This window comes from Atractosteus spatula, chromosome 14 (assembly GCF_055471065.1).
Source record: "Atractosteus spatula isolate fAtrSpa1 chromosome 14, fAtrSpa1.hap1, whole genome shotgun sequence".
NCBI lineage: Eukaryota > Metazoa > Chordata > Actinopteri > Semionotiformes > Lepisosteidae > Atractosteus > Atractosteus spatula.
Genome location: NC_142719.1, coordinates 33,369,161 through 33,441,249, shown reverse-complemented (window position 1 = coordinate 33,441,249; position 72,089 = coordinate 33,369,161). Strand labels below are relative to the sequence as shown.

At 34.2% G+C, this 72,089-nt stretch overlaps 1 protein-coding gene across 1 annotated transcript; it reads right to left on the bottom strand.

Annotated features, from left to right (window-relative positions):
- Nucleotides 1-15,880: 15,880 nt before the first annotated feature.
- Nucleotides 15,881-46,738, bottom strand: LOC148821135 (teneurin-2-like). Its single transcript, XM_088933427.1, has 3 exons — nucleotides 46,509-46,738; nucleotides 42,287-42,289; nucleotides 15,881-16,292 (listed from the first exon to the last, which is right to left on the bottom strand). Exons 1-3 carry the CDS (start codon nucleotides 46,736-46,738, stop codon nucleotides 15,881-15,883), a joined length of 645 nt encoding a protein of 214 aa, XP_088789553.1.
- Between the last annotated feature and the right edge of the window lie 25,351 nt (nucleotides 46,739-72,089).

The following is a 72,089-nucleotide window of genomic DNA, read 5'->3' as shown; positions in this document are numbered from 1 at the left end:
AACACCTACTTCATGTCAAAGCAAAGGTACACTTCAGTAGCATCTTAATTCAATCAGGAACACTCACAAATCTCCTCTAGTGCTTACTGGGGATTTTGAGATAGCCAATCACCACTACAAAGCATGATACCCCCATCCCAACCTTATTACAACCCCCACCCCCCTTTACATTCTGTCAGCAGTGAAGAAAAATAAATCTCCTAAACAAAAGTGAAAAGTCCTTGGCTTCCAAATTAGTATAAATTGCATAGCTAAGTGCATGTGGCTATAGGCCTGTCACAGTCACTTTCCTTGACAATTCATCATAGTACACTAATTCTATAATAACATTACGGGTTCTTCACACTGTTCGATCTGACCGGTTAATTCAATCAGGTAATAATAAATCCAAAAATGGATGCAGGGACCCTGAGGTTTCTGAACTGGTTTACTGTCCTGGAAAGATCCATTATCTTTTTTTCAGCTTTCTTCATCGAATTTTATGTGTTTGTTTTGAAAAGCATCATTACGAAGAAAAAAAAATGCTGAAGAGTCAGACATGATAACTTTGAATAAGAAGACACAATAAAGCCCTGAAGATTAAGCACAGTTTCAAAATCTGGAAATCCCACAAAAATACATTATTTGGGTAGATGTTTAATTTAATTAGTAATGTGTCCTGTATCAGTTACTATACATTGTGGAACAGTTCCTTGTGAGTAATAAATGTATGATTAGTGCTGCAACCTAAGCAAAATAAAAAAAATTCTTTGTTGCAAATACAGTAGCTGTGTACATACTGTATACAGTATATATACAGTAGGTTAATACTCTGAATGTTTTCTTAGCTGATTTTCAGATATTCTAGCCTGCAATGTATCTGAAACTGTGAAACCAATTCAACATATCCCACCACTCGTGTTTTTTTTACAATTGCTGCAGCTTCCTGCCAATTATGTGAATCAATGTCTTATATGTCAAACGGGGTTTACTTTCCATGTTGCTTTCATGCTGGTAAGTCTGATTCATGACATTTCATGGATTGGCTGCCGAGAAAATTCTCACCCCATCAAGATGAATGAAGGGAAGATTAAACCATTTATACAAAATAAGCAGATGTGTTTGCACACCATTTAGTTTAAACTGAAAATATTTCTTAGAAAACAGTAACTCAAACTTTGAAAACATATTTTGTCATTAAGATACAGTAATATACTGGCAGAAACAAAACATGAACGAGTGCCCTAGTCACAAATTCTGTCAAACATAAAGCTGTCTCTTTGCTGTCAGTCACAAAGCAAAAAGGATTCCCCCTTTAAAACAGAAACTGTTACTGCTGGTAATTTTATTTGAAGGACAGAGGTGCCATTAGCAACAATCAACGTCAACAACGCCACTGTGAGAAGGAGGAGGAAGTTACAATTAAAGGCACAAGAAGTCACTGCTGTACTTTCAGCCACTACCTGGCTCTTCAATTCCCCCCCCAGGAATTCCACATGAGAATTTCCAAACAGAGCAAGCTCAACTGGAATTCCAACCATTCTCCCAGGCACACATAATTTTCTGAAGAGTTAAAAAAAAAAGTCTGAGAGTCTGACTATATCAGCAAACGGCTGGCTGATTGCGTGGACCACACGTATTTTAAAAAGGGAAAAATAATCAGAAGGAAAAACAGGAGAAAGCCTCAGAAAGCCTCCCAGATGAGAACTAACTCTAGGGAGTGCGCAACTACTCTCGTCATTCACAAATACCAATTGCTCCCAAGTCAGGGCCACAGGAGAATCCTGAGACAATGCTGATTAATACTGGTTCTCTCAAATGAGGCCAGAAGCTAACAGAGAATACAGCTGAGATCTGAGAGAGTGAGGCTTCTGCAAGATAGGTCCTTGTAGAGACAAACCATACCGGTTTTGTCTACCTGAGACAGCCCAAAAGATATAAAGGGAATTCATTATTAAAAACAGAAGAAACCCATCTATTAAACAAGCCATAAATTGCCAGTCCTGAGACCACCTGGCTGGTTGCTACCCTAAAGGGACAACAAATGTGTAACTTATGTTGCACTCCAATTCAAACTCCTTCATTTTTCAATTGCATCAGACCCTTTGCTCTGTAAAATAATGCAATGTAATTATTTATAACATAATTAAGAGAGAGCCTAATTGTATTTAAAATTATCTACAATTTACAGGAAAAGACTGAAAGTGGGGAAAAGGCAAAGCTAAATATGTGAGATGGGAATATTTGTGTGTGTGTTTGTTACTAATTAAAAGAAGAAAAAAACCTACTCTGCAAATCTATAGTAATAGGCCCATTGTAGACTTATTTTCCAGGAAAGCTTAAAGATACTGCTCTGCTGTTCAGTAATGTGCTAAGTTAGGAAGAGACTGTAATAATTTAAAAACCATCATAGCATAGATGTCTCAACATTTTATTCATGTTAATTTTTGTTTAATATAAACAATCGCAAAACATCAAAAGGATAAGAAGTCTTTGAACAGCTTTCATACAGATGAGGAAGCTTAAGAGGGTATGCTATGAAATGTTACACAATTCATGTTTAAATCAATGTCCAGTCCAACAGTTATTTCATCTAATGCATGTTTTAATCATTCTTTACTTAGATCAATGTGATGCTTATTTGAAATTCAGTGTTAAGTTCTGCCTCGCAAATTTACAAGTGTGTTCCATTATTTCAGGGGCTGTGTATTGTGTAAGAAAGTTTTATGAGTTAGTGCATGGCCTGATTATAAATCTTTGTGGTGCTTTCATAAAATGAACTATGGGCATTTGTTTGTTTTTTTTTTCATCTCGTACCATAATGAAAAACCTGCTGACAACAGTGCTGCAATAGCTGAGATCCTTCATTCGGCAAAGTTCCATTGGGGGATGAAGAAATGTTAAATAGAATTATCTTTACCCAAGTTACTAGTTGACAGAACTATAATTCAGATAAAACGGGCTATATCTCGTAAACATGTATTAATGTTTTTATGATTCTCACTTGGTACACAGGATGCCATCTAAGTTGATGCATTTAGATTATTTGTCTCCGAGTGCTTTGAACTGCCTTACATCCGTACATCTTTAACTTGCACAAACCCAACAAAAAATAATGAAAACAATATTTTTTACTATGACGTTTACATATTTTGTTGCATTGAAAACTAATTTAATTTATGTTTTCATTTGATGTTACAAAATATCTTTTTTAACTTACAGTATAAAGAAACATGATAAATACAGATCTGACTATAAAGTACACAAAGTATTTCTTATGTATGACTGTGGCAACAGGGAGGCAAAATGATCCCATTGCTACACGGAGTGTGATCTTTCAACTCACAGGTTGAAACAACACATTTTTCTTTAATATACAAATGCAATTATAAATGGTTCGCTTCCTTTAAACTTTGGCAAACCTTTCTGCACTTTAACTTTCTCACTCTCCAGCAAGAACCTGCTGAATAAGTGTGGTGGCAGGCTGCTAGGTTTAAACTCCCAATCTAAATCAATGTTGTGTTAGAATCTGTGAAAAGAAAGCTGGTTGGGATGAAAAATTCAATAAGTATTTTTTTTTAACTGGCAGGAAGCATCAATATGACCTGTTTCAAACCAGCGCCAGGCTTTGTTTACTTACTTTGAACTCACAGCAGGCAAACAAATCTTTTTTTTACTTCCCCCATCTTGCCATAGTTGTAGGATGCTTCCAGAAAGCAAATGGCTCAGTTTTCCAGTGAACACTGAGTTGGCATGTTAGCTATATACTGTAGCTGTATTATTGTTCTTGAAGAAAGAGGGTATCTGCAGGTCTCTCACACAAATGAAAAGCTCACACCCGATAGAAAAAAAGCCTGTTCAGCCATTTTCCTCTGGGTTTCAAAATCAGAATTCAATAAAACATGTCTGAAAAACAATGTCTACTGAGGAAACTAATCAGCAGTGGACTGTAATAATTATTAAAGGCACAAAGTCCTTAAGCACCAACCTTGTTGAAGAGTGTATTCTGACTAAACGCTGAGCAAAACAAAATAATACAAAGAGAATACTGCATTGCACAATATAGCTAACAAAATATGACTAAGACAAAGTAAAACAAATGAGCTGCATCATTTTCATACAGGATATTCACTTAAGGATTGTAAAAGTGCTTTAAGGCAAAATTACTCACCAGGGACCTGACTGCATTAAGCAAACTGTTATTTATACAATAAGCAATAAAAGTGCTTTGACAGATCCAGTACTAAAACTGGATAAATCTGTTTTGTTTTTTTCTTGGGGAAAAGTATGGATTTTTACGTTGTGTTAAAATATATTTGAAAGTGTGCATGTTCTTTCTTGCAATGAGGGGGGAAATGCGACAGACTGGATTAAGCTAGCCGTAAGTGGAAGAAAAGCTTTTACAGAGAGGCTTTACAAATTTCATGCCAAGGTCTTTCTACCATTGTATGAAAAAAAAACAAAAACAAAACAAAACTACCAAGTTCAATCTGAATTTTGACCTAGATCTGATGTATACTGGACCCTCCACCAATGACAGCATAAGCGATTAGTCCCATGACGTGTTTCTGGCTAAATGTTCTATAGTACCTTTCAAATTAAACAGCTGTTTAGGACAGCTGATCAAAATTGTGTGCATGCCAAGAATCATAAAAAGTACAACCAAAATGACTGAGAACTGACCTAGAAGGGATAAAGTTTTGGTTACTTGTAGTTTTTTAAAAATCTTATTCTGTAATGTCAGGCATTGTGCTTTTTTTTTCTTGTGTTATGAAAAGAAATAACTGAAGCAATGTTTTAGATTCTTTTGATTTTGTGGTTATGTCAAAAGAAGACCATCAAAACAAATATTAAGGAGATCAGGATAATACAATAAGAGACCTTAATTTACTTGTCATTTCAAAATGCCTAAAAATCACTGACAATGTAGCAGGCTAAAATAAAGTACACTTTGGGGAAAAATCTGGATCTTCAAAAATCAGACTTTCACTAGAATCAGTAAGTTGTTTTTTTGTTTTGTTTTTTAAAGTGTTTTTTGGAACACCCTGAAATCAGCACACATGCCAGGTTTAAAAATCCAGTCTGAAAACAATAATATATTATGCTCTTTGACGCTGAACAACAGATGATTCCCCATAGGCCATTCAACCCAAGTACACCTGCCTAAGAAGAAATTTTCATTTGCACAGCTTCCACAGAAGGAATGTCAAATGCAGAATATTGTACACCAGACCAATACAAATGAAAAGGTGGATCTGACTGTACCAACATCTGAGAAACAGTAAAAATGACACCTATAAACCATTCATAAGTGGCAGCTGTGAAGTAAAAGTCTAGGGGTCTAGGATTCAACTTAAAACTCGGCGGGCATAAAGAGAGGGTTTACAGGCAAAGAAAATGTTAACTTTGTGATTTAAAAATCCTTGTGTTGCATCTTTAATGCACTCCCTTGAAAGGCTCTTCCTGACAAGTTGCCAGTCGAGTTTGACTCCTGCGAGGAATCAAGTAGAAGATCCGTTCCCTGTCTGATACACTAGGGAGAATCAAATGAATTCTTGAAGTTATTTTAGAAGACTATGTCAGCTTTATGGAAAAAAAAAAAGCGAACAAGTTTTTCTTTCCTTATCTGTTCTGTTTTCATTCCCAAAAGTTTCAAAAGCCCTCAAGTATACTAAATGTTTTTTATTAATTTATTTATCTTTTTTATCTTCTCCGGAAGTACATTAAAATTAAAAAAAAAAATCTGAAGGTCTGAAAACTTCAGAGATTGCAGGTCCTTATATAACCTGACCAAGATTTTAGAAATGGCACACAATAACTAATATCTACCACCGTGGTGGAGGTCTCTCTATAACTTGTGAACATTCTCAAGGAATTGTTTTTATCTGTTATAGATACATCGTACTTGATCTATATTTACTTTTACACTGAATAAGAAACAATTTCAAAGACAGATACAAAATAAGTAAGTCAAAGTTCATAAATACACTTTTTATCTTTAAATAATTTTGTGGAAGTGTATTTAACTTAAATATTTCTAACCCAAAACCTCCTGCAAGCAGAGTTCAATATTGTCACAGGTGTGACAGGAGACTGTTTACCATCCTGTTATCTTAATTACAGTACATGTCATTGGACCAGATCTTTGAACTACATAATTATGTGAGTGGTTCAGCTCTCTAATGGTCCTTAGTTCACTTTCCTGAACAGCCCATCATTTCATTAGTATAGCAAGGGACTGGAGATGGCTGATCACAAGAACGTTTGATTACATTTTCTTATTAATTAGTTTCTCACAGTGAGATTTATTATTAATGAAGTCTTACTGTGCATTCATTTAATTTAAGCAAATGCTTATATGACTCCAAGACCATTTCAACTGAGCACGGAGAGGAAAGCTACCCCTGATATGTGGTAATTAATAATTCTCTCTTATGAATGATGAAGGGGGAAAAAGGCTAACTCATGTTCCTTTGGTTTTGCTTGCATAAAAGGAGCATGTAAAACAACAAAAATAATTCAGTAAATTCAACAAAGGTTGGTAAGTTCTCACTGACTGAGTTCTGTTTGGAATATACAAATAATTGGCACTACAAAGGAACACAAATATCTGAAAAATATATCTTTGTTGCTCTGGAGAATCTTGGTGAACGCAGTGTACAGTGAACCAATTCATTTGAACTACAGTACAATTCAATGGATTATGTGTTCATCCAATCCTACCTGAACGAAAGCAGTTACAAAACATTTGTTTATAAGACAAAAGTCACTATGATTATACTCATGATTATATTTCACTGTCGCATACACAACTGTATACATTTCTATAACACATACAGTAGGATAAAACTAAACAACATAGAATATTCACTTAAAATGTAATTTATATTGAATATATTAACGTGCTTTGACAAATACAAACACATATACTGTATATTATTAATTAGTATATAATTAATTACATGAATCATCCAGACTTGGGAGGTATTTACTTGGACTTCTTTTTAATTATTCAGTGATGTTCTTTTTTTCTTTTTTATATCAATTCAGCCCAAGAAAAATGTATGTAACATTAAAGGGCACACAGTAAACACTTTAACGAGGCAGACATTTCAACTTTAGTTTTTATTAACTAAATTATTTTAATTAAGGACAACCTATTGGTACAAAATGTGTTTAAGGGATGATAAGGCTCATGCATCCTAAACCTGCTCTGCCTGATGTTGTCCTGCTGCCACCAGCCTCTGTTCCTCATTAATATCTCTGCCGATTCCTCGCAAAGCTTGTAGTGGTTCAAATAAATCTTCATTTGTCTGACATTCTACCTTAGCATGCCATAGATTATTGAATTGATTCCAGCAAGCATCTTTTGCAAGTCACATTCCTTTTTTGGTTGTCTTTTCAAACAATGAATCACTTTGCATTTTCATTGTCAGGTATCCTTAAATACATTTTGTATGATAACCGCACAAACGCACTTTTACATTCTCAGCTCTATACTTCTACACATACCTACCGATAAAAGAAAAAAGAAATGATGACTTGATTTAATCTTTTTTTGTGTGCTTAGACCAAATCAAACAAACAAAAATCTGTCAACATATGCAGCGTAGCAGGACTAATCCTATAGTTGAAGAAAGATAATATAATAGGTGTACATATGTTTATGTGATGACATTTTATAGAATCCCTGTCCAAACACTTTTCCATGAACTATATTCAAAAGGGATCTGGAGCTTGAAGAGAAGCAGGAAAGTAAAATTTTGATTAAAACAGGCATGCTAGGTAAGCTACATCCTTGGCAGGTAAATGAATGACTCATCTGTGCAAGAAAATTATGTTTAAGCCCTAATTAATCAAAGCCTGATCAACTTCCAAAAATTAAAAAAACCATTTAGCTTCAACAAGTAAATCCATCCAGGCATCTAATTAGCCGATTTTCTGAAAAGGCGGCATTTTTCATAAGATTTGTTTAGTGCTGTTTTTTTTCGTTCCTATTTTTATAATGGCTAAGACGAAAGATAAGATCACACTTACAAAAAGGTAAAAAAAAAAATCACGAATAAGGCTTATTGACAAGGGTTTCATCTTAGCTAATGAGACTAAAATGCAGTACAAGGGGCTGTCTCAAGTTTCTGGATAAGCATACTGGATTTACACCAAAGCAGTCTGGCTCAAATCCCATTAACAATGCAACACAAATTTTTTGAATTAACTTGAGAAGTCACACTCCACATTGAATTACCTTGTAGCAGATGTTTCTATACTTAAATGGTGTGCCTTTAGTGGCTCTTCCATTTTGTGAGGAAGTCAATAGAGGGTGCTATCATTACAGCTTTGTACTGTATCTGACCAGTCAGTCTTGAATGATACCTTCTGTAATCTAGGTTTGGACTTCAAAAGATCAAGAACTGTAAAAGTACTTTTCTATTTCTACATAAAAAGCGAAAACAGTCTCATATATAAAATATGGTTTTCTATTTAACTTTTATACTGTAGGTAACTGTTTCTAATGACCTAGATTGATTTAATTTTGACCAGTTAATGAGGTGATTTGTTAAACTAAATAATTTAAAGATCATTTGGAGCAAACATTAGTATGCCCTTAAACCCTAAAGCACCAGCTTTTCCTTAATTTAACAAAGTACTTACAGTAGTTGATCAATAACTTGTGTTTAAAAACAGTGATTTTTAGGGTGACCTTAAATTGGACTGCTGCTCTCCTGGACTAGCTAGGGCTGCAGACCCTTGTTATGAAACACATTCCAATATATCAGAAATAAACACTGATTTGTTAGTGGATCAGAATAAAACAGGTTAAGAGATTATTTCTAGCCCTAATTCATCTCATGAGAGTTTCATAAACAAGAGAGAAAAGTACAGTATAATTTTGGAATAAATTGCATAAAAAGGCAGAAAGGTACTATATCCAACAAACAGCAAAACAGATAGTCCACAAGGAATAAAACGGCAGAAAAAGGAGAGAACAATTTAAACACCAAGACTGGCACTACAAGAGGTCTTGAATGTTAATGCAATAGGTTTCTACATTGCGGATCAAAAGGAAGATGATTAACTACAGTAGGGGTGTAACCCCAGCGTCCTGGCCAAATTTTCCATTGGCCCTTACCAATCATGGCCTCCTAATAATCCCCATCTATGAATTGGCTTCAATACCCTGCTCTCCTCCCCACTGATAGCTGATGTGTGGGGAGGGTTATGGCGCACTATAGCTGCCGTCGCATCATCCAGGTGGATGCTGTACATTGGTGGTGGTGGAGGGGAGTCCCCATTACCTGTAAAGCGCTTTAAGTGGAGTGTCCAGAAAAGCGCTATATAAGTGTAAGCAATTATTATTATTATTACAGTATTTGAGGTGACAGCAAAGAAAGCCAATGTGCTCAGCAGGAAACTTTGCAAAGACAAAAAAAACAAAGTGCAGAACCATCGGATGAGACTCAGATAAACAGTGCTCACACCATAGGATGCCTGGTACTGCTTCACCAACTTCAAGAGCCTTAGTCATTGCAGGGATCACATCATGTGGAAAAGCTAGTTTCTTATTTTCCCTCTTCTTCAGTGGACAATTTACTGTGTCTTTTGTAATTTGAACAAAATGTTTTCAAGCTGATGAAAAAGTACATAGATATTCTGAAGAGTATTTAGACTATAACCATGAGAGAATTTTGCTTTAGTCAGTAAAGGACTTACAGTATTTTTATAAAGATCTGCATATGATCTCCCAGGCAACTGTTAAGTGCCGTTCAACACAAGAAATAATAAAAATGTTGGATATGTCAGTTGACATCAGTCAATGGCATATTTAAGATTTTGTACATATTTGTATGTAATACTGTACATTACTTTATTTTTAAATCAGGTAAAATGAAAATGCACTCATTAATGACTAATAAACAATAAAATAACAGAATATAGAAAAGATATTTAAACATTGAGCCACTGACCTGTCAGTGACCTTCTCATATATGGAAACAAACAAGCAAAAACAGACTATAAAGTCTTGCCACAGCATAAAATATAATCTCAGGTTGTGAACAAAAAAATGCAGGACAATTCTATAAAAAGTATGAGGTGTGACAGGAATAAATACTGACATTTCTATCAGAACTTAATACAAAGCAGCTGTGATCTGTGTATCTGCAAAAATAATACACAGAAATTCAACAAGGTGTCATACAATGCGGCATGCAGCATGTGTGCATATACTGTATATATATTTCTTTTTTTTCGGACTTACCCTTGTGAGACTGAGCTGGAGCAAATCCAGTTGTCTATTCTTTCTTTATGATCTCTCTCACCCATGCTGGTTAATTTGCAGCACTGGGGGTTAGAGATTGGGGCAGAAGCATTGTGTGTGGAAAGCTAAGCCTCTTTGCTCCATATCTTGTCAGACTACCGGCAGGGTTGAGGTCGAAGGTTGAAGCAGAATATAATGTGACATGGTCCTAAAAGAAAAGGAGTCTTCTCCTGAGGCAATACTTAGTTCCAGGGTTAGAAGAAATCAAGCAAAGATTTTTCTATTATGAGTTTGACAGTGTTGGACCGAAAATATCTATTGGTAAACACTAAACTAGATATTGGCAGAAACACTAATTAAAAAATTCCAAAAAGTGAGTAAATAAGCACAAAACGCCAAAAAAGTTGCTCTGTATAGGTGCAGCTATTCTATTTTTGTCATATTGGACATACCTTTAAACAAAAGAAAATAAAATTAATCTCAATATTCCATCTTTTTTTATTTAGCATATTTTGGAAAATTATTACATACTACATACTGTATAAAGAACATGTTTTACATATGATTTTAATGGGCTGTGGTGAATTACAGCTACAGAACTTTTTACAGAGTACAAGATAAAATGAAACATGTTCTCTGAGAGACAGCATGCAACACAAAAATGAAACCAGAAAAATAATCTAATGCTGGCTGTTGATCAAAACACATTCACCCTTCAAGGGCTCTGTACTAAAGGAAAACAGAAAACAATGCCATGGATTGTGATAGGTGCAAACATTTCTATAGCTTCTGATGATAATCCAAGGAGGCCCCTAATATTTAATTTTATTTTTTTTTCAGAATGTGGAGAATGTAAGAGGGAAATAAAGCAAAACTGTACATTAGCCCTTGGCAAATTACTCTATATAAAAATATAATTTTGAACAGTAAAGCTTTGTCCAGCTCTATCTTAGTCTAGTAACATAAGAGACTTTATAAGAAACATTTAAATATTTTCAGCACATTTGCAAACAGTACAAAAAACTAACAGAATACTGTTCCTGAAAATCCAGAGACACATGCTGACACTCGTACTCCAATATTCATTTTTAGGAGTAGAATTTTAGAAAATGCCAAGAGAAGAAAAGCCTGCAGAGTTTTAAAGCCCTGACACACAAACAGTACATGCAATCTGAAGTGACCTTGCAAAACCTCGCAAGGCTCATGAAATATTGACAGCTGTTTGCATGTTCTGAAATACATCTGTGGAGGAATCTGCAAGCTCCTAAATCCTATTATGCAGTTTATTAGATGACCCCAGTATGTCATAAAAGCAAAGCCTGCACAATCAGAAAAGGTCTTTCTGCCATTAAATGCTGTGTTTGAAATCTTTGCTCTTGATTATACCGATTTACCTCCTTAAATCAAAATGTGATCCTGCACTGTGGGCAGGTTTCGATAAAACTCTGAAAGACTTGCTTGTATACAGAAGCTTAATCGCACTCAGCCAAGTGTACTCTTCACACTTACTTTCTACCGACTACAGAAAGAGCAACACCACTCAAAGCAAATAGTAAAATATGTACAGTACAGTACATGCACAAGCATTGCTATTTTGAACGGGTCTCAAAGAAGTGTTTGTTCATAATAGCCAATTTTTTTAAAAATACTTCATGAATAATGGCACATCCCATGGCACCACAACTCAGAGTCAATCAGCTCTGAAAATGGGAACATAAAACTACCTGGAGAGATTCTTAACAATGTCACATAATCTCTTGAAACAACAATGGACATGTCAGAAAGAAGTCAGAAAAAAAAACCTTCCTTTCAGAGCAATGATAGAAAGGGACACCAACTGTCAACAACCTGTATTCCAGCCAAAGAAGTTTAAAAATGAGATATTTTAGACAGCACATAAATAAAACAGGAGATTTTCAGAGACTGTGTGTGTGTGTGAAGCACACCTTACTGTAACTTATATATTGTGTAATTTTGTATGCATAGTGCAAATGTTTACTTAATGTCTAATGTCACCATCCACATGTATCTACTGTAAGTGCTGGACTAGAAAATTGTGAAACTATGCTACTAAAATGAAAATTAAAAAAGTAAGACAGAGATCTCAACCTTCAAAAATCATTTCAATCAATTTTGAGTATATTACTGTTTTTATTCAGTACTTTCAGTACAGGATTTTCTGTGCTAGCAGGGAAGTTCAAATATAATAAAATCTGAGAATCATTAGATATACCCTGTATATACACTGTATGGATATAGGTATGCTTTTAGATACTATATACTGTATCAATATGTCAATATTGTCACATTTGCCAAATCTGTCAAAATTAAGACTAATAATGTAATGTCTCTTCAGCAGGATAATCTCAAATACAATAAATTCTTAAAATTATTTTTAACCATAGATGTACAGTAACAGTAGAAATATGAACACCAACCAAGACTCTGCAATTAATTTTGTAGTTTCAGTTTTATCAGCTATTTCGTTACAGAACATAGACTAGTTTTAGTATTACTGCTGTCTCAGAGTCATTTTAACCAGACACCCATGAGTAAAATAATCATTTAGACAACACAGGGTCCAATGGTTTTAATGCACTTCAAAGATTCACAAGTATTAAAGAGAAGGATTTACTTAGCATTGAAGAAGTTTTATCATCATATTAAAGGAAACTAAAATCGAAACGAAAATATACAAATATACGAAAAAATATTCCTGTGTATATAAAATATTATGTGTATTATGTGTACACATAATATTAGAACATACAGAACGTAAAATCCCCCTATGAAACTTTCCTAATTTATGATTTCTACATTTATCATAGTTCTTCATTTTGTACAGTGTTGCTTTTAATTTATGAGTATCATGATTTAATACACAGATGGTAATGTATATCATAAACATTCACCTACAACTACTGTATGTAACAATCTAATAATTGAGTACTAGAAAGTGAACTTTTTCATATTATTTCTTATTTTATGTTGGTCTTTTAGAAATCCTAATCCTAATCTCCTTAATCTTTTTTATCCTGAATAAAAAGCAATCTTTTTGTGGTTAGTTATTCATTTTCGCATATAAACTGTTTTCCAGAAAGTGCCATTTAGATCCTCTCAAAACATTATTGATGTCTGCTTCTCTTTTGAGTTTTATCGGCTCAAGAATAAATGGGATTCTGCTACATAAATTGAATTTTCATATTCTCTTTTGTTTTTTCCAGCAACTGTCCACCAGGAAACTGCTGAGTGATCTATGTCAATCATGTACATCATGTATCTAGACACATGAGAAGAATGAATAATTAAATGCATGCTGGACTGACAGTGAGCTGTCCAGAAGTCTGTAACAACTGTCATTTTCTTTTATACTTTATTCACTGTACATGAATGTATGCAGATTGCTCTGAAAATAATGGTTCAATATACTATACTGTATATCGTATATGTAATTAATATACATATTGTAAATAATCAACAAGCAAGTATTTCTTGTCAAACAAATCGTACTGTATGTATCTGCAAACTCTTGCAGTAAAATAGAAAGATTTTAATCAAAGAATTCATTAAATTATAATTGCATCCCTAATTACCATAACACCACAGAAGTTCAACAAGTATTAGAAACAAAAATAGATGAGTGATTCTGATGATTCACTGTTACTCCTACTGCACCTAATAATAACCTATAAACAACACCAGGTTGCAAACCATGGGAGACTAACCTGTTTTTTACCCACCCAAGCTCTGGAATTTTCTTCCCTCCTCTATTCCAAATTCTGAATCTGTCAATATTTCTAGAACTCAGCCAAAAACTGTTCTCTCTTTTTTATTTATTTTTCTGTACCTTAGTACACACTGTGTTTTTATTTATTCTATTTTGGTACAGCAACATCCTTGTATTGTAAGATTTGTACAGTGAATTGAGAGGCATGGAATAGCAATTTATAAGCAAAAATCGATTTAATTTCATATTTAATGTATCTAAAACAATGCCTTTACATCAACAAGAAGTACAATTCCTCCCAACAAAGTTTGCAGCTAAGTATCCAAATGCTGTTAGCAAGGTGTTTGCCTGTTGATCCAACTTAAATATGGCAATTTCAAGTGTTGTGGATGCATATAAAGTACTCCAAATTTAGTAGAATATATTTTACAACAAAGCAAATTTCAATATAAAATGTATCAATATATTTCCTAAAAATTAAAGTGTTTTATTAGTCATTTTATTTTTGTCTTTTAAGCTATATACAGTACAGTACAGTATATAGTGTAATGAATCATTGATCATTTAACAATGAAAACAAATAATATGATGGTATAATAATATAATAATAATTATTATAATATATAATTATAACATAATATATATTATATAACATTATATTTAATAATATAATAATATATAATATAATATGATAATATTTCCTATTTGTTAAAGGCATTTGTGACACACAATCTCCAATAGCTTCAAAGTAGTCTTGAGCAATAATTAATATTCATTACTAACAATGCCTCTGCCTAATATTTTAAGCATATATTATATTATTATTCCTAAATATTGCAGTTAAATGGGGCAATACCTCCATCCAGGGATTGTATTCTTTCTTGTGTTATATTACATGACAAAATGTTGCAAAACCTTCACACATTTTAATATGTTATGTATTGCAAAGTACAAAAAGAGGTCGAGTTTGAATGATTTGTAGAGCAATTAGCTAAAAATGCAATTATCAGTTTACAGTTTGAAAAAAAAAGCCTTTTTAGGAGGTGTTTTCTCATGTGTTGATCTGTTGAATACTTGGATAAATTGTAACTGTCAAATACAGTACCCCTGATGCCGCTGTTCACAGCTTCACAATCACTTGGTTAAAGGATTTAAAGTTGTTAAGATTTCTGATTTCAATGAAATAAAACTTTTTTTTTTCAAAATGGCAACAGGGTTAAGTCAATATGAAAGCTAAAACGAACATGAAAACTAAAATAATCAGGTGTATAATAATTTTCTACAAAAAAAGGTTTAAAATACATTCCTAAGCACATAACCATGAAATAAACTGCGTAGATCAAAATGATGATAGTTGTAACCTAAATAATAATGCTCATTATCTGAAAAATCTTACTGATGATTTCTTTACATTAAAATACATTAGTAAACTGACAGTACAATAAAAGTAAAGACATAACCCTTTACATTTGTTATGCAACATATTTTATTTGCATGTTTTTTGCTCATTATTAATTCAAATTTTATAAGTATGTTTTTTATCTGATGTTGAAGAGTCATTCTACTCGGCAAATTTCAATCTTATAAATTATGTTGAATATTTATGAGATTATAAAATTTCAAGTTAAATGTGTACAGACGTACTTCGATTCTGAACTTTATCAATATGTCTAACCAACAGCACACCCTTTTGCAAGTATATCCCTGCAGACAAATTATCGACAGCAGAAAATATGTTATGTATTTTTTAATGAAATGTTTTATTGAAATTTTTTTCTTCATAATAGTGAATAATTTTCAAACCTGGGGGGCACTGAAGCCATCAGAATACGAGGCTTAATGAGAGACACATTGATTTTTTCCCACACTAAAACAAAATCCACTTACTTAGCCTGAACAAAGATGAACCCTTGTTGCTACTGTACGTTAGCTCTTGGGAAGGTATGCTTAATATTGTCCTGCAAACCTGTTGAGAATTTGCCTGTGGCTACTACTGGGTAAATCGGGGACCAGAGCTGGGATACGTCTTTGTGGGCGTGGTGCTGTAGAATCGACGTACCTGATTCGTCGTCGGACTTGTTCTCATTTTCAGAGTCGGTCAAGGTCAGGGCCGAGTTCTCCCGACTGGAAAGTCCGGAGCTACGACGGGATTTAATCCCCCTGCCCCACAGCCGGATGGCGTGCTCTGGAGACATGGCCCCCTCGGTGTCTGAATCGGCATCGGAGCCCACGCTCAACGAATAGCCGCGATGCAGCAGTCCGATGTCTGAACAGTAGCCGCTCTGGTGAGGGGTGGGCTCGCATATTCCCAGTTCAGCCAGAGTAAAACTCCCTGCAACACCACAGGAGGAGGGAAAAATGGCATGAACGCGTTTTTCTGTAAAACACTCCATGACTTTCGTTGTATCTCTTATAACAATCGTTTTACACTGGGATCTTCTCTCTGACCCAACGGAGGTAAATATGTAATGTGTTCAGTTCTTTATTCAGTTAGGGACATTCTGGAAAAAAAAACTTGTTAGTTTTGTCTTTTATTCATCCTCGCCGCATTAATAATGCAATTTTCCCTCCTGATCTACAGAAAAGGAACAACTTTTGGCAACATCTAATTTGACATCTAAGAACAAAAGTTCAGTTATCCCTTCATGATTGTCTCAAACCCCCCTTAAAGGAATCAAATAATCATGAGTTGTACATGAGAAGGGTTATTGTTAAAGACTATGGGAGAACGTGCTGCAGTCCTACAGTATCTGTTAATCTATGGAACAGCAGTTTATTGATTATCTTAATTGTTCTCTTCTGAAATAGTGAATACAGTAGATTATATTGAAAAACAGTTACATCAATTACCTTATCTACTTGCTTTTAAAACTAACCTAACATTTCACAGCCAGATCTTTCAAAACTTTACACCCCACAACAATACAGTACAATTTTGATTGAAAACCAGTGTTTGGCTGCAAATAAGTGGATTAAAGCTTTCAGAATCTGTGAAAGACAGTTGTAGGAGACACTAATGAAAATAAGGAGGTAGAGGGATACGTACTTGGAAAGAATAATGTCAAGAGAGATTACAAATCAGAACACTTATCCTGGTTTGTCTACATTCTATAACTGAGAACCAAAGAACCAAAGGACATGCCTTTTTATGGTTTTAAAATAAAGCTTGATGACAAAATTAGTAAAGAAAATAGTATGCCTCAGTCACAAGTAATGTGATATATTCATTTGATGAAAAAGGTAAGATTAACTTGTAACATTTAGGCTTACCTGAATATTTTATTCCATTCACAAATCATTTTATAAATTATACACTGCTAAAATATAATGTCAGATGTTATTGACAAAACAAATACCATGGAATGGTCAAAAATAATCAGAATTAAACTACTCCAAAGGAAATCAATAAAGCACATTGAAAGTTCAATTAAATTTAAGATGAGAAAAAAAACAATTAAGGGAAAAGAAACAACACATTTATTTTTTACTAATTAAAACAGTTTTGTTGTTGCAATCTCTAACAATCAGCCAAAATAGGCATTCATTTAATTAACAGTTTGGGAGAATCTTTATTATGGGAATATGAACTCATAATAAAAATCAAACAAATGACTGTACTTCAATTTTCATCCGTGTACAAATATAATAAAAATTAAAACTGCTTCAAACTGTCTTATTGTACTTTACTTACAGCCATTGGAATGACAGCATTTGTGCTGGGTTCAGTGTTTAATGTTTGGAGTTTCAAAATACCTATTCACTAGAATTTTTAATATACAGAAATAATCTTTAAATTTACATACAATATAAAATACAATGCTTGTATAAATATACTGTATGTACATTCAATGTTGTTTGTATATTTTAAAATACACAGCTTTGGTTCTTTCAACAATCTTTTTTATTTTATTTTGTATTTCTCTTTAAATTCCCTCGATCATATTTATGTATTATCTTGTATTTGTATTATTGTAAATACACTCAAGGGTGCCTAGAAAGTTATTAATCTCCAATTTCAGAAAATGAGACACCGCTCCCATTGCTCCAAAGTAAAATCTATCTTGATGACATTCAAACGGACAATTCTTTTTTTTTCTTTATTTGTGTTTTTGTGTAATGCACACAAGGAATCTAAATTCAAGGACCACATAATCTTATTTTAATACAGACCAAAAATTTGCCACTAACTTCTCACCATATTTCTGATGCAGGAGAATACTGGACAAAAGAAAACTTCTGAGTGTTCTGTATTTTAAAAGCACTGGTATCAGTTATTTTTCATTACTTGTGTTGTGGTCTGAACTTTACTCACCACCCTACTATATACAGTGTACACATATAAATTGGTTGTGCATAAAAATATTAAAGCTCGATTTTAGATTTTAATACATAATTGAGTATTCCCCCAATATATTACACTGGAAACTTGTTTGGATTATTTATGCTGCATACACGAGAGAAGGAAATTGAGGCCAATTGGGGCAAGCTTCGCTAGAGCTAGGATAAGCAAGAACATGGTATGACTGTAATTATTGCAGAAAAAAGAAAAATACTGTGTGAAATCAATTACATCTGAGATGTAATAAAATAATGATATGATGCTGGTCACAAATTTCCTGAACTGCTGCAAACTTGTCAACAGTACATGAATATGATTACTGTACCTGAGCCAAAATACTAAATCAGATTATGTATTGTGATTAAAATATATCAGCAAAATACTCGGAATATTAAGTGACATTGGTGTCTTGAAGTAGCATAATGAATACCTAATTGAATGAACTATAAGGCCAGGAAAGGCAGAGGTTGTAGGACAACATTTGGGATCAATATTTGCGTGAGTATACACAGTGAACAAGGTGCATGCCATTAAGTGGTCTACAAGTTAGGATACCTCATTTGAGTAGAGAAGTGGTTAGGGTTCTGAACTCCAGACTGGAGGGTCACTGGTTCATATCCTATATAGAGACATTGATGTACTGTAGCACACTTGATTTATTTCACTCAAGTTGCTCTACCAAATATCTTGATGTATTTAAGAGGTCTTAAAATTTCAAATTGTTCTTAACCAGTTCTTAACCTGACTGGTTAATAACCAGTTAAATACCTGACCTGACCAGTTAAATAAAGGATGAAAGTAATTTATATATACAGTATATAAGGTCTTGAATGAAGGTAAATATTCCAAATATAATATTTACAATTTGCAAAAAATATTTTAAGGGTTGAATGTTAAGGTAAAGTAAGGCTACTGTGGCCTTACATTACTACAATGGAGAATGAACTTGAAGTGAAGAAAGATAACTAATTCTTGAAAAACAAATGCAGTATAATAACTATGTTAAGCCATATCCCATTGCTTATCATAAAGAAGGACAGTTCAAACACATGAAGTGAATTTAGGATTCTCTGTGATTGCAAGAATTAAGACCAGAATTCATCATCATGCTTCTTTACAAGGCCGGTGATTTATCACTTGACATATGACTCAAATTTAAATCCTCCACTGAAAAAAAAAATATATTTACTTTTACTTACTGATAATAAATAAAGGTTTTACAAAAGTGTACTGTGGGTTTTAAAGACTGCTTTTTATGGTTCTAAGAAATACTTTATTTATTATGCATCATATTTAAAAATCTTTATATATAAATATAATGTTTTTTCAGAAGAAAAGGGTATACTATAGACATATCAGAAGGAACAATTTTCTTTTCAGCATAAATCTGAAAAAAATGTTAAACGTTAGCCAGAAACCAGGGAGATATTCTTCTTACTATTTCGTACTTTGCAAGTCTGTGTCTGAAAGGGGTGGCAGAAATACCCATGGACAAAAAGACAAGCTGAATTTGTCGATAAAATCTTTCCTACTGGAACTACAAAGAAGAGCATATTGTACCGTAATAAAACAAAATACTAAAAGATGAATTCTTCACACTCTAGTTGAATATCTTCTGCCAAAAATGTAATAAAAAAGATGTATTCTAAAGATAGATACCCATTAATAAAAAAATCCTCTTTTTATTCTCAGAAGCTTGCACTGAGTTATACAGGTGAGAGAGACAGACTATGAAATCAAACCTATAATTCCAATAAATTTAATGAAGTATTACCCTCTTTTGTGGATTCTTATCTAATTCCCTCTCTTTGCGCATTTTTATAGAAAGGACTGTGGGAAATCTTGGGTTATATTCAAATATTTCAATCATCTAGTATATCGTGAGCAAGACTCATATATCAATGGAAGGGACTATAATAGCCCACAGGTGCAGAATATACTGTACTGTCTATTGCTTCTTCAGCTTTTTAAACAGGGGATAACGTAAGTCCAAATTAATGAAGAGGAGATTGAATTTTTAAGAACAATTATAGGAAGGATAATAAGGAAGTCTGAAAGGTTTGGTCTTGGGCTCTGCACAGTGCTCTCATCCTGTACCTGGTAACTTAACTATGAAGCAGGTCACAGTAAAAGCAAGGTTGATGTTTCAGTAAGAAATCTTTAAAATTACTCGAGCCACTTTTTGCTCAAGTTTCTTTTCATTCATTCATTAAGTTCTTTTTAGACAGGCTAATGGCTACTTTTTTTAACCCACACTGTTCATATAATAGTCCCTTGATGAAAACTGCCATTAGCAAAAATCCACAAATCTTCCCCTTCTTCATTTCAGACATGTCTATTGTTTTTTTCTAATTCCTTCTGAGACTTCACTCACTATAAGCTCCCTTTAATGATGAGCCCAAACACTAGTTTTCAGCTCTCTGATTGATTCAGTTTTCATTTAGCTATGTTTCCTTTCGTCAATATTCTTGCTAAACAGATGTCCGCCCCCTACTGCTCTGAATGATCTGAGATGCAAACGGTAGACTTTCATCTCATATTCTCTTATTCCTACTGAAAAAAAAGTCTGCCTATTTTACATATTATGCCACATGAAATACAGAGCAAGATTAAGCAAGGCTGTTTGTCCATTAGAAAAATGGAAAGTCACAAACCACCGTCAAAAAGAAATGCACTTGAGAACCATTGACAATTTAATCAGATCTGCATCTCACACATTCATTTCTCACTTCCTACAGCCATTCGACATGTCAAAAGCTCAAAAAATTAGACTGACAGGCAATTATATTACATTTATTTCAGCTATAATTATGTGCTACAGTATATAGAAAATGGCCACATTAAAATAAGCAGCCCTGACAGCAGTGTTGCATGCACAAAACACCGCAGACAAAAATATACAGTAGCAGCACCCAGCATCTTGGCCATGAGCATACTGTATATCCAGGCCTAATTCAAACCCAAATCCAAAAAGATAAGTACAGGCGTGGGAATAGTGGGAAAACTGGACAATTCCATAGCATACGTGTTGGGGAGAAGGCAGCTCATCAAGCTCTTGAAATTTTATGGCTTAAATTGTAATTTCATAAATTTTTCCACACAGCTCACACTACTGGTATTTTTGATTTCTCACCTGTTGCATTACCTACAATGTTTCCACAGGTTTCTATATTTTCTACTCAGATTGTTTTGTCTCATTTTTTTTGGATAACTTTGTCAAGCCAATTTAATATTGTTGTAAATAGCCTCTGAAAATCTTTAATTAGATTACAGGAGAAGAGGGGAAATCTCAATATTGCAAACATATCAGCAGTGCATTTGGGAGACACTTTGTAGACTGCCGCTTGTATAAATTTCACATATTTCCCCCGGGGAACTGTCAGAAGTATTTTCAATAAATTTCAAATGACAAAAAAGTGTGAAAGAATCAAGAAAAATATAAAATGATGGTAGATGGTAGCATAAAATTGCTGATTTAAATACTTAACATTAGGCAAATAAAAATAAGCCTTTGAAGCTATTGCATGACTAACTTTTCCTTAGAGGTTATCTGTTTATGCCCCAATATTTATGCTAGCTCACAGGAATCTGCCCCTCACCCTGAATGTAATATATTCTATGACACCTATAACAGTGACATTTCATACTGGTATTTAAAAATGTCAAGGACTGCCTTTTTCACAACTTAGGTCTAAGATCCTTCTAGCAAGCAGATAATTAACATACTTGTGAAAAATTTGGTAAAAATAAAAACATAAGAATTAACTTAGAAAACAGGAGTGTTTTACGTTCAATTCTAAACCAATTCATATATTCACAGAATTTAAAAAACTGAGCAGAAGTTAGAGGATTTAAGTTAAATCAGAAAATATGAATTGCTTCTTCAAAATTACAGAGATGTTTATACTTTGTAGTTTCATAAGTCTTATAATAAGAATATAATAAAAATAAGATTGGATGAACATACAAAGGACATTTGAAGCTTTTTTTTGCACTATTATGAACCTTTAGCTGTCAGCTAAAATGGTCAATGGTTTTCTTTCTGTCAGTAAGTGTGCAGAATTAATATTTATCACCTTGTAAACTATTACCAAGAAGTGCATTTGATAGACTGAAAACAGGCCTTTTCTGGCAGACAAACAACAGAACGCAAGAGAACTGCAAGATTGCTTCCTGAGGATCAGAAAATTAAACCTGAAACCAAACCACACTAACATCAGTATTTTCTCCTACTGTATAGTAATGCCACAAACACTTAACTTTAGATCGTTCTCATTCAGCTCCATTGGAGTAGTCGTGTCATTCAGAATTCAGTGTTTCAACGATTAAAAGGAAACAAATGCTACACTGACATCAGCTCCTAAGAGATTAAAGCATTTGAATGAACAAGATGGAGGCAGATTATCTGGGACAAAGTCCTATACTTTGAAACCCAAAGGTCTGAAAGGAAAAGCATCAAAGAGAGTTCACCCTGGCCAGATTGCAGAGCATACAGTATAACCAAATATCCACTGAGGCATCACCTTTTCAACCTGCCAGAGAGTGTGCAGATTCCACATTAGTTTTATCGGTCACCTGCTAATTATCAGAACGCCTTCATCAAGTTCATGTAGGACAACCATCCTTACATGGAGGGTCAGCTAATGATGATGATGATGATGATTATTATTGTTGTTGCTGTTGTGATATACTGTACTGTACAAGCTTGATCTAAATGGACTGAATCGTTACAATTTCAGTTCAATTATATTTCTTTGTCATTCTTTGAATGTTAGTAAAAAGAAATGTAGGGGTAAGACAAATATTCATATAGCAACTTGCGTGGTGCTGTATACTACTTAATCTTTGCTCCTTTATAATGCCTCTAAAGTTAAAACATTTCAGAATATTTTTGATTGTTTTAAATTTAGATCTAAATACTTTTGACTTTAGGTTCTATTTTAACATTTTTGTAAACCAAAGGGTTGTATATTATTATTGTACATGCTCTGAAATCCATTGTAGAAACAATGGAATAAAAAAGAAAAGTCATGTGAACCACATTTACATTTTTATAATTCTACCTTTAAGTAATCAAGAAATAAAATGTGCTATTTTTTTATGGATTGAACAAGCATACATTACAAAATTGCATGAGACTGGCTCTTCTCTTCCTCTTTTATGGGAAGCTTTTACACATTGTTGTCAAGTGCAGTACACTTTTAGATGGCAAAAATACAGAATTCTTATTAATCAGTAAATTCTCGAATGATTTTTACGCTAACCACAATTCTAGTACAATTCATACACTACATTTTTTGTATCCTTACCATTCTTAAGCATTTAAAAATGACAGTATATACAGTAAATTTTAAATACTGTTTTCAGCATGTCTTTATGTGTTTCCTGATGAAGGACACCTGCTGATGAAATGTTATTCAATAAAGAAACTTAAAAAAAGACTGCATACAAATACAAACACAATACAAATTTTAGCCACATACAGCTGCAAATTATTATTTAATTAACATCAATTCCTGTCACTGTGTCATTGAAAATGTGCCCTATGATATGATATGAAATACCATAGTGAAGTCTTTTTAAATAGTAAAAAGCTTTATAGATTTATAGATTTCCTTTCAGCAGCTGCTTTTGAATTTAGTTATTGAGAACCTTTTTTTAAAAAAATGTAGGTTTATCTCCTATAACTTTGAAATTAGTATTTCAGGTTGTTTCCTTTTCATTGCAAGGTTCTGTTCCTCTGCTGTTGATAGATACTCTCAGCTATCACTGCACACATTTTATAAATACAGCATGTCCCCTGGTAGAGCAGAAAAACCCCAAACCTGAACTTTTATGCTAACCCTAGCAAAAGCTGTTAATGTTAGAGCCAACAGCATCTGGATTAGAACATTAATAATTTCTGGGAAAATGCTCTCTCTTCAGTGTTAGATGATTAATGTAAGTTAACATACTGCCAAAAACAGTAGCATTAAGATTTAAGAAGTCAGATGACTTGGTATAATTTTACAGTGCAACGTTTCCTTTTCCTGCAGTACAATTAAAACAGATTTCCAAATCCTTTAATATGGAAAATCTGTGCCCTTGCTGCAGTGAAATATTGTGTCTCTGTTGAAGTAAGACATGAAGGAAAGCTTGCAATACTTTATTTCTCCTTGAGTGATCTCTTTGTAAAGCACTGAAATAGTACATATAACATAATAAAAATATTATATATTCTTACTTTGTGGGCTTCTGTAGAAGTTAAAACAAAAATCAATGTCACTGGGGGGAAGTGATGTATGTAGAGGTTTGGAGAAGTAAGGCAACAAAAGCATTATTTTAACTGCTTCCACGCCTACACAAAAGCAGCATGCTATAATGCAAAGAGGTTTCACATGAATGATCTAATTTCATTCTGGACAGGGGCTAAAATGCCCTTCAGGGTTTCAGCATCCTCAATTAAGTACTTTCGGTGGGACTAGATAGCATAGTGAGCTAATTTTCTAGCTTTACACCCCTGGAAGTCTATGTTAAAACACATTTGGGTCACAAGTGTGACAAATTAATGTCCTTTGTTATGAGCTTGGTTATATCAATTTATCGTTCAAATACCAGAAAGGCAGAGTGTAAGTCAGGCCAATTGGACAATTGGGCATGAAAACTCACAACGTAGAACAAAAAAGACAGGTAACGGATGGGCATGAGAACTAAACAGTGCAGAGAAGGATTACACATGGGCATGGCTAAGAAAACTGTGTTATTATTATTAATGACATACAGCTAATTTAATCATATAATTGTACAATTTAAATACAACTGATTAAATTTAAAAAAGATCAGTGCATTAGTATTACAATTATACAAATTAACTACAGCACATCATCTATATATAGTCCTAATAATGTAAAATGCAATACACATAAATAACAACAAATAATGCAATTAAATGACAATAATGGAATAAAATAAACTAAAGATACCAATAATAATGTGGTCAGGAAAGAGAGAAAAAACTTAACTGGAGATCTGTAATCACAAAAGATGGCAAAGTCCATAAACCTGATAAATCACAAATGCTTATCTGAACAGCTGAGTCTTGAGAACTCACTGGGATACAAACTTAAGAACCATGTCGTCCTGAGAGCTGCTGGTATTTTGATCCACCATTGAGGAGGAAGGATGGAGAAGCAGTGGGCTCTGCACGATGGAGATCAGAGAAAAGGAAGGGCTAGGCTGCCAACACAAGACAAACGGAGTGAGTGAGATGGGGTGTAAGCAGTGATAAGAGGCTGAAAACAGAACATTGCCAATATCTCAGCTCCACAAGTGAGGACCTACACTTATGCTGCCACCAATGTTGCATGTTTCAGAAGTATGGGAATAAACAGAATTATCAACAGATGCACTTTTTTATCTCAGATTACAGTGTATATGCTCAACAGTGCATGTGTTCATCCAACACCTCAGTTGTGTCTGCAAAACCTTCACAACGAATAATGAAAATTAGCTGTAAAAAAATAACTTCAGCCTCATGTTTGCTTGCTAATAATCAGACACAATATGAATCCCGAGGCTCAGCAATAACAAATGTTTTTTTTTTTTTGCTGCCAGGGTTAGCCTGGGTAAGTATTTAGAGGATTAGACACTTGGACACGGTTTCAGGCGACGTTCACTTGTGTTTCTGTGCATCACCAGATAAACACTTCAAAGCAACAAGCTCATAAATATGAAATTAAAAGCCAAAGAGTGGTTACGCAAGGCTTTCAGATATAAATCTCTTTGTTCCTCTCCGAAGTAAGGGGTTGATTGACATAATGAGTCACAGATATTGTCATGGGACTTAGTGTGTTATATCCTTCTTTCTCCTCAGGAGCCAGTTATATATATCAAAGAAGCTAGCTGGAGGAGTATGTGATCTGCAAACTTGCTACACACAAACATGAGGTACCTGTAAGACCAGCACTAAAATTTAGTTTTAATCATTGCAAAGGTTCTCTCTCTTGCATCCCAGCCTCTAAATTTTCTGTATCTACAATTTGAAGGGTATAATTTGTTTGACGCTTACATGTATATTTAAGAAACCCAACAAAGAAGTTTTATGTTAATACAATTTAAATCAGATGCTAGGGTTGAAAATACTAGTATCAGAAATATATCTTTCCTTAATATGGTTTAAATAAAAAAGACTGCAGCTACAGGATTTATTCTACTCTTCACTTGTACCGATACATTGTAATATTATTTTTTTGTAACTAATTTTCAATTAAAAACATTCTAGGTGTTTTTTTTTCCCAATTTGGGCATGCATCCAGTATCACAGCCACTAACAGCATCCCACTCACATACAGAAACATACTGTTACTTTTAAATTTAACACTGAATTTGAATTTAAAATAATTTTAAAAATTCCACGCCTTTAACAAAAATAATTTACTGTACTATACCGAAATCAAAAAGTTTCAAGAAAAATATACATTTTGTCTTCTCATCCTTCTGCTTTTTGTTGTGTAGTACAGTATGGGGTATAGTAGATTAATCCCCTGCTTAAAACCTTTACACGCACAAAGCATTGACAACAGTGCACCATGTTTTCCCCATACTTTTTTCATTTATCTGCTCTTAGCCATGTTTTAATAGACATCTGCTATTCTTTTATCAAGCAATGCTGCAGTAAACTTTTGTTAGCAAAGTAATCCTCAATGATCCTTGTCAACACCAATAATTCTACATTTGGTCTAATTTGCTAAAGCAGCATCCATTCTCTGCAGTGACCATTAGTTCATTCATCTGCCTAATCTCCTTTATACTCTTTACTGTTGGCAAATTCTTTTGCTTTGATGACAACTTTAGTTTCATGCTTAGTCACAAGATGCAGTTTAAACATGGCATTTTCTATGCATGTCCCTACTATCAGAATTCATACAGATACCGACATTTGGAATTAAAATGCTTTTGTTCCTCAAATATTTATTGATTCTGAATTTAAACAGATGACACTGTGAAAACAATACAATGTCTGAAATACTGTAAATTTGTCAAAGTGTTAATCCTAATCCCTCACAATAGGTAAGTGATCAGGAAGGAATATACTGTATGCATGCATAATATAAGATGTACTGTACATACTGTACAGTATGTAAAGTACTAGATCTACATATTCAAATCTATAGATCAAAAATGCAAAAATGTTAAAATTTGTCTCTTAATTGCATTGAAATATGTGAGAATTTTATAATTATGTATTATGTATATCCACTTGATTATATTACACAGTATATTATTTTGCTTAAGATCTATATTCTCATTTGCTGATGTGGTGTGTACTAGCAAAATACATATTAATCAGCTCAACTGTAATGTTTTATAAGTTAATTATTTCTCCATCTGGTACTTCATTTTAACAGAAAGTTAAAAATCAGCTTTGTTTTTATACATATTTTCTGCACATCTCCAACTTTAGTATTTACTCACAAAATGTACTTTTCTAAATTATCTAACAGAAAATAGTATTACATGATTTTCATAGCCAAATGTTGATTTTAAGCCAAAAGCAAAGGCTACTGTACATTCCATTTTAGGCCTAACAAAACAAAATGAATATATTTAAAATATTTTTTCAAACAAAAAAAAATACACAGATTGGATTTCTTTTGTTTAAAGAAATACTACAGACTGCAGAGTGACCATAGTGATAAGTAACTACATGTATTAATGCATTACTGTCTTCTCCTTTTTCATAAACAGAAACGTCCAACTCTTTCCATGAAGCTGCTGAATTGTGATGGCACCAAAAAGAACACAGGTCTTTCTGAACTTCACAAACATCTTGTGTTTAATTTGGAGCACTGAATATTTTATAATCACCACACGCTAATGATGCAAGAATCTTCTCAGAATAAGAAGCTTTTTTTGCTGTTGTTCTTTTATTTATTTTCCCACACAGTTGGCAACTATTAAGACAATTGCTGGTGTCCCACAGCAGGATGAATAATAGGCATTACTTCATCCAGTAAGTTAAACAAAAACAAATGACCATTAGCTTATTAAGACTGGCAATTAAAAACATGAGCCGTTCAATGACAGAAGAATAAGGCTCTTTGAGAGTGATTAAAAAAAAGAAAATGCAGATGAAGTTATCACTTCTAGTTTGAAAAAATAAAAATGAGCTATGTAAATCCTAAATACAAAGTCTCCTTTATTTGCAACATCTATCCATGTGCATATGCATAATGAAATATTCAGGTTAGCATTTTTATAATACATTGTATTACTGAATGAGTTATTTTTGGTTCATTTGCTTGATTCATTTTTTAATACAAGTCATACGTACAGTATATTATTTTAATGGAACACAACAAAACATTTTGCACCACATATCGCTGTAGGATATATTTTTCAGTTGTAGATGCGTATTTAGAACTTTAATAATTTACCTCTACCCATGGTGAATACAGAGAAACAATACAATGCCAACACTGAAGGGAATGTCAGCTTTCCTTTTAGGCTGGTGTTTCTGTGATGCCAAACAAACAAATGATTTTGACTGGGTCATGAGGCAGTGAAACCCGGTAAACAAAAAGCACTCCACCAAAAGAGACTCTAGACTGGATTATCAGACCTCTGTAACTTAAACAAGTTCTTATCCAGATTACTAATGGGTTACTTTCTCTAAACGAGCAGAGGCCCTGATGATTGTAGATGAAAAATGCAGATGAACTTTTAAAGTGCATAAGGACAAAAAAGCAAAAATAAAGCAGTACAAAGTATAACTTCAGAATTAAGATAATCTTCGAATGAAAAAAATGTTTTTAATCAATTCTGATGATAAATAATCATATTCAATACAAAACAGAGCATTTTTGGGTAGTGTTTTTTAATGTAATTTAAACTTATTTTGTATTAGGGTTTATAACTACCTGGACTTGTTTATACATACCTGTAGATGGATTCAGTACTGTTTAACATACCTGTAAATCTAAACAAAAGAATTGGTAATAAACAATATTTAAATAAAGAAATGACGCTTTTTATTAGTTACATTTTACAGCTACAGAGTGAACGATTTACAAAGTGCTATGACCACATGCCTTGTATATCTTAGGGAAATATGCATTTTTCCAGTAATGCTGCTATATTAATCTCACTGGCTGAGGAAGTCATTGTAAAAAGGCATTCTGAAATATGTACAGTATGTGTGGAAAACTTTGTTTTTTATTTTCTATTTAGGCAGAGAAAAAGCCTGTTCTTTTATTTGACCAGAAATAGCAAGGAGCCAGTAATTCCACTGCACAAAGGTGGTCAGTCCCTGTCAAGATGCTACAGTTAGATTTTAGACAAATACTGCACTACAGATTGGGCACAATGCCTGACTCAGCTATACCTAAGGGAAAAGTGAGCACATGGCAAGAGCGTTTAGGGAGTACAGGTCTAAGAACAGTTCTACTGGGATGACCTTCAGTGACCATGTGCAGTAGCCCTGTGTACAAAACTGTGACCTTACATAAAACACAAAGATTGCTAATCCCGCAGAACTGTTTCCGCTGCTCTCCTAGGAAAGCAGTGTCAGGTTTCTGCAACTCACAAATTCTAAAAAATCATAACCATTAATTAACACATACTATTTAACCTAAAATCCAAAAGTCAACAGTTGCTTGCCTTGTTTTTTTTTCCATCTAGTAGTGTAATGTTCAAAGAGCCATGAGCATGTTTAAACTCTGGGTTTGCAATTAGCAATGAGGGAGCCAAGACACACTGAGATCTCTAAGGTAACTTAATTGGAGATTACTTTAATTTTTAGTATCTTTTACAGTAATTGCAATGACTAATAAACAACAACAAAAAAAAAACCCAATTACAGGTACATTTTTTCTGTGGTCATATTTCTCATTTTCTAAAACTAAGGTCTTAGAATAGATTAAAATAAAACAGAATAAATATTAGGGCATAATTAGGCACAGGAGGCCATAGCAGGACTTTTAAAAAAAGGCGGATCTGGGAACAGACACAAATGCTGCTGTTATGAAAAAAATGAACCCAGGGCTCTCTTATACAATGCAGGAAAACTCTAAAAATGTAAAATACAAAAGAAAAGCCTAAGTTTCTAACTAGAACTCAAAACAACACAAAACTGACACAAAAATGTCCAAGAGTCCATCCTCCCTCCTTCATCCGTCATTCTCTCCACTTGTGTTGACTCTCAAAGCCTCTGCTTCCTGCATTTTAAATCATCATCTGACGTCTAGTGTGTTTTTGGGGAATAATGTTCAGACAAGAGCTGTCATCTTATCCGAGCCTGCCTTCCTATTACAACATAAATATGCTGCTATACAATTTCAGCATCACTGCAGCCTAACTCTCCATTTGCTTTTCATGTCTGGCACCCGTTTCTCTCAATGCAAACAAAGCTATAGGCCACCCCACATCAATTCTCAGTGTTTAGAAGCCAGGGCAGTCCTTCATAAGCAAAACATTACTTCTTATGTAAAACCCAGCAATCGGTATCAAATCAGTTCTTATTTTAGGCTAAGATCTCAGCTATTGCCTAAGAAGTCACTCTAGTTAAGTGCCCCTTATCTCATAACCTTCTCTTCTAATAAATACAAAGGGGTTCTCTTTAAAATCAGAGGTAATGCCCATATCAATGCCCCTTTCTCTGATAAAAGTGTCAGTTCTTGCCACACCTGCCACTCAAAGACAAGCTTAAAATTAATTCAAAGTGACAGAACCCTGAAGGACAGGCCACAAATATGCTTTCCAGGACCCCTGCCACTTAAAAAGTGTGAAAAGCAATTTTAGCACAGAATGTAAGGGGGGAAATTAGGTAGGGAGAAAAGAAACGGCTGCAGATCAAGGTTAGTTTGAGGGGTCCTGCCAACTGCATAACTGTAGCCACTGTCCTGAGAAATTATTTTGGTGCCATTAATTCAATTTAAACATACTGATATCATTTTAAGAGGTTTATGAAATGCTTTTCAAATATTTCACTGACCCAAAATAGTGGAAATATTGTCTCAGCTGAGCTTTTACTTCCTCCGTTTATGTCTCTAGTTATTTTAGATGATTCTCACAGCGCTCCAGTTTTACTTTTTCCAAGACTTTAATGAATGGCCTTACAATGCCTGCAAAGGTAGCACAGTAAATGCATCCTAAGTAAACACTGTACAGTAGTTATACTTGATGAGCTTGGGAGGTTTTAGAATACCATCACAGACAACGGAGCATATATGATTTTTTCTGCCTTAAAAGGTTCAAGGCTAGACAAAAGACATCATACAATGCCAGCCGTGTTTACAGCAACCCTGAGATACATTACACCAAAGTCTATCTGCAGGATTCTGTAAAATGGAGTCAAGAGGGAGTCACACAAGACATCAAATGGTAGTGACAGAGGATATTTCATATTGGGGAAAAAAAAGTGGGTAAATCTGTCAAGTATATAGTATGCCCAGGAAAATCCATGCCTATGAAATATGTCTAATAATTTCTATAAAATCCAGCAACCAGGTCATCAGCCAACTTTACAGGAAATGAACAGCAGAAAAGCAGAGGCCAACTATAGCTGCTGATACACTGCTGGCATTGACAGTGTAAATTGTAGGTTTGACTACAATGGACACATACAGTATGAGTAGCAGCTGATGGTCATGAGGTGCAGATGAAAAAAAAACACTTCAAAAGACAATTTTGTTTACCTCTTCGAAAAAAAGCTTCAAAAAGCTTATAATGTAGATTAACATTTTTAATGGTGAATTTTCAAACCTCTTCATGTAAAAATGGCCAAAAGGCAATCACATACACTCTTCAGATATATAAAAATATTTTTTTTGTAAAAAAAACTACCAGAGCAATTTCTAATTTATCTTAACGTATGCTGAAACATACTACAAAACAAGGCAAGCCTCTAGCAGCATGCAGGATATGGGCTGTACTGCTGATGGTCGTTACTGTGGTTGGGACTAATGACGATGCTCTGGCTAAAAGCATGGCAGTGGAAAATGAAGAGCAGGATATGCCAGATGAATAATTAAGAGAAGAGGATATGAATCTGGGTAAGGAAACTCAGGTGCTTCCAAATTATTTGGACAACTGAACAATTTGAAATTCATAAAATCAGCACCCAGGGGTAATTAAAACGAAAATGAAACTCGGCTGCATGACATGTCAAAAAGCAGGCTCTCTTGGTCCAGAGAAAATGGCAGGCAAGAAACTGGCTAAAGACTGGGTAACATGAACTATAACCACCTCACCTCTTTAACTTAATGAAAAACTAAAAGTGCTCTGGAAATAGGTTGAGGAACGTATTTTACCAAGGAGCATTTAGCAGCATCTAGCAGAGGGCTGTCCAATCCCGGTCCTCCAGGACCAGTGTGTCTCCAGGATTTCAATCCAACTCAGATCTTAGAAGGCTATTCTGAATAGATATTGGTCTAAATGGACTTTTGTGCAGGTCTCCAGGTGTTGCTAGTTTTATCAGACCTTGCAAACAAAAACATCAGCTTTCCAGGACCAGGAGCGAACACCTTTAATAGAGAATGTTTGAGAAAGATATACTGTAAGAGACACTGTAGTGCAGACCAGTGTCAGAGATAAATATAAACCACCACCATAGTTTTCCATTCAGCTTACAAAAAAGGCTATACATCAGAAACTGCTTACGGTTGTAGACACGTAAACTAGTCACCTAACAAGTCCCCATGTTTGCCTGTTATCAACAAGGGTGGCTTGAAAATGTGTTGAAAGTGCGTTACATTGATGTTATGTGTATATCATGGTTAAGTGCTTTAGTACCACTACTGTCCCTCATACAGTACATCAGCTCACCCCTATTCTTACTGAACTCAGGCACCTAACGATCAGCACTATTTAGTACTACTGTGATCCAGTCAGGAGAAGAAAAATAAGGAGAAATGTCAGAGAAGCAGCAGTGATATTTAGATGACATTACAATAAGGAAGCATCTAATAACATTGCTCGGGATAAAGAAGAACCCTGATCACTAACAAATCATTTCAGCATAAAAAAGGCCAATGATTCGCATGGACCACCTAAAACAGAAAGTCTGGGTTTTCAATTACATTTGAAGACATAAGTTGTAATATTCACAAGAGTATGAACAGCTCTTAAAATCTACCATATTTGAGATTATAGATAGGCCTGGACCAATATAAAACATGGACCACAAATAAAGAAGCAATAAAAAAGAAAAAAAAACAGATATTCTGTGAAACCACTGGAGAGTACCAAGAAAGCAGTTGGCTATTCTCAAAATATCCAGGGAGTCTGCAATAACTGGGACCATTCTTAAGGACTGGCTTTTTTATTAGATTTTACTTAGCAAATTAATTCTGAAATGCAAAATAGTTGTAATACTGTACATATATGTTTACACACAGACTCAATGTCTCAATGTTCAAGAAAAGAGAATACTGGTGACTGGACAAAATCTCAAACTACAACGAGACAAGAAGAGTTGTATCATAAGAATCTGTGTTAGGCCTGACACTCTCACTAATTTCTTCCCTGATGGGCCTCCTCTCATTATTACCCTTTCTTCTAACCATCAATTAAAGTCCTTTCACTCCAAAATATCATAAAATATTTATTTCAGATCTATCTATAAAACACAACCTTAAGAGTTTTTCTTCAAGCTGTAAATGAAGAACATGCTTAAATCTGTTAAAACTGACTTAATTCTTGTATCTTTAACACAGTGATTATACAGTCAAACTTGACAAAGATTCAGAATGTCTATTTTCTATGCTTGTTCATTTTGCTTAGAAATGTATTTTGCTGCTATGCTCTGTTTCCAAGGTACTGACTGTTGAAATACTTGGCTCTCTCAAGTCAGTGCATTGCGACCTCTGGAAAAACTGACATACAGCATGATCTCCTCGAGATCAGAGTACATTTGGAAGATCTGGTCACCACTTTGGACTTACTGTATATTGAAAATCACCTTTCTTAATGCAGCTATAATTTTTTTTCTAAGATTATTTTAGTACTTCAGGGCTATGCAATTGTGTTCCTATATGCCATAACACATCATTTTTTCCTTTTGTATTAATGGATGATGACTGTATTTTATTTTGAATGATGGGTATGCTGAAATCGACTACTTATTGTTATTGTTAGTGCTAAAAGCAAAATAAAAAGAAAAAACATTTAAAAATTAGTTCACTCAATTGAAAAAAAAATTATTAAAATTATGTGTTAAAAGCAGATAATATTGCTCAAGATAGAATTTATTAATGTACAGCAATACCAAGTATGAAGAAAACTAGAACATCCCATTGCACAAGTGTTGTATTATAACTCATCTCAGGAGCCTTTAGTGTTAATTGTAACAGGAAAAGCTAAAGAACAAGTCCAGGAGAGCTTCAGATGTTCCCCCAACAAATAGCACATCATTATGACTGTTATTAGCAACACAGCACATAGATAACAAAAGACCATGCAGTCAATCACTGCAACATTAAAAAAACAGGCAATGCTGTAGACGTCTTAATTGGTAAAGGGGAATAATCGAGTCCCCCGAGTAAGTACTTACATTAGACAAGCAAAGTAAATCCTCTCTGACAGTAAAGAAATGTACAACGTTAAGTGTGTATGAGATAGCTCTGACACTGTCCAGCCAGAAGATCCTGTAACTGTAAGTAATTAAAAACAACTTTACAGAAGATGTGAATCTAATGTTAAGCTGTAGTTTTCAAGTTACTGATCCAAAGAGGAACAAGTCCATGTGAAACAGATGTAAAACTGTCTTGCTTTCATCTGCCACTTGGAGAGAGATGAAAGCTATTTTCTGATGAGGCAGCTGCTCTGAGCATCCAAACCCAGATCCTAAGGACTTCATCAAAAACGCACTATTGCTACGCCAACAGAGTGGGTCTAGCTGGCATGGTTATAGATTGGTACTGAGCGTATTACATTTCCCCATCAGACAAAGCTCTTCTTGAGCTGCACAGCTGACTCGACCTGCATATCCTTTGTCTCGGATTAACAAGGGGATGCTATGAGCACCTGGCCTAACTTTCATACCAAAGCCTCAGTCAATCAGGAAAATTGAATCAGCACAAGATGAGAGTCATAAAAAATTGTGATATGGCCACAGATCTTTGAATGAAACTACAATATGTAATTGCAAAGAGTTAGGGGCACTACTCTACACCTTTGGAACATGAATGGTTACTTTATGAATGGTGTGTTGGAAATGAATACTTTTCTTTGTTTTCATTTACAAGACAATGATCTTCAGGATGATTAGTTTTATTTTATTTTTAAAGAAAAATGGAAAACTAATGTAAATCATACCCAAAGAGTTTTTATAAGTCACAATAGAGAAATTGAATATTGAAAGTAAAACTCTGTACTGTATGTGTTAAACTGTTAAAACGATCACTCTACTCCTTATCAATAATTGAAACATTGAACTCTTTTTCTCAAATTGGTTTGAGATTTGTGGGATTGAAACCATACTCATTAATCATAAAGCCTTGCAAAGGCGGCTCAGACACAAAGCCTTCTGAGAATATACTGTATGCACTCAAATATTAGATTCAAATAACAGAGAAATGTTTAGGGTAGGCACAGCTTGCTTAAAGTCTTATGTTAAATTCAAGGACCATGACATTAGTATTTAAATACTGGCAACTAGTACAGGTGAACACTGAAGTCAGTTAAATAAATAGCTAAGCAATAACAATGCTGTTTTTCATTTTACATAACATATTTATTTCTAAAAAGATGGTATGTTTGGCAGTTATTGTTTTTCAAACACTGCCAAAATGAATTATAGAGAGACATTTATTTCAAAAAGTCATATTTCTAGACTTGAGAGCTGTCTCTTAGCATTGTTTCATCAAGGTTTTGTTCAGGACACAATTGGTAAGAGAATATTGTTTCACAATACCACTCAAGCTACAGCAGCCTTGAAAAAAGATTTACAGCATATACCATATATAACACTGTAAATCATGAACTCATGCAACCAATAAGTACCAGCACTTGGCCAACCCAATGTGAAGTATTCAACACTTTCAACAACCCTGAATAAAAAACAATGAAATATGATTAATGTTTTCTTTCTTTGTTAATATCACTCGAAGATTACCTTTCAGACAGAATTGGGACTTTCAGTATCCCATGATACATAACTACAGTAGCTTTTTCTTCTTTGTATTTTTTCCAAGCCAACATTGTCACATTGTTAGAAAATCTTACTGATATTAATTAATTTTCCATTTTTCTTTTTTAAACTCAATAAATACGCTTTCTCAGGAAGCCTAGCATTGAACATTCAGATTTGTTTGTCTGTCATCAACACTGATGTTCCAGATCTTTACACAGAAAGCTTGAAGCCCAGATTCCACCAGGTTTTTGTCCATCAAATTTGCTTCCAAAAATTGTTTGCTTTGTGATTTCTTCCTGGAACACTACAGTCATTAGACCACTATAGAGGGTCTTGTAATTACTTAATAACTTCAGCCTCAATTACTATAAAAAATAAATAAATAAGCCATAACTTGTATGTACAGTATTTGTGTAACTCTGTAAGCCACCTTGAGTGACACTTAATATTTAAGGAGTTTTGATTGTCACTGGGCTGTAAAGAATATCATATATTATCTTGACAGTTACTGTATAAATTCATGAGACATCTCAGTTTCAGCTGTGGTGTCCATCATTAGGTCATACATGATTAATGGGATGCAAAGGAATATGTGGAATGTGGAAGAAGGCTCCACAGTAAAAACGTTGTGTTTCCTTTCTTCTCTTTTCAGGATGGAATAAACCTTTACTTGTTCCTTTGTAGCCTATGCATGCTGACGCAGCCACCTACTGTACATGATTAATGGAATGATTTCTACCCAATAAGGTAGATGGTGTGAGAAGTTTTTTACACAAATGTGGTCAGGAAAGTGGTTAAGGAGCATGTCACACACACAAGGACAACATCTGGGTATCTTCAAAAAACTCCAGCATAATAACATACAGTATTATGTCTCTAAGAACATCGTTCAAGTCTGACCTTATGAGTCTGAGATCTATGGCAAAGTGCCATGGCAACATAAAAGGAAAGGAAATGAATCAGCCAAACAGCAACTAAATGACTTTCAAGTCAAATAGGAACACATAATGCAGTTGGATGCAAAACTAATTGAATTTTTAGACACACCAGAAATATGATTAGCACAGAAAAGTAAACTCATGATGAAAAAAAATGCTATATATTCTGTTTAATTTGGAGTTAGTTTGCATCCTCTAGTCCTGGTGTCCTAGTTAGAAGAGATTAGCAGGTAGATTTGAATGTTTACCAGGAATTTTTACGATGAACGTTTTTCCTTTTGTCATGAAGCACAAAATTTGTCACAAATATCTTTAGAATGGTGTGGCAATGCAATACAGTACATGCATGAGTCAATCACCAAACAGTTGAAAGATCACCTGTGTTCTTGATTTTTTTTATCCTTACAGAACACTTACAGTACGACTCAATCAGACCCATCACACAACTTGCAAGAGATGGAGAGATTTTGCATGGAGGAATGGTCAAAAGAAGGCTTATACGATAATGATTGCTGAGTTATGAATGAATTTTAACATCTTACTTTTGTGACTCTTTTTTAAATGTTATATTTACAGTATAAAATACTAAAAGTGTTTAGTTTTTGATACTGCATGTTTCTATGACACAATGCTGCCTGTACACCTGGATCATCTAACTTTTAATGAGTTTTTTTTTAAAAGTATATACTGTATAAACACGGCGACTACTGCAAGTTTACGCAGTATGTATACCACTTTCTAATGTGTGTATTCAAGGTATGGAAAAAATAATTAAATCTTTAGCCTACAAAACATTCAAATATGGTGCCATGACAAAGGGGAGAACTCCTTAAGACCTGCTAGTCCATTTCAAATTGCTATTGTCGAACACAACACATATAGTCAAAGATCAAACTTTTGTCTGACGTACAGTACTGTTATAGACTGAGCGCTTCAGTGGGTATGGTCAAAAAACAAGGATGAAGATGAAGTAATAACTTGCCGATAAAGGTGATCACCTGTGTTGTATAATGATTAAGCACAGGTTTCATGTACAAGAGCTCTCAAAACAAGAAGGTTAAATTTTACTTTACTTTCTTAGTGGCTAAAAACACTGTCAACTAAATTTGCATTTGTGGGGTAAAAGCATCAAAGTGAAAAGGCACATTCACCTCCAGCCGAACTCGGTTTTGCTTAAAGCTTTCAAATGAAAAAAAAAGAAACCCTTAAGCAAATCTGCATGTATTTGCTTGGTTTCCAAATGAACTTCAGTTCAGGCCTCTGGAAATATAAAAATAAATGTGTTAAAGTGCATCAGGAATAAAGTCTACAGTATGTGTGCATTCATTCTAAGTAAAAGGATTTAGAATTAGTATCAGTAATTGTTTTGAAAAAGAAAATTGATTAATACTATTAGAAATTATAGCAGTTATTACCTAAACACACAATAGGATATGTTTCAGGAAAGAAGAATGCTCTTAAATATTAAAATGTTAAGTAAAGGGCTGTTAATTATTACTCTGGAATGTATTTAAGACACTAGCCAAGTTTGTACCAGTTTACTTTGAAGTGATATACTGTATGTCAATTCTGGATAGAAAACTGTAAACGTACTGTTGTAAATACATAAGGTTTGAAGCACACGTCAAAATTGTTTCATGTACTTTTGAATTAGAACATAGCTCGATTGTCCATACATTAAATTGTGGAAAGATTTTGAAAAAAATATTTTAAATATTACTGTTTTTCCAGGTTTATCCAATTGCGAGTAAATGAGTGATATACTGTAATGCAGTTTTTCCGTAGTGCTGGTCCTGAAGTACCTCTGTTATTCATTGCACTGGACTTTCCTAATTAAGCTTATTGAACCTTTAATTTAGCTATTTTTGAGTTTCATCTCTTAAATAGTAGGACAGAGTTAGAAATTAGCATGGACCCTGTACCAGATGCTAGGTTTCAGAACTGCTCTCATTTAATTATTATTTAAATGACCAAGAATTTAACCAATGACTCAACACATCACTCAGAATGCTTATTATGAGTTTGTTTGACACAAAGTAATTCCCATCTGTTTCTGTTCATCATTCATTGATAACTGATTAGGAGTTGTTTAGAAAGCTATGAGAGAGCAACAATTTTAAAACCAGTTGATTTAAATTTATTTTGTGTCTTGCAAACAATAAGCATTAAATACATTATTTCTGAATTCAAGATCTGAATGCAGAAAGAAGTTAAAATCAAATAACTTTTTTTATATAAATTTATGGTTCAATGTCCTGACCTGACAAAAAAAAAAACAAGGCACAGGGGATCCTCAGCACCAGTGACCTAATGAATTTAAGAAACCTTCCTGCTTTAAAGTGATATCCTCTAACTACAAATGTATTTGTCATAGTGTGGATGGATTTTTAACTGCATTGATTTTCAGGTTTCCAGGTATACAAACCACTGCTGTATTTAAGTACTTTCTTAAATCAATGCCTCTTCTTTTCAAAGCCCTATGGAAACCAACATAAATAACTGTCTTAACATTCATTCTGAATGTGACATTGTTAACAGACAGCACCTTTGTTGGCAGTATGATTCTGTCAACTTTAGGCTTTCTAGGTAAAGAATCTGCCATTTATAATTTTAAAAAATACCACATATATTCACATACTGTATAACCTTTAAAGCGATGAGATTCCACCATGGTTAGGTATGTAAAGGAGCCTTCAACAACTGCTATTGTCATGAATAGAGCACACTACAACTTTTAATGTCAATTCTCAATCATTTCAGCTTCCTAATACAATGCTTTTGCACATGGAGAAGAAGAAGACATCAGAAATATGCACTGCCAAGGCTCCTGTTATTTTTCACACTGCAAGCACCTCATTACCAGTGCTGAGTTAAGATAAATAGAAGGAGTACAGAAGCTCCTCTTTAAAAGCTCAAAGTATAACTCTCACAGTTGTTGATAAAGGTTGAAAGGTGAGAAGAGCTTGAACAACTCAGACCCACCAAGCCCTATGGAAACCAACATAAATAACTGTCTTAACATTCATTCTGAATGTGACATTGTTAACAGACAGCACCTTTGTTGGCAGTATGATTCTGTCAACTTTAGGCTTTCTAGGTAAAGAATCTGCCATTTATAATTTTAAAAAATACCACATATATTCACATACTGTATAACCTTTAAAGCGATGAGATTCCACCATGGTTAGGTATGTAAAGGAGCCTTCAACAACTGCTATTGTCATGAATAGAGCACACTACAACTTTTAATGTCAATTCTCAATCATTTCAGCTTCCTAATACAATGCTTTTGCACATGGAGAAGAAGAAGACATCAGAAATATGCACTGCCAAGGCTCCTGTTATTTTTCACACTGCAAGCACCTCATTACCAGTGCTGAGTTAAGATAAATAGAAGGAGTACAGAAGCTCCTCTTTAAAAGCTCAAAGTATAACTCTCACAGTTGTTGATAAAGGTTGAAAGGTGAGAAGAGCTTGAACAACTCAGACCCACCAAGCCAAACTCTGTGCCATCTCTTGATGAATGCTGACTGCGGGTGACTAAAGACATAGTCCAAATCTGAACCAGCACTTTATGGACTACAGGGCTTTACTAATTAACTACATCAATATACTGCATATTGACAGCCACAATTTAACTGCCAACATGCTAACCCATGAGTTCACAAAGTTAACATAAATTGTTGTATTCATCTAAAGTTCGCAGAAAATGATTTTAATCGTTTTTAATATCATAAAAACAGTTAAAAACAATAGGAGGCCGTATGGAGTTCGATGTTGTTTTCAGTAGCAAATTGAACTACAAACCTTCATCAGCACTTTCTGAAAGAAGCAAGGTTAGCAGCTTCAACAGCGTGGCTGGGAAGTGAGTTCCCTTTATGTCTCATGTTCTCAGTTTTAAATACACTTTCACATCATATCCTTTTGTCCTTTTGTTTGTATTACAATTAATTGATTCTGAAGAAGTCCATATGATTGATTTTTACAATATCTGTGAGGATTTTGATTACTTGAATCTGGTCCCTACATACAGTAGTCTTGTTTGTTCTAGACTAAAAAGGTTCAGTTCTTTTATTAAGCAATGTATCTGTTCTTCTCTTTACTGATTGCAGAGAAGCAATATCTAGCTTGCATATACTGTAGGTACCCAAAAATGTATACAATATTGCGAAACTTATTAATGCATTGTACTATTTTAATAGGGCATCCTTTGATGTTAATTCAGCACCTTCAACTAAATTTCCTCGCCCGAAAGACAAGACACCTAAGTCTTTCCTATATGAATTCTCTTTAACCTCGGTGATTCCCATTTTATACTGTATATGCAGTTTATGTTTTTGTTGCCTGCATACAACACCCTGCACTTGTTGAGATTAAATATCATCTGTCAGATATTTATACAGTCGTAAAATCTAAGTTTCTTTTGCAGCATTTCCTAATCGTCCTAGTTTGGTATCATATGTGAACTTGATTAGTTTGCTAGCCCTACCAGTATCTGGATTATTGACATAAATTAAGAAGAGTGGTCCTATTATAGATCCCTGTAGTACCCCACTAATTGCATCACCCCAATTTGAGCATTTATGCCTCATTTGTACCATCTGTCCACACATAACTTTGATTGCCTATTGTTTGCAATTTGAGAATTATTTTTTTTTACGAGAAGCTATATTAAAATCCTTCTGAATATCTAAGTATAAACTTAAACACTTTATCTGTATCCATTACAGTATATATTCAAAGAACTCAAAGATGTGCCTTTTCTAAATCCATGTCAGCTATCCCTTAGATTCTTTCTGACATACAAAAATCTTCCAGATTAGTTCTAATCATTGTTCCTGTGTATAATACGTGATAAAATTACTTACAGTACAGTTAGTAAGTTTTATTTGTATTGCTGCATTGGTTGATACAATACACTATAATGTCAACCTACTTTCTGAACAAGAAAATTAACATAGGCTTTTTCTAGTGGGCTGATATAGTGGTAATAATGATGAGTAAGAACTTAAATTAATCACCTCAGATGTACATCACAATGACTTGTTTTAATGTTTAGTAATGAGGTATGATTGTTAAACAATTTCTGAAAGTAATTCAGCGCTGGAGTTGAATAAATACATATAAACGATCTGTACACTTGACTATGGCTGTCATTTAAATGTTCCTGTTTTAAACTCTGTAAGTTTATGAGCTGTATTCATCTAATAAAAGTAACAAAAAAGTAATAGGTCTGTGCTCATCAAAGTTTAGTCTGATGAAACAAATTTCACTACTTAAAAAAATCAATTTAATTGTTAAGATTACGTCAGTAATATCTGTGTAATAAACTGCAAGCAGACTAAGTGCTAGATTACAAAAATTTAGCTAAAGGAATTCTAGCCCTCATCCTGGTGATCCCCACACCAGCAGATTGTATACAGTAGGTACTGTAGCCTTTAAGCCATCAATTTCTAAACTTCATGTGGATCATGTGGAACAAAAATTAAACTATCCTTCAGCCCTCAAGGACCAGCATTCCCTTCACTGAATCGCTATTTGCTTAGCTGACCAATTGCTTAAAGAATATGCCTTTTAAATAACCTATCTTTAAATAACCTACAGGAAATAAATGATCTATAAGAATACCTGGACTGGGTATACTCTCCAAGTAATGGGTTGGAGACCTCTGATTTAACTACTAGTCAATCTCAAATTCTAAAAGTGGTACTTAAGACAAAGCTTTTTTTTGGAAGAAGGAAGATGTCTATTGGAAACAAAAAGCTATAAGCAAGCAATAAGTGTACATTTAAAAATTTTAAATCAATCCACATTCGTCATCATTTATAAAAAAACTTTTACGTCATACAGTATATGGAAAAGACAATAACTCCTGTTCTGTATTATTATTTATTATTTCCTTATTATTTCCTTATAATAATTTAGTTTATTATTTCCTTAGGAAACTAAACTAAAGAAAAACTGAATTAAATCCCAGGTCTCTGTGTTAGATCTTTTGGAAGGTTGCATGTTGGATTTTTAACATTCACCTTTGAGTCATTTTTGTTTGCTCTACAAACCAGGTAGTTGCCATTTTGGGCTCTTATCTTATTGTGGAAACAAAATTCAAACTGCCTCAGGTAACAGACTCCAAATGTTTTTGATTTATTCTGTTATATTGACAGTAAAAAAAAAACATAGTGATATCAAAGTTGAAGAAAAAAGTTGTTCCCTTACATTTGTTAAGCATTTATCTTAAATAATTACCCGTTGTTTCTTGTCAAGAAAAACGAATCTACATGAAATATGTTTACCCTTGCAGTAGGTAAATTGCATTTTACCTTGTAATAATACACATTATTTATTATTATATCTAGTGTTTCAAATTTGAATTTTAGAATGTATGTGTTACCTGAATATTCTATATAACGATCTCTTTATCCATGGAAAGGAATCTAATATAAGATTATTTCTTCTGGCAATATGACATTGCAAGTAGGAATTCTTGCATACACAATATTACTGTAAATGATTAATTTCTTTTTAAGATGATAAATAAGTCTAAGCTGTTCTATAAAGACTAAAATGTTTTATCTTGGAACATTTGAACAAAAAGGCATAGAAATAACTACAGCATTTTTGTGGCCAAAGCTCTCAACCTGTCAGCCTTATAGTTAAATCTACTAAGGAAAATTCATTTTCAATGAGAAGAACGAGCCTTTCTGTGTGAGTTGTTTGTTTTTATACGCAACAGATGCTCCTTAAAACATTGTTGTTTCATAATCATAGTCAGAAGGAACAATCTACAATAATGTTAATGGCAGAAACAGTTACCCCTCAATCGAAGCTCTATCTGTATTCTTGTCATGCTCTACCTGGATGTTTTCAGATGCTGTTTTCTTTTTAAATGAGGAAGTAGCTAATTGAGAAATAAGGATAAGAGCCTTCTGAGACTCTTAACTGAATCCAATATTGATCTCTTTTCTGATCTGAAAAGGATGCAGCAAGTTCTAAACAGATGCTCAATGCATATAATGCATTTAATCTTGAATTCATTTATTTTTAATACCCACCAGCATGCTTTGTTCTTGCTTTGATCTTCTCCAATGAAGATTTACTGTGATATATGAACAAAGCATGAAATAATCCAAAAATGTGTGACTTGACAGCTAATTCAAGATAAAAAAAAACAGCTAAAGCTAAAGTTGGCTTTGACCTGTTACCTACAAATTCTTGTAGTTTTGGCTGAGATTTTTAAGGAACCAATCAAAATAGTGGATTATACAGTATGTCTTACAGGTTAGATCACGTTCAGAAGCAAATATTTACACTTACCCTAACCCCTGACCCTAGGGAATGTTGTCACTATCAGATCTAGGCTTATTTCAAACTTCATACACCCATAATATTAATCTGTCTTAATTATGACATTAATGTGGCCTAGTCTAGCAGGACTGGGGGCGGAGGTAGTTGTACAGACAGATGGTTAAACAAACAGATATACAAATTGCTGCAATACATTTTAGGCAAAAAAATAATAATATGTTTGTCTTTTTGTTCTTTGAATTAATTCTGCACATTCCAATAAAGATTTCCCAGTAACTGAGAATCACATGAAATGAAAACCTAGATCCAATTAGGGACACAGGAAGTTAAGCACTGTTCACCAATGGAAACCTTTTCCTTTCTGTCAATGTCCTGCAGCATACTCAAACAAACTCTGCGGAAGCCTGCTTGGACTTGTGTTCAATCCATGCTTTAAAATGTCCGGAGAAAGAAGTAGATAATTATGCATTCCTTAACTGGATTTGCTGCAGATAATAATGGTATCACTCTTTGAAAATATCCTGTTTTTTTATTATTTTTGGCACCAGTTATTTATTATTTTTGGCACCGCTATGTGGATTTTTAAAGTGAAAGCATCATATTTATCACTAATGTGGTCAATTAAATGCCTAATTAAGCAATATGCTTATATCTCAGGGGAACATGCAGGATGCACACTTATCAGCATGAGCCTTCAGTTTGAAGACTATCTTATACTGTACTTACAAAATACTCAAGCTCACCATGCACGGTTTTTCTTGAAGTGATTAATAATGAGAATGGGGGTGACAGTGATCTGGGAATACAATCAGTATACAGATGGTGCTGGATTAAGACCCTGTTTTGCATAAGGTACATCTCAAAACACAGAGATGGAGAAGTAAAAGAGTTGCACATTGTTCTCTAGAGTATGTTAACCAACTCCATAGTGAAGATTTCATAGCTGAAACTATTAGATAAACTGCCATAAGACTATGAATTGAATATTCCTGACAATGTTGACATTAGCAACATATCTCACCATGGTAATTGTAAATCTTCATAATTATAGAAAATCACTCAACTTTAATTCTATAAAAATTAGGGCAATGAGATTATCTTTTTTCAAAATGAAACGTTCTAAATATACCTTTTAAAATTATGTCTTTAACTGGCAATGATACTGTAAATATCATATTTTTTATATGACAGCAAGGGTTCATTTTTATTACATATACTAATACCAGTTTTCTTTAGTCATATCACAATCTCTCATGATAAGATTCTCACATAGGTAAAGAGTCTAGTGTTACATAATCAACAGAGCTGAACACATGTGTTGTGCTGCTGAAGTCCTCCAGCACACAAATACGTATATCCTTTAACTCAAGTAAATGTGGTTGCCATATACTATGCAACTAAAAGTCTCACCCATTGTAGTTCAGAATACAGTCCAGCTATATCAGCGTTATTTTGCAGAAGATGGCAAAGCTTTTCATGTAGAGCAAAAACAAACATCACAAAACTATCAGGAACATAAAAACATTAAGTGATGTCTTGACCTCAATTGGCATCTCATTATAGCTTCCCTTGTAAAATCTGACGAAACTGGTACTTTAGAGATATCTCACCATATTTCTGTTTTGAATAAGACATGGTGTATGAAGCTCAAAAACATTACATTTTAAATAAATTGCAGGTAATCCCACCCGAGTCAACCAACATCATGAGTTATGCAGCTGATGCATAACTGAAAGTAAAGTGGAAATCCAAAGGCAGCTAAATTGACAATGACAACAAAAGGAGTGACTTTAGGGGACCATCCTAAACACATGGATTGGAAGTGACAGTGATCCTTAGACAGGAGTCTGGACTCACCTTGTCTGGAGTATTCATCAGACTCGCGGTGTACAAGGTCGGCAACACGGCTCCCGTAATGCAGCCTTGAGTCATGGTCATATGCTTTGAGAGTCTCACTGGAGCTGTAGGACTTTTGGGTGGGGACTCGGCAGTCTTCGCTATCCAGGGAGGAGCTGGTGTAGTGGAACTCCTTGCCACAGTGACCCCTGGTCAAGGAGCGGTGCCTGCGGTCTTTCATATCCATGGCCGTTGCACACCAAGACCTATGCAGAACCCCTGGAGATAACTGTGATTCTGACCTGTCACCTAGAACACAATAACACAAAATGTCCATTAGAGAAACGCTTTAAAATTAATCAGGCATTGACTCTAGGATCAAAGAAAGAGCTTAGAGATAAGGTATTTTAAACTAATAAAAGGTACCATTATTTGTTGTATAACATTGCATAAACAATGTATAATCAATTGTTTCCATGATTTATTTCATTGGATATTTTTGTGATTTGAGAGAGAAAAAATCCTTTATAAAATGAGCAAAAGTTCTTATTTCATTTGCAGTGAAGGCACATTATAGAAAATGCTGTCGCATTTTAGAATACGAAAGAGAAAACAGCCCTATAATCAGAAAATCTAAATCACTGAGAGGCTTAAGGGGAAATAAAACCAAATACTAACTGAAATCTTTCAGTTCAGCTTTTATGTACAGTATTTCAGACTTCATCACAAGATTTATTATTTTACACATAGAGACAATAAGAAAGCACATATTACTCTCACAGGAGATCACATTTATGCTATTGAAGAGACTAGGATACCACAACGGCTAAAAAGTCATCTAACAGCCCTATGTATTTGGTAAGTATACATTAGAAGTGCATAACTGACAAGATATTTTGAACACACAGTAAGAAACAAAACAGCTAATTAACTACTCTTTGTCATTAACTAACAACTGACACAAAAACAAAATTGCCTTTATGCATCTTTGAATCAAAATTATTGCTGAATTTCAACCACAAAAATGATTTCACCTCTAACCTCAGTTATCATATTAAGTAAATTAAATTTTTAGATCACCACGCTCTATTTTAGACCTAATAGACAGTTGAAATTCAACAGCTACAACCACTGACTTGGTAATAGAAGGTTTGATTAATGTATTCATATTATAACAATTTATTTGTTTATTAATCTATAAAGTTCTAAAAAAATAAACACAAGCTATTTAGCATTACACTGTAGAACACAACACCACTACTTGTGTTCATTTGACATCACTGTCAACATTAAGCATTAAAAAAACACATTAAACTAGCCCTGTTTACAAATGTAATTAAATCTTTCACTATAATATAACATTTAGAACAGCAAGGTGATTTTACCTCATAGCATATCACAACCTTTCATAATTAAAATGTTACTTCAATGTTGTTTAATTAAAGTTTATACTGTATACTTCCCACTGCTGTGTTCACGGAGATAGAACCAATGAATCTTATAAGTGGAGGACCACTGTGTCTGTGTCAGTCCCACAGAAATTAGTTTCACTGAGACATGGTACAAAAACAGACATGAATTTCCATTTCACCTGCACAACAAAGAAAACTGAAAAAAAAACCACACAGCAACAGAGAACAACTAGAGAGAATGACTATTATTTCCAAAATGATCATTCCTTAAATGTTGCTTTGTAAAGCGGGAAAGAAAAAGGTAATTACAGAAAGTACTGTAATTCCCTGTCGTTGCAAAGATACCACCAAATCCCAGCTTTGGTTCCCGTAGATAACAAAGCCCTTTTATCAGCAAAGGTGGGCAATCCCAGTAGTATATATACAGGGCTATTCCACCTGAGACAGACTGTATTTTAAGTGACATGTGTGGGGTGGATGACACCGAGACGCATCAAGATACACGCAGATGGACTCAAGAGACTGGGTGAGAACATATGCAGAAGAAGATCACTGAGCTGTTAACTCAAGCTGCTGTCAACAGTAAGTGTCAAATATGTGTCAAATATGCCCTTTCAGATTCTGTTTGACCTCATTCGTCACCGGTTGTTAGAATCATCCTGAAACGGATTTTCAGACATTCATACAAAAATAACTGAATGATGCAAATTACTGACGTAGGAAAGGAAAACCACCACCTCTGGGCTCACAAGATCTCTGATAACCACTTTATAAACACTTTCTCTTATTGATTTTCAATCAGAGTGAATTTAAGCATGTGGTTCTTAATTAAGGCACCCATTCCAACACGCTATAAAGCCTAGAGGGGTGTTTGTTATAAACCAAATCTGAAAATGATCCAAATGTGTCCACTGAGTTGTCCAGGGGTGTGGAAAAAAAAGGACAAGAGACTAGAAAAATCCACTTGGGATATGAGCAAATTTTCCTGTCCCTTTACCATTCAACTGATACAATCACATAAATCAAATACTTCCTTCAGACATGTGCTTTGCCTAACCAGTCACCAACAGCTGGAACTTCTGTGCTCATGCAGTGTGCATCAGAGACATGAATTTGAGAATTTCACACTCAGATAGACCCCCAGAATATTTGTCCATCCATTCAATTTCTAACAGTTTTATCCAATACAGGATCATGGAGGAGCCAGAGCCGATCCCAGCAAATAAGGGGCTCAAGGCAGAATACACACTGGATGGAGTGCCAGTCCATCACAGGGCACATACAGTCACAAACATGCATACACTCACAAGAGGGCCAGGAGCCAGTTAACCTATAAGCATTCCTTTGGACTGTGGGAGGCAACAAGAGCACCTGGAGGAAACCAACGTAAACACGGGGAGAACACAACAATCTCTGCAAAGACAGCAGCCCAGGTTAAGAACTGAACCCAGGGCCCCCCCGTTGCAAGGCAGAAATGCTTACCTCTGCACCACTGTGCTGCCCCCCAAAATATTTGATGGACACTAAAAACAATGGTATGGATTCAAAGGGTGTGCATCAAAAGGCAACACAATCAAAAATGAATAATCATGTTTTCCACATGAGCGCAAATAAATAGAAATTCAAACATAAAAGCCAAAACCAGGCATGGGCAAGTGAAAACAATTTTTATTGGAGTGAACTCAATAAAGGTCACAGAGCTTTTACAAGGCACTGGTTACTGTCTTATCACTGTTTTTTTTTTTTAGTAAAGCTTAAATTCTATTTCCCATGAAGCCTGTTATACTAGGTATATTTAGAAAACAGGTTTACATTTGAAATGTGAATATAAACAGGTTTGTTTAGCCCATAAAAAAATAACCTTTTGTTAATCTGGCTGAAAAATGCTGAGTTAATTTCAATTAACTTATTTATTATAAATGTTAGAACTATTGTACTAGCCATATTCTTTATACTGTGGTATTACGCCGGGGCATGTTCAGTGTGGAGGCGGAGCCCTGGATTAAGGGCGACACCTTACTTTAGCAACCACAGCTGGCCTGGCTAATTTAGGAGGAGCCCCAGCTGTGGAGGCCCCTTTAAGAACACACATCACTGCCCTGGAGCAAGCAAACAGGACTTCAGTCCTGACCCATTTTCACAAGAGGAGAACATTCCAGCGGCAGTCCCCATAGGGGAATGTAAGGACAGCGTTGAGGCCGTGTTTTTGCTTCTTTTAATCTTTTTTTTTTCTTTTCTCCTGTCCCACTGTGAGGATTCACCGGGACAGGTTGAGTTTCCTTTTGGCCTTGTTTTCATCCAGTCTGGAGCCTGCTACTGTATATAGGGACAGTCCAGACAGGACACTGCTGTTCCAAGAAGTTTTTCTTTTTCCCCAGACTGCACCCTGATAAACAGGGACGGTCCGGTCCGGCTGCTGCTCTGCCAAGCCGTTTCTTTTACCTACAGACTGTCCCTGTTAGAGAAGGAGAGTCTAGTCTAGATGCCACTGTGAAAAGTGGTGTACTTTTTCCTTTTTTTTTGGGGTTTACGCTAGCCTCACACCAGTATCTCCACCCCCTCAAACGGGGCGTCGCCTTTTACCTGTGTTCGCCGTGGCTCCTCCCATTCCCGCACTGTCACAATACCAATAAATAGCATACTAACGAAACATCAAACAGGGCAACATATTAACTTGAAAGCTCTAATTTAATTTAATCAGTAGTTTTAATTAATCTGCTGTATTTTTTGTCAGCATCCCCAAACCCCATGAATATTATAATAATGAATTTCGCAGGTCTTGTAACACTGAAAAAATAAACTGTCTGTCTTTGTCTTTTGACTAGGTTTTGAGACATATAAGGCAGTTTTAGAATTTTCAAGATTATATGACAGAACGTCTCATGTATGCATCAGTAGCATCTGAAAAGTTTTTTTTACTATTTTCCACTGGATGTCAAATGTGAATATTAAAAATCGCTAGTACACACAGAAGCCAGTTCAGACAATACGAAAGGTTCAAATGAAATGATACAGTAATGATGTAACTACAAGAATTTGGGAGAAACTACAGTTAAAGAAAAATTATAGTGTAGACAGAAGGATGCAATGAAATATTAAGCTGCATACAACCCACTGGGTGCATGGCATCCAATCTTGAATAAACTAAGAGTACGATGCCACCAATGATCACCCACAAGCCCACATCTAATTCTGACATATGGGAAAATAAAAAGAATATTTCAAACTTCACCCAGCATATGATGGAATTTCAGCAAGTGACAGAAAAAGTCAGTGTCAATGCACTGCAGTACAACTTCTTTCGGATGACTTTCATTATTATTTGTGGGGCTGAAGATCTTGACTGAAGGCATCGAATCCTTCATTTATCACAGATACGGAAGAGGAATTTCTCCACGTTTTGCTTACCGTATATTTAAATAACATTCCATCATGCTCTTTTCGTGTTTCTTTCTTTACCATAACAATGTACTGTATACTGTATATATTCTGTGCTAGAGTAGTTATTTAGATCATTTACTTTCACTGTTCAATTTGGCAGACTGATACACTTTATGCATATTCCACCATGACTTCCTTCAGCCCTTGATGTCAGTGCTGTTCTTGCTCCTCTTTTTCTTTTGCAAAATTATGTCGGAATATACTGAGGCACTGCACTACCTGTACTTTCCTGTTTTCTTAAATGTGTGTTTGCTATTATCAAACCATGTAATATATATATTACCTGTCAGACTATTAAGGTTGATTTACTTGAAAAGGATGTGGCAAAATTTCCATTTGTGATTTTGCTTCTTTTGGCTCAGTATTTCAAATGTAATACTGTTGTTATAATCATATAATGATGGTGACACAGGGATTTTGAAGCTCAACTGTATTAAACAGTTCTATAAAAAAATACTTGCCCGATGGGCAAATCATAATGGAAAAACTTATTGTTCATGATACAATTTCATTTCATCCTGGGCAATGGGCAATATGAAATAGTCCTCTTAATAATTACATAGCCCCACTGTAAATCAGTAGAATTCGAATGTACACCTTAGAGATTTGTGTTGTCTATTCATTTAAATACTAAATATAATATTATTTAAAATAATTGACCTTGAACTTTTCTTCAAGATGTACATTCTATGACATCTTTCTGGGCTTCTGTTTTGAACGTGGGATGTTCTGACATACACCTTTACTTGACTGGAGAATACAAAATTTAAAATGTCAGTGTGGAGGTGTTCATGCCTTCTGCCATTAATATCACTGATAAAAAATATTATACTGATAACACCTCAGATTAGAATTTACAAATGACATTTCAAGATATTTTATGAATAAAAAATATGTATAAAGTATTAATAGAGTAACACAAATATGATAACCAAAGTCTATTGTACAAAAAATGGAAATCAGTAAAATTACCTTAATACTGAGCAAAATGTCTAAAACTGTTTGATAACTTGTTAATAGTATGTGGATAGTTGCAATATAGACTATTATGCCTTTATGTCATGCCCTTAAAATCAATATGACATCACTAACCTGTATTTCAGTCCAAGAATACCAAAGTGTCTATCATATCAAGTTCACTGAATTCATTCTTAAGTAATTTACACATCAAATTGTAGCTAATTATAAAAAATGTTTTGACCTTCTTCATCATGTGAATAAAAAAAGAACACAGCAAAGGGCAGAAGTTAACTGTAGCTTCTAAAGACACTGTCTCTTGATCACTGTATTCATTGTCTCTTAATCTGTCAGACTGTTAGAATATTTACAACGACATGGCACATCACTACAAAATTAATTTATTTTTTCTTGCTTCAGCACATAGACAACACATGTGGCAGAATCCAAAAGTAATTTACTGGAAAAATAAATAAAATCCTCATAGTATCAACTTACCAGACACTGTTTGAATTAAATAAGTGAAGAACATACTGACCTAGTGTCATTTTATCGCTCTAGGCTCAATTCCAAGTGAGGCTGGTTAAGAGATCACTTATGTACTTGTAAACTGCAACATCCCAACTTCAAGAGTATAATTACAAACCACAGAACGATAAATGGGGCTTTTGCCATTTGCAGATTTAAATGTTTATAGGAAACAAAAAATCATTAAGATATAATTTGCAATCTAAGCAGCATGGCCTAACCTCCTAATTACAATGAAAAAGCATGCCAGATTCAGCTAGCTGAAGTCACAAATAGTCAATATTTTTAATAAGGATTAATTAAAAAGTCTACAAGGTCATATTGAAAGCTGTTCTGCACTGTCCATTGATTAACAGTTGGTATTATGGCTCATAAAGGGCACATTATGTAAGGCATTAATCTAAGAAGGCTATTACACATTTAATGTTATTGAAGTATTTATATGAACAAATTCAGAAAAAAAATAAAAAATGAGATTGCGCCAACAATATAACACAGTTTTTGAGATTAATGCTGAACTTCACTGAAAAATTCAGTTGAGCAAATTTGCAAGCATATGGTTGACATTGAGGTGTATAATTAAACAGCTCTGGGAGTAGTAGTCTCACGATTCACACAGTAAATAAAGCAAAGCTTCTCAAACCAATAACATCATCTGCCCACCTATAGACTAAAAAAAGCTCAATACACAAACTGATCTTAAGACAGAGCTCTATCTCTTTTCTTCAAGGGAGCAATCTATTAAGCATATTTTTTTATGCGTATATTCTTATTATCACTGTAAACCTATTGAGGCCTCTAATCATACTTCTCTTAGAAAGAAACAAGGCCACCATAGAAGTCTGATTAATTAATTGATTACTTTGATACTTTTACAGATACTTTGATGCTAGATTTCTGAACTCAGATTCCATCAGATTTTCAGAGCTAAACAAAATTGAGCCTAGTTAGTACTGGAATAGGAGATCAACCAAATAAGAAACACACATCGGCTACTGTAGAAATGGAGAATGTGTTGACGAAGGTGGCACTTTGCTCTATGGGCCATACTTCCTCCAAAAACACAATGCTACAATAAAATTAAGGGAGACACCATGGTATAGGAAATGCCAGTTCTTCAGCTGATACTTTAAACCGAGGTCCTGAATAATTGGTCATGATAGAATCCATGGCACAATTTTTTTTTTGAAAGAGTAGGTGTGTATATCATTGTGTCCTGCTACTCCACTCTGGGTTTGTAATCCAGTCTCTCAAATATTCTCCCTTTTCCCATTCCACATTCAAACAGTCGAGCAAATTTTAATTTTTTTCACCAGCACCTGCCAGCACATAATGGCAGCTGCACTTTACCCAGGTTTGTGTTGCAATTCACTGCAGGAAGAAATGGTCCTTTATAATATGTAAAGCACTTTGCGATAAAAACACCATAAAATGCTAGGGGTTGTGTATTTTGTATAGATTTTCTAATGAAAAAGCAAAGCAAATTAAGTCTTAGAACATTCTTATATTCTTAAAATGTTTTGTAAACCAGATACAGTATGCATTCAACAGTTGCATATTTCTGAAACAAGTTAATTATTATTCATGTTACTCCATGGCAGCTTTTTTTTTAACAAAGTCAAAGCACATCTTAATTAGAATTCCTTTACACACACTCTATAAGAAACTTTCAGAAACATAACTGTTCATGAAAATATGCTGTACATTCTTTAGTAACTAATTCACAAACACTTACTCAATCTCAGTTTCAAAAGGCAATAAAATAACAGCCATAATATATTTGTCTCATTTTAAAGACAAATAACTGATAAAGTTCAGCCTTAATGAAACGTAGCACTCATGCTGACAGATAAGTTCCGAAACATTTTGAGTGCAGTCAAGCATTCAGTAGCCACACACTGGATCTGAATTTTGTTCTCTGAGCTGCGAATCTGCAAAGCCTTTTCCTCATCCTTCTCTTCTCAATAGCCAGAGACATTATTATCTGAAACAGCTGCGAGTTACAGGATACAGTTCTGCTCAGCTGCAAAAATCTTTCTCTAACACGAACAGTTCTCTGCTGAAAATGAAAAGTAGTTCAGTGAGATGAGAGCCCACGCTCAACAGGCTCTTTTCTGAAATATGAAAAAATGCAGCCATCCTTTTAACAAGCAGGTGAGCAATCCTCTGGTATAATCACCTGTTCATGTGTTATATTTGAATTGCCTTCTCTGTATCCGTCTAAACAACGGTAGCAATGTGATAATGTGAAACACTGGCACGACATATGAAATTGGTCAAAACAGCACTTCAGGTTTTACATCATGACAAAATGACTCCATGAACCATCAATTATCTCCTCTAACCGAATATTGAGTACATCTTGATATTGAACATGGCTCAATGAGGACTGGATGGCAGATTCGTTTTTTTGGATCTAGGACAGTTGAAAACTAGAATCAATATTCTCTCAGCTATAGAAGAAACAGGCCATTTCTCCCAGCTATTTAATTTATTATTAGCACACTAAGAGAAGTTAGTTCCCTTGGGCTAGAGGAACGAAACACTATGTGCAAGTAGACAGACTAGTGGCATGAGATCAATAAGCCAGCCAGCCTTACAGTCTTGTGAAGCAGGTATCTCAAGGCAATCCATAACTGGACTGAAGAGATAAATTATAGGCTATTCATTGCTGCTGCAAAATACTGAGCTGCACTTTTGCAGGTTATATATATGTACAGTATTTCCATCTTTCTTCTATTATTATGTTACAATTCTCCACAAAGTAACAATATATTTCAGTATATTTCAATATGTCAGGTGTTAAATCAAGGAGTGTACCTTACTCTGCTTATGGAGAAAAACAACTGCTAAATCAATGCTAAGGACTAAGATTGTTTTTGAGAAACCTCTAAACTGAAGTAATATTCATGTATGGTTATTATATTTATTTGATATACCAGGTGATATCTTGCATTTATTCCCTTTGAAAGTGAAAAAATGGGAATTGTATTTACACACGCAACATGATGACGGAATGATTAAAGTATTGCTAATTTATTATTCTAATTACACTATGATCACTGAAATTAAAAAAAGCATAACATACAATAAGACATTTAAGACATAAGACATTTGTAGACATTTAGTCAAATGGTCAATGACAAACCATACCTTGCAGAATTCGCTTATTTTTTTAGATGCACAAAATTAACTTCTCAAGCTCAAGCTCAACAGCAGTGGACAGCCTGGTATACTGGGCTTACTGCAAATAGAATATACAAATATTTTTATAAATATGTCTAGAGAAAATTTGTCTTTTGAGATAGGGCCTAACATTTTCCTGTTTAAAACACACAAAAAGTAAATTATTTAACTGAAAATAACATAAATCATCAATATAAAATACATTATGCTTTATATTTTCAAGACTGGACAAAAACATGCTTTTTCAAAGCCATTCACAGAAATTAAAAATACTATTCTGGCTAAATGCTGGCTTTATCAAAGGAATGTTTCTGTTTCTGATAGCACTGCTGAAAAATAGATATTCCAGACTTACTGTATGCATCTGATTTTTTATGAACATCACTCATTAATATGACAAAAGAAATTACTCCTGAGTTGATCTGTCAGAGCAGTTTGTATTAAAACATGCAAAACACCTACATTTCCAAGTTATTGTGGGGAAAAATGTATTTTTTATGTATTTTGCCTTTGGGCACAAGCCGATAAGGCTGAAAACATCACAGATGACTGGCAGAGCTCCACATTATCTTTAATGAAAGGCACACAGCCTACATTGTTTTATTTTGTTTATTTATGATTTACGCAAAATTCTTCAAGGGAGATGAGAAACCATCGCAGACTTCCAGCAAGCTGTTTTGAACTCAGATGTGTGGTGGCCTGAAGAGCCATCAATATGAGTAAGATGACCTAGACTAAGCCAATTCAACAAGATATTTCAGTGCGTAGATACTGAGGTGGCCATTAGTATGAGCTGCACCATCTGGAAGTTTATGATAATGTGAGCTGTAGTGCTGAACAGAAGGTGGATACATTCACAAAAATGGAAGGATCAACAGAGGAGTCTGTAACAAGAGAAAGCTGTTATACAGGGCAGTATTTAGCACATTTCATTTCTGTTGTTATTTTAATATTTGTTAGTTTCAAATTTAGATAAAAAAGGATATTTATGGAAAAAAAATCTATGAATACTTCAGATTTAATATTAACAAAGGTGTTACTTAAAAACTACATTAAAAACAGAATTTGAAATTCTAATGCCCTACACAGGATTGAAAGTTCAACATGAAGCCTTAAGTAAGAAACTGTTATTTCATCTGCTCTTATAAATCTTTCTGGATTTTTTTATACTCATTAGTTCATTACAATTTTATATTATATCCTTTGTGGGAGTTGGGAGAATAGAATGCTTTGGTTACAGAACAGCATGAGCCTTGTTATTTTCAATTGTCTGTTAGAAGTACCTCGTTACCTGAGCCAGCTAATGAGCAAGTTGAGACAACTATATTTGGAAATCACTTAAAAAAATAAACAATCACAACAACAGCTATAGTCTCAGAAGTATTACAAATATTGTACTTTGTAAAGAGTCTTACAATGTAGAGTATTTGACATGAATTGTAATTCTGTAATTCTTAAGTTTCACAAATAACTGCAGTTTTGCATTCAAAGAATTAGTTCGGCTATTGTAAATCTTTAATGGGAAAAAAAATCTTAAATACCTTAAAAGCATAATTTCTGCACTGCTCTCACTTCTTTAAAAGATGCATGTTTGAGAACTCACAGGTAGGGTATTTGGATGAATACAGAGAAACAATGCTGGTAACATAAATGAGATAATTAACATTTTGACACCACAACACTTCGACCAACTGTTAAAATGTTTTGTAACTTTTATATCTGGGAGTTATGAACACTGTAAGCCAAAAAGAACAACTTGCAGATTCAAGAAAATTATATCTGTACTGGATTTTTACTGTCATTTATTTGAAAGCTTTAAGAGAAAAAAATATATAGCTCTTGTTATAATTTCTGCTCTGAACATATTTTAAAAGTAACATTTGACAACTTACTGGCATTACAAAAAAACTTAGCAGGAAGCATATTGTTGCTTTAATGGCAACAGCAAAAAATATTATTTTTATATTTATAATTAGGAGTGTGAAACTGCAAAACATCACTAGGGGGGTTTGAAGTAATGTTTATAAATAAAACTGAACAGACTTTGCTAATGAGAAAAAAAACCGAAGTAATAAAATATCATCAGTTCAGTGAGAACAGAAACAGCTTGGCCATAGGTATGATTGTACAAAAGCATCTTCTTCATTCTGTGCAAGGACAGGACAACTACTGATTAGATTATCACCAGGTGTTCGTTTTATCAAAGTACTGTCAGCAGAGATATCTTCCAAATAAATGATTGTCTACTTTTGTTTAAATGAAAAAAGAACATGTTTAATCAGTATGTTGTTATGAATGTACTTTTTTCAGCTGCTGCTTGCATTGCCCTCATGTTACTTCTATTCAGACTCAGTACAGTGCAGCATACAATTAAAAACCAGGTGTCCACTTTATATGATAAATAACCCATCAGAGCCAGCCACTAATTATTTCCCATGTGCCAGTATAGTTGCTAAAAGTACCTCAGAAGAAAAATGAAAGAAAAAGACACAGAGCTTCATACACACAAAACTCCAAAAAGCAAGACAACATGCAAAAGTGTTTGAGTAAAAAGATCATTCAAAAGGAAGTATGAATAATGTCGCTTGAAAATTCCATAAGCATAAATAAAGCTATAGTATCACTCTGTGCAACAGGGATAACATACTTCATTAGTACTATGCAGAATGAATAAAAGGGTCAAATGGATAATATACAGGTGTAGTTGCAATGTGTAACTACTCAAATGCATCCAATCTTCTACCAAGAAAACAGAATTAAGTTGTCTCAACTTATTTTATCATTCCTATTACAATTGTACTGTAAGTATGATTTGTGTTTCAACTGCCACGTTCTGCTTTTAATTCTTTGGTTCCTTAATAAATTACAGGTGAAGATCTTTAGTGAAGTGCTGATCTCTTTCCATAAAAAGGCTACAAAAAAGGTAAGATGAGCAAGATAACAGTTTTTGACAATTTGTTTTAATTACTGGGTGATATTCAATACATCTGCAATTAATCATGTCAAATGACAGGCACAAGGGAGAGTTAATGTCTTTTTTTTCAGCTGTGAACAGCTGATGTTCAGCTAGAAATGAGTATACAGCCAAATAAGTACTTCCAGGACACAGAATATAAAGTTCTATATACACAGTATGTTTTATATTTTTATTAGTACATTATTTTCTCTTATTGTTTTAATCTAAGAGAAAAGTGAAAAAATAAAACATCCATTTTCCAGTTATAGTTTTGGAAAACGGAATTTCCAACACCAAATTAAACAGAACACCATGAAAAGCTAGCAGATTTGAAATTAAAGTTATCTGTAGGCTTCAAATCAACTGTGAGGAATGTAATTTGTCTTATGAAATAAAGTGATGATAAATAAACAAGTAGAAAATAAATGATAAAAGATAAAATAAACAAAGTAGAAGCTCCTAAACCGTTAGTTAATTTATACAAGTAGTAAATTAGAGAATAACAAATTATTTAATTATACAATGTACTTTAAAAAATGTTGATTAATGTTCTAGAGCATTATTAATTATAACACATTATTTGCATGAGGCAAATCATTATTTTCTCTGCTGCCATCCTGCTCCCAGGATTTGGTGTAAATAAACAGGTAAAGAGACAGGAGCAGCTGAAGTGTTTAGTTACTTGCCTGTTTCCTCTTACTTGAGCTCTCAAAATGCAAATGTGGTAAGGCTTTTGACAGCTAGGCAAGACAATCTCACACATTCACAATGAACTGCAACAAATGCCACTGTATATTAAACTAATCCCAAAATCCACATTCAGCAGACCTTAGAGCTGTTTAATCTCCACCACAAAGGATTTAGAACCAAAGCCATAACTTTGTGACTGGTGGGGACAATGACACCACATTGCAGAAGAAAATCGCAAACATGCGGTAATTAGTTTCCTGTGCAGCAGCAGCCAATGAATAAACCAGTCAGAGGTTTATTTATTTTGATTTTAGTTTTGAAAGGAATGTCATATGAAGATCAGTGTGAGTTCCAGTGGGATAAAGCTAATAGGCCTAAGCAACTCTGTTCTGCTCCAGATAATAGAAAGTCTCTCTATATGTTACTGTTTCAATCAAATGCGCTACTTTATCTTGAAAAGAGTATACTTCTTAATTATCTATTGGTTTAAACAAATACCAGGTTGTATTAAATTGTTTCTCAAGGGCTATAATATTAATTCCAATTTTCCTGGCTAAATTTTGCTCTGGACGTGAATAACGTGGTCTACTTGAGAGGTGTTTTCAGACACTGTTTTCTAGTGTGACACACACTGGTGTCACAATTTAGGACAGTACAGTAGATGGTCGGCAGAGCAGTGTTTGTTGATTATTTTTTAATTGTATTTAGTTCTGTTTCCCTCCATTTTAAATAAAAAATAATGTTGCTCTTGGGATTGGTTTTTGGTCATCAATAGGGGCCAAGAAGGAATTTCTATACAAGTTATTTTTTTCTTATTTTTTCCATCCTCAGGAGCAAACTTTTCAGTTGAAGCAGGCAGACAGACAGATGTAATCGGACTTCTAATAATTAGAGTTAAATGTATAGATCTGTAAAGTTTTCACTTTCCTTTTATATTAAAAATGCTGACCTATGCAAAATATAACGAAGGTCATTTTTAATTTGTTGAAAAAAGGCAACAAGGACAGTTTTTACCACTAAAGAATTTGACATTATATTTTCAGGAAAGCTTTTGTTAGACAAATGTTTTCATAAAAGGTTCATTCTTAAATCAAAAGCCATAGATATGCAAAGTAATGTATACACATGGATCAAAAACTGGTTAACAAACAAAATGTCAAGTGCATAACATTTAACTGAGCAGAGGCAAGCAGTGGTGTGCAGCAGGGATCAAATATTTTATTATTCAATTATATAATTATTCATTTTATTTAGAAAACATGTTAGAATTTATTCAGGACACAAAAATAGTGGTGAGGCAACTAAGAAATTAATTACTCTTAATTACCTTGCCATAATTAAAAGGATGCTAATGAAACCATGGATTGGGCAGACAAGTGCAAAGTGATCAAAGCGGGCAGAAGGAATGTACACTTTTCATACTGCACTGGTGATTCTGGTCTGCAAGATGTCTAACACATGCACAGTTTGTGGGTATTTATACAGTATACAGTATATTCTTCCATGCAATAAAATAAGCATACAGAATGATTTAACATACAACAAAAAATGTGTAATTCAAATCCAGGGATGTTAGGCAGCCAGAATCCTGACCCGGTCTAGTCCAAGTGATCACATTACTCCTAGAGTCCTTGCACTGGCTTCCTGGTAGCTTTCATGTTGACTTCAAAATCCTCACGTGTACTTATAAGGCTCTGCATGGCTTGGCACCTCAGTACCTGTCTGAGCTATTATCGTCCTACTCCCCACCTCACAACCTTCGCTCTTCTAATTATGGTCTCCTGTCTGTCCCCCAAGCCCATCTACACTCCATAGGTGACAGGGCATTCTCCTCTTATGCCCCAAAGCTCTGGAACTCTATTCCCTAACGATATCAGTGAGTCACGTTTCCTTTCAAATCTAGTCTCAGGACCTTCTTCTTTACTTAACTGCTTCTGATATTTACCCCTTTGCTCCTACCACATTCAGTACCCCCATCTACTGTTTCCTCTTATTATGTATTTTCATTGTATGTATATACTGTATCTTGTGTATTTTTTAGTGTTGTCGTCATTATGTGAAGCACTTTGAGAAGCCACCTTTGAAGGTGTTATATAAAATAAAGATTATATTATTATTATGCTATCAAGGACACTATTGCCATAAAACTAGTTCAAAGACGAGCAATATAAATCGCTCCTGGTCTGAAGGGATTGCAATACAGTATATGCACAGGTTAATGAAGCTAAATCTCTTCAATGTGGAGCAAAGGTAATTGAAAGGAGGTTTTATCTAAGTGTATAAAATCCTAAGGGGACAGACAGGGTCAACACACAGGACTATTTTACACTCAGCAGTGAAACAAGGAAGCGGAGTCACAACAGAAACTAAGGAGAATTTCTTAAGGATAGATACTGTAATAGAAGCTACTTTTTTACACAAAGAGTTGAAGGTACAGTATCTGAAACATGGTTTCCTAATAGTTGGTTGAGGCCTGAATTTTAGATTTACTTATCAACTATGCTATCAAATGAGCAAGAATGGGCTGAATTGCCTCTTCTCAATTTTGCAGCTTTTTGTATGTTCTTACCTAAAGCTCCCCCTTAATTCAATTGCTGAAGCAATTTCTCACTTCTCTACTTGATCTGCTTTGTAGTGGGATAGCTGTCACATAATGGCTAGCATGCATCTCCCAGGTGAGTGCTACACTTCAGTGGTGAATAAAGTGGGTTATGTGTGAAGCACTTTGATATCCTTTGGGATGAAAGGCACTATAAAAATGCAACTATTATTAGGAGCAAGAGCAGAAGTTAATTTTGCACTGAAAAGGAGAAAGAAAAAATATAAAATGTTTTTTTTTCTTTTTTCTACTTTTCAGCATAGCATTAACCTCTGCTTGAACCTTTGTAGCTTGCATGCTGACAACTCTCCACTCCAATTAATTATTATATAGTCTTTTCATTTTTCACAGTTGAAGAACTTTTATCTGTAGCATACTGTAACAAATGATTTAATTATGTACAACATAGAAAACTGCTTTTCTTTTACTGTCTTTTAATTTATATACTGCAGTTAAGCTTTCTCAAAACTACAATATGTACTGTACTGTATGTACAGTATATATGTGTGCACTTGTGTAAAATATGTCAGCTTCTTTAATTTTTGTTGGTCCATTAGTACCACTGGAAATATTGCAAAATATGCTACCATTAGTAAGGCAAAGCACTAATACAAAAAATACAAATGTACTATTTATTTTGAATCTTCTTGGAAAGAAATGGTTAAGCAGTGTTACCTAATATGTGGTTTGATGGGCTGTTGCACATCACTGATCTTAATGTAACATTCAGATTAAAAACTGCTTTAATGCAAGTGCCCATGTATAAACATACATTATTGAAAATACAAATTTCACAATGATAGAAAAGGGTTAGGAAAGTAATAAATGTGTATCATCTTGCTCTGAAAGTTTTACTGTCCACTGTATAAAATATTTAAATTCATTTGGTAGTGAAATATATTGGTCACGAAGAAGGTGAATTTAATTTAGTTTAGATCTGGTTATAAGGCAAATACAAATAAACATGCCAAAAAATGTTATTTAAGCATCCAAGTGTCAGTAATATTCATAGCTTGGAACCAAGAGCTCAAATGATGAATAAATTCTAAAACTTTATTCTAACTCATTAAACTTGGATACACATGGTAGTGTATACATACTGTAGGCACTTTTCCTGAAGTCTCTGGCACAAATAAAGTGGTTTCCATTAGGAAGCAAATGGAAATGACTCAAAATCTTTCGCAGCAACACAAACTTATTTCAGTTCAGAAAAAAAAAATTCTGATAGCACTTTAGGAAGACCTTAACAAGCTTAAAAAAGGGGGCTAAAAGGGGCTGTATTTTCCTCCTCTTTTTAAGCATGTTTAATTTATCACCTCTGCATATTTTACAATCAAACTCTGGAGATACATGTCAATTTTCATAATCTTTACATGAACCTGACATGCCATATTCAGACTGGATTAAATCACAACAGGATATTCAAGATTGAAATCTATTGGCAGACATTGGTTTCCTGAGGTCATGGTGTGAAATGTATTGAGGGGATATCCACATGGCCTTGTTCAATTGGATTAAATCTCAAACAGAGGAGCTATAAAGCTGTAGTGATTTTGGGCTTGAGTGAATCTCTAAGAAGGCTTGCAGCCAGCTCTACAGAATAACAAAACTCTAACTCACCAGGGTTAATGGCATCATACAGGGAACTCAAGCAACACACTGTATTCTTTACCCCACACATGTTGTGATCAAATTTATGAACAACTATAAAACTCACAGTTATATTTCTAATGAGTTTTCTCAATAATGGAACCACACTAACTTATATTTGATAAGACTGCCCCTATACAAATACGTGTTTGAAGACATTTATTCATTATCAGGGATTCTAATAAGTTGCCTTAGAAGGCTTCTATTTTCACATTTCTTGGCATATTGTGAAACAAGTGAATCAAATCTGCTTAGGCAAAATATCTACTCATGCTATACAATACAACAAAATTCAACATACTGTACATTTTGATATTGCTAAATCAAATATCAATGTAATTTTAAATAATTATTATTCATCTTTACATTATTTCTATTTGTTGATAATTTTCAGAGACTCATCAAAGGATTACAATAAAAATGCTATCAATGGCTGAAGGCCACTTATTGTTAAACACTTTCAATGACATGACAATTACATCAGTTCCTTTTATGACAACATTCTAAGATGCAATACAAAATGTAAACTTAAATGTACTGTAAATGCTGAAGTGAGACTGCTAGGAACCCCTCATTGAAATGTATTACTTATTTATTATGGCATTTACAGTATGATGCATCAGTATGGACAAACTCTTTAGCATTTTATTTTCTCATAAAAGATACATACTTTACTGTAATTCTTTTAAGGGTTTGCTGAGTGAAAGTAAAATTAGAGAAATGTTGGGCACCTAATGAATCCATAGCTTAAAACTCACTATTTTAATACATTATACAATCAGACCACTTTAAAAACATTCACAATTAGTGTATTTTTGTAAGTCCAGTAGCACTGTTAAAGTAAACTCTACAGAATCATAGTCTGTGTAAACACAACCTTAGGCTAATTAAGTATGCTAGATTTACTGCCATTACAATACTTTTATCTTAGCCATTGGACAATGACATTTTATTTAAAAAAACATATCTTAGAAAGAATGAAATATGATATTTTTATCTGTTTAAATAATGCATTAATTTAGCCAAGCTAAAGGTGGATAATGTCAAGCGAAACCTTTTGAATTTCTCTCCTCAGAGAAGATGAGAGAAATTCGGCAGTAACAATGCACACATACAGTACGCAAATACCTGTACAACTGCATTGATTCATCCCCAGTCACACTAAATGTGCACAAAAATCACGATCCTCCTTGGCTGGAAGTGGAAGAAAAAAATCAATTTGTAAATCATAAGCAACATAAACATTTATTGAACAACACAGTGAAAGATGATAAAATCAACAATATTTTTAGTAGTTAGTGGGATCACATTATAACGCTACATATTTTTACTGCATTAAATAGCATGAGTCTGTGTGTCTATTCATTCCCATTGAGCAAAAGCCTCTGCCAAGAGATTGGCCTGATCAGCACTGCCTGAGGACAGCTGACCAGTGATAAGGCTGTGCTGGCCTGGGTACCAGCAGGATTGTGTTGCCTGTAGTTACCCAAGATCCTTATACTGAAGTGTAAAACCAACTCCAGTAGCAAACCAGGCACCTGCAGGCCATAGTAGGCATGGTAGTGTTACTGCAAGCCTCTTGTTCTCCACTTGTCTCTAGTTATTACAGCTGGTGCACATTTCCCAAACAGGCAATGTGTCTTATGAACTGGTCTGAGTGGACATGTTGTTACTTGTTGATTTATCTGATTTAGATATAATTATATATACATTAGTATATAGTCAATGAACATGCCAATGATAGAAAACAAAAATAAACAAAAAGAACATAATAAATGCTATGAATGAGGTCCCTTTCAGTCCATTTAACCTGTTTGGCAATCTGTTAACTAATTGTTCTAAGAATTCCTTCAATTGGTCTCTTGAAAGAACACAAAGTATCAGCTTCAACAACACGGCTGGGTAGCTTGCCCAGCATTCTTATCACCATTTGCGTAAAGACGTGTTTCCTGGTTTTACTTTTATATGAGAAATGAGGTCAACAGCGAAAAAAAACACAACGATTTGAAAACTTCCGGGGCTAGTGGTTTTTATGTTCATATTACATTTTCAGATGTTTCAGAGTGGTAAGGATCTACAAACCTACACCTAGAGAGCCCCAGTCCAGTTGGTTTTGTAGGTCACTGTTAAAATACCAATTTCTGAAAATCTAGAACAATTCCATTGTGATCAATTAAACAAGTGATGTTGAATTAAGTAATTTAGCCATAATCTAGGAATAAAATCTAATTAATCTTCAATCTTCAAAAACCTTCTTCATTGAACAGATAACTTGTTGGATTCATCAATATCTTACAGATGATGTCAATATTTGAAAACTGGTAACTTAAAAGACTAACTGTGCTTGGGCTCTTCAGAAGCAGGATTGGAGACATTAGGTTAAGAGTCAAAGGACATCTTGCTCTCTTAATACTAAGGGGGCATACAGTATATTTAAAATTAAACTTAAACATACTGTACCTCTGAGGGATACATACTGTGAAAAACTCAGTTGTTTAAAAAAGCTTTTATAATTAATACTTAATTTTCTATTCCACTCCTTTGTTTATTGTTTCTACTTTTTATGTACAGTATATAGCTTTGGGATGTCCTCATGAAGGTCATTTGTGTGGGAGTACTGTATATTAATGAAGTATTAAAGTAAGAAAACAACTTTGAATTTAATTTAAACACCATTTTTTCTTATTCATTTAAGCACTTTTTGCTACTTCAAGTAATCAGAAAAAAATCCTTATATTTAAACAAATATGGTACACATCCAAATAATACTATATCACAGTAAATTCTTTCAGGTGTTTTTGTGTTTTAAAAACAACAATATTTTTTAAAGACTACTAAATATGATCCTATTACACTAGCCTTTTGTGTTTCACAGTTTAATGGAAATAAAGGCTCGAGGTAAGTAATAAAGTAAAAAAAGTTATTGAAAGCAACAGTTTATCTTTAGAATAAATCTTTCCTCAATATTGCCAACCGTCTGCTTCACAAGCTTATCTCAACTTACCACTTACACAGCAGATTTGAGTTTCATCAAGAAAACAAAGGTTTGTGAAATGCAATTTTTCAAGTAACCATTTCAGTTCAAAAATAAAACTTCTGAAATGACAGCACATATAAAATGAAAATGCTCATGTGTAAATACACAGTACTGCAAACTCCTAATTTCCCAATAACCATTGAGGCAAATTCTTTATAATGAAATTCAAAATTTGAATTTTGACGCCTTGTGCATTTAATTTTTTTTTATTTTTGAGACTTGTCAAGCTGCCTTTTTCCAGCCTCAGTCTCATGTTACAAGCAAAATGTAATCTGGATGTATGGAAACATCACATTTTACAATCTTTTTATCAGAAAAACATAGACGTGGTGTGTTTAAATGACAAGAATAGCTTTACAAGTGAAGATATGCAATAGATCCACAGACTAGGAAGCCTCAGTTCAATCCTATCCAAACTAGACACCCAACAGCAAAAGCTACCTGTAGATTTCAATTCTCTACAGCTAGAAAACAGATATTGTTACATTAAATGAGTGAATTTTAATTTATAAAACTATTACAATTATCCAGTGATCAATGATTTAACAACAGTGCAATGCTATAATTAAATGGACTGTGATAAGAGTACTTCTTTTCTCTACCTCTTTGTATTAAAAACTTTAAAATAAACACTCTGAAAGTTCCTGGAAGTAATTAAACAGCCTTAAAATATACAGTATACTGTATGATTCACCTAATCAGATCCAATTTAAAGGAACAATAGCTCTGTTCATTAATTCCCTAAAGAACTAAACAGATGAGTCAATGGGATTTCCACAAATAATTAAGTGGGTCAAAGCCAGTTTATTTTTGGAAACAGAGGTAAAGGCCAAACGAATTGACCCAGGCATCAGAAAGTAAACCTGAAAGCTCCTTCAGTTGTGCTTTTCCTAACTGGTAAGTGATGTCCCCACATGCCTTTCGGAAATTCAGTGCAGATAATCAGGAATTAGACTGGCGGCTGCTGAAGAATTAGTGTGAACTTCAAATCCTTGTAAGCCTGTTTCCAGAGGTCAGTGTGACACCCGTGCTGTTATTCACGGCGAAAATGAATCAGTGTTGATGTGGCTCTCTGGTGGGTGTTGCACGGCCCCCTGGGTAATCCATTTCATGGCTGACTGTCTTTCCCAAGGGCCCTGATCATTAAAAAGGAATAAATGAACAGGAGCAAGATAATTAACTTCAAATTGGGGAAACCAAATGGAAAATCTATGTTTTGTTGTGGAAATTTAATAAATAAAAGACTAAAACGCAATACAATACCACTGGATCCAAACAGATTCCTCAGTTTGTAATTATTTTTATAATTTACTTCAAGACTTGAATATGCCATAACTGAAAAACAAACCTCAACAGCCTTGGTACGGCTAAGGTCCATTGGCAATAAAATGGTCTGGAGGTTTTATGCTTATTTCATGCCCAATAGAAAAAGATTTACATTTCTCTTAATGAAAAGAAGTAAATGGTAATTCATTTGTTTATAATGTATCACTATTCCTGAGCAGCCTACTGTACCCATTGTAGTTGTGAAATTGTGTAGACTTGCATATAGACAATTGACAAAGCTTATTTCAACTTAGTATAGAAGTGTTTTTTATTTCTGAATGAAATAAAAAAAGTAATGAAGAAGTCACAGGAAAAAACGTTTTCATAGTGCTTACTGCTGTAAAGATATGACCTAAATCCTTAAACTTTAGAAATGTTATTCTTCCATTATTTATACAGTACATACATTACTATATATGCAACAATTTCTTCCTGAAGTCCTTTGGTTTCTAATATTATATTTAAAATATTCAGAAGTATAGTAAAATGCCAAATGTTAATACTGACTTGATGGTTTTGTACAGGTTTTTGTACAATTGTGCATTACATTTTTAAAACAGAAAAAATGAGCTATTGATATAACCTGAGTTAAGAGACAGCTTAACTGTGTCTCGGTTAGTGAGAATGTTGATAAAACAAAACAGGAGCTGTCCCATAATATGTTTTGTATCTTTTTAACATTTCAGTGTTCTTAATGTGCATGTATTATAATCCACATAAAGTTTTGATAGTACAGCCTCATAAGACATGAAATAAAAAAACTGAAAAAAACACACACCCTTAACCTCAAACCGATATTAACACTGCTTTTCTTCAGTACATCCTCTATTCATGAGATACACCTGAATCGTAAAACCCTTTAACGTTATATTTCATTGATTCAAGAAACTTATTTATACTAAAGTATAAACTTATTTTGCTAACCTTTACCCCACACAGTGTAGATAAATACATAATCTGGTGCAACTCCTGAAGCGCCTTATGGTCTGTTTCCATGTGACCAGCCCAGCAGTCTAACTTAATTAGAAGGAGCTAATTTACTGGCTACTTCTAACGTTGAACAGCATGGGTACCGTGATGTAATACGATACTCTGCAATCCTGGAGATTCTCAATTCAACTGAAACAGAACAGGATTCATCTTCCAAAACATTATGGCACGTTAGTCCTGATGTATCAAATAGAACAGCCACTACAGCCAGCTGTTCCACTGCTCACAGCATGTGTTCAATACTTTTCTCACATCTGCTGCTATGATAATATGCATGCAGAAATGCCTTTTTAAACATACACATCAGACACTCATTTATAAATATATTGCCATGTGGCATCTCACATTATTTTCTGTCACACATTCTCTTTTCAGTACAATTAACTAAATTCTATATTTTAGCAACCATTTGATCACCTTGTGAAACACAGAAAGTACTTTTGCATGTAATTTGTGTTTCCAAGAAAAAAAAAACTATTTCACCTTGAATCAAAAATCTTTTTATCATGTCCTTGTAAAGTTAAATATACCTAGTATAAATGCCAACAAATGTGGATAATGTTAGCATAAAACAAGTCACAAAGGGATTATTTGCAAATAGTTTAACAAATAAAACAGACTGATAACAGTTGAAAAAATCCTCAGTACTGGGGATACGGGAATACTTGTCCCTTCTCTTACAGATAACACTTTTGATGCTGTAATAACAGAAGATCATCCTTAACTTCAAACACTTCACTATAAAATAAATAAAACTTAAAAGAATTCTAAGTTCAGAAGACAAATCTTGGGAACATCCTTCTCGATGGCTGCCTGCCCAGTGTAGTGAATGTCATGTTTTGAAGTGCAGTTCAATCGTCAAGTTATTGAGAAGATGAAGGAATACCAACGAAGAGGCTAATGAGCAGAAGAGCAGAAGAATGTATGGCCCAAGAAAAAAAAAAGATTAATAAAAATGGGTACACCAGGTGGCACCTACTTCTGTTTATGCTTGAAGGCTCTGGTAATTCAAAACATTATCATATCACTGCAGAATCTGAAAAAGTTCAATCAACATCAATTGACAAGCATTGAAACCACAATAAATGCTACTGGTTCCAACATTGTTATTGGATTTTTAATGCTTTTCATTATAAGTATATCTACAGTATAAACAGAGTATTAAATGTTAAAGAAAATTTTGTCTTTAAACCAAGACAAGAGTACCTGTCCTACCTCATCTCTATCCCCCTTCTTGTCTCAACTTTTATTCATACATCAGACTATAGAATGAAAATAACAATAATCACCCATATACATTTTAAATATATAGAAACAATAATAATCTTCTGTAAACATACAGTTATATTGGCAGGTCTCCACAGAGCAACTCAGCATTTCAACAGTCACGATCCTTCATGCTCTGCATAAGAAAACCTGATTTCACTCTAGTAGCAACAAGCTACAATTCATTAATTAATTACACCTAGTGTTAATTTTCTTTTCCTAAATATCACAACGCCATCAATATCTGTTAAGACCGTCTCTCATTATAGCACAGTGGATGGAAGGCAGTCAAAGGTTATTAATAAGGTGTTTCCTGTGTTTTATTAATCAGAAATGGCAGCAGAGACTACAGAGAAAAATTGAAATTTTGAGATATCCTACAGCATATTTAATTTTCACATTCCATGTATTCCAAATGGTTCAGGAGAATGGAACCATCTAAAATAAAAATTATGGATTTTTACAGGCTTTTTTTAATGTTCAAGTTATTTTGAGTAGATGTCTGCAGTGGATCTTGATATATCTAAGAAGAACTACAGAGAAACCAATCAAGCTTTTGACCTACTCTACCTTTCTCAAGATTAAAGGAATTTTCTAAGGTGAAACTTGTCAATATGTACATGCTCCCATCCACAGCAGGAAGGCTCAGTAACTGACAGTTCAACATTTAACAGAATCGATCCATTCTCCCCAGATGAATGTTTATATGAATTCAAGATTGTGCAAATGAAACTGCTGAGGAAGACATTAAAACTGCAATTACAAGCTTTACTGGTACTGTACAGTACATAGGAACACCACGCAATTTGAAATACACATAAAATGCATTTACATTTTTTTCCCAAATTTGGTTAATAATATGCATTCACCTTCAATTAATATTCTTCTGTGCACTGCCTCATAAATTTGTAAGAAACATAAATATTAAAACTGCCTCTGTCAATAGACTGGGTTTTTCAGCACTGCTTTGTTCAGCACTGCATAATCAAACAGCATGGCCTAGAGGAAGGCAATGTCAACAAATGTAAGTACAGGCCTCTGTTTGGTTAACTCCTTGTAAAATTGAAGAGCTTAAGCCTGTCTCTCTGAAAAGTCTGCCATATTTATTTAATTTTTGCATTGTTAGCTACTGCACATATACTGTACATGCTGGGTCCTGAAGAAGTTAAGAGATAGAAACAAAAGTCTGTACAAATGGTTCAGCTTTTAGTGTTGTGTACAACCCCGAGCTAATTAATAATTACATTTCCATTCCAAACAGCAACTGTTTGCTCTTAACAAATAGCACCATTTAAACACCTAAAGTGTTTCTTGTAACACTGATAAGCTTTTCGTACATGCACATTTTTTAATGGTCAAAGTTAGGTATGTTACACTCAGCACTTCTACCGGACAGTTAGGGGTAATTAACATTATATATATAGACATTCACACTCAGTACACCAATATACACAATATACAGTATAGATATACTCAGCATCTCTCAGTCTCTTCCTCCTTATTTCATAGGTCCCAGCAGGTCTACATTTTACCTTCCCTTTCATTACAAATAATACTTTG

Excerpts from the sequence above, each read along its gene's own strand:
- LOC148821135 (XM_088933427.1), bottom strand. The coding sequence starts at position 46,738 with ATGGATATGAAAGACCGCAGGCACCGCTCCTTGACCAGGGGTCACTGT.